The 72,089-nt window shown below is 38.4% G+C and overlaps 2 protein-coding genes and 1 non-coding gene across 4 annotated transcripts; 1 reads left to right on the top strand and 2 right to left on the bottom strand.

Annotated features, from left to right (window-relative positions):
- Positions 1–9,389: 9,389 nt before the first annotated feature.
- Positions 9,390–11,348, bottom strand: LOC133825334 (uncharacterized). The gene is made up of 3 exons (XM_062258292.1): positions 11,317–11,348; positions 9,669–11,220; positions 9,390–9,572 (listed from the first exon to the last, which is right to left on the bottom strand). Exons 1-3 carry the CDS (start codon positions 11,346–11,348, stop codon positions 9,390–9,392), a joined length of 1,767 nt encoding a protein of 588 aa, XP_062114276.1.
- A 10,736-nt stretch (positions 11,349–22,084) lies between these two features.
- LOC133823372 (FT-interacting protein 3) lies at positions 22,085–26,140 on the bottom strand. Of its 2 annotated transcripts, XM_062256066.1 has the most exons (4): positions 25,705–26,140; positions 25,227–25,289; positions 25,036–25,094; positions 22,085–24,920 (listed from the first exon to the last, which is right to left on the bottom strand). In XM_062256066.1, the coding sequence occupies exon 4, from the start codon at positions 24,805–24,807 to the stop codon at positions 22,483–22,485; it is 2,325 nt and encodes a 774-aa protein (XP_062112050.1). In that variant the 5' UTR covers positions 24,808–24,920; positions 25,036–25,094; positions 25,227–25,289; positions 25,705–26,140; the 3' UTR covers positions 22,085–22,482. The 2 variants fall into 2 exon arrangements, with proteins under 2 accessions (XP_062112050.1, XP_062112051.1); XM_062256067.1 differs by lacking the exon at positions 25,036–25,094.
- A 17,835-nt stretch (positions 26,141–43,975) lies between these two features.
- Positions 43,976–44,082, top strand: LOC133827966 (small nucleolar RNA R71). Its single transcript, XR_009890614.1, has one exon. It is a non-coding gene; the product is annotated as a small nucleolar RNA R71 (small nucleolar RNA).
- Positions 44,083–72,089: the final 28,007 nt, after the last annotated feature.

Below are 72,089 nucleotides of genomic sequence, written 5' to 3'. Positions count from 1 at the left end.
GTGGACTCAGCCGGCCGGTTGTTCTTCGCCTTCGAGCACCTGGGCGAGAAGATCGTCGTCGATGGGTCGTTCACCTCCCCACAAATCTGGCATCAATGTCTAGAAACAGAAAAATGGGGAGGTGAGGATGAAGAATTTTTAAAGGCTTTTTAGAATAACGCTGGTCGAGTATAAAAGCCAAGCCTTTATACATCAGCATTCTAACAAAAAGCTAAATTTTCCGCACGAACAGTTTGAAAGACGGATCAAAGGGTGAAAGTAAAAAGTTTTTCAAGAAAGCTTTTTCAACTCCCCTTAGGGGGGGAAAAAACTTATTTTCCAACTAGCCTAAAGATCAAAATTTTACTTCGATTTTACGTCCTAAAAGTACGATCCTAACTATCAAACTAACTCGTAAAACATTCTACTCACAAGCATCTAAAACCAGAAACAGATGAACTCAAACAATCAACATACAGAAGCATGCATCATGAAACTTTGAAGCATAAGAATTCGAAAACTTACCAAGAAAATGATCGTGGAGATCGAAAAAGGGTCTTCGGAGGTCAGGGAACTCTCGGACTGAGTCTTGAAAATGCAGAAGAACGGTCTCCGGAGAAGGTTAAAACTCTGGTTTTTAGGGTTTCTTGTGAAGGCAATGGCGTGCGTAAAAGGAAAAGGAAGATTTCGAAGGTATTATATAAGTTTGTCTGTGGCATTAAAAAGGTGTAATCATCAGTTTCCCTTTTTCGAAGTATGGGGAAGCGGAATGGCCGTCGAATTATTATTGGGGAACCAAAAAGTCGTGATTAGACAGAAGTAGGTTACTTTTTCCAAGAACACACGAAGGGTTCTGACACGTAAGGCGGGGTTACCGAAGAGTCATTCGCTCAAAAGTTTATTTATTGCTCGTGATAAATAAACTTGGGGTGCAAATGTTATCCAAAAAATTAGCATTGATGACGTGGCAAGTGATCCCTGGACACGTGGCTGACACCTGGAAGAGCTCTGCTAGGGTATCGACCAGAGGACGCACTAGAAGCAGTAAGCCGCCTAGTCTTACCTGCGACCAGCCTGGTCGATGATTCCGCATACAAAGTAACATTACTGTGAAGATCTTTGTAAATCCCGAATTTAACTCACACAATCTCCGGAATATCCGATTATTCAAGGGAGAGTATCTGTAACAATCTTTTGTAATCCCTCTTGAGCCTATAAATAGCAAGAGATAGCTCAAGGAAGGGACTTTTGGCTTCTGAATTATTTGAGATTAGAGTAATTCTCCTTGGAATATTGTATTGTTCTTCAGAGGTTAGTGAAACTCATTGAACCCTTGTTCTTTGATCACTCCTTTGATTCATATATCAATAACAGTCTAAGTGGACGTAGGTTATTACCAGATCCTGGGGTCGAACCACTATAAAAATATCGTGTTCTTATTATTTTTTTGTCATTACGTTCTTCTCAACACATTCATTCATATCAAGCATATTCTGACTCCGTGTCAATTGACCAAATTCTGGGTCAACACCTAGATATTTTTCTATCCCTGAAAAATTACGTTATGTGAAAAACTGATATCCAATATTTAATAATATCCAATATATTAAAATATTTGTTATTTTAAACAAATTCAAAATAACTGATCAGTTATCAGATTTTTGTTTAAATAATAATATTTTAATCATATTAAAATATCTCATTATTTATTTAATATTTAAATAACTAAAATTGTGGAATCAAGAGACTGAGTAAACTCTCTTATGCGTGTAGCACAGTGCCTGTGCACTGTGCCACACGTGTACCACATGCCTGTGATGGCATGTGATTTTTCCCAATTTTTATTATTATTTAAATACCAAAAATCCCAAAAATAAATTAATTCAAAATTAATTATATTTTTGTTAAATCAAATAATTAATTAGTTACACATAATTAAACAATAATTATGTTTGATACATAGAAAAATATTTTACTTATCACATAAGTCAGTTTTGCCCATTTTTTGTATTTGCCTTTGACAGTGATTGTTTGAGCCATTTCGGGGACCATGGACCTATAACATTAAGCTCCAATAAATTGAAACTAAATAATTAAACTCTTTAATTATAATAGTTAATTTATTAATTTTGATATTACTCCACTATAAATTCATAATTGCACTCTTTATGTTATAGATATACTTTTACAGAAATCTTTTTCTTAAGTCGTCCATTGATATAACCATCTTACAATAGTTCAACCCTCTAATTAATTAGTTCATAAATTCGAATGGAAGAATTACCATTTAACTTTTCTAATTTACTTCTTTATTCCTTAAGTGCCATTAATTCACTACTGAATAATTAATCTATAATCTAATTATAGATTTGAGCTCAAAATCATTCAGTTCCAGAATTAACCCTTAAGGGAACTAATATATGATCCATTAGGAAAGATTAGATTCCGTATTGTTGATACATGTTCCCATCCATCCATGATATTAAATCTCCAAAACAAAAGTCATTAGCCTCATTCTTTGAAGAGACCTTAACGAATGAATCAAAAGATTTAATAAACATGAACAGGAGTTCATGAACACTCAAGATTTAGGTTGATCTATAAATGATCATCAGTTATGATATGAATTACAAGTCTTTATTGTTAAATGGTTTTTGGATAAAGACTCTAATTCATATCGGTCCATGTCATATATAATCATATTATATAAAGCACCTTTACCGAGATGTCTTTCCACATCAATAATCTGAATCTAGATTATTTGTATCATTATGATACTCAGTAAACCGTACTTACAACTCCAATTAAAGAATTCCATAACTTTAATTTGTTGTTGTGGACTATTTTTATTCATTCATGTGATCTTAATTCTCTCGTACTAATACAAGATCACATCCTCAATAATGAATATGGAATTTTTTTGATATTTTCAAAATTATTCAAACAATAATTTAACAATCTAAATATAACAATAATAATAAACTATTGTATTTATTTATTCATTAAAAAAACAAATGTCTTTACATGCTTTTAGGACACACTCCTAACACAAGGCTATTTATAGCCTCATAAATTGTGTGAGAGCAGCTGATGTCATCAATGAAAATTCATCATGAAATTTTTAGATGATGTGACATCAACTACCTTGGTAAAAGAAACGTTGCCTCATTTTTCCAAAAAAGTACCATCATTGCTGCCTTGAAACATGATATCAGATTGCTTTGAGAACCCAAAAGTCGTCAGTTGCCTTACTGAGAAGGTGTCATCATTTCCTATAAAAGTTTAGCTACAATTTTCAATGTGTCAGAATGTGAAAAGGCGTCGGCCTGGTTGAAGTATGCAAGTTTATTTAGTACTGGTCACACTAAGATAAACTTGGGAGGCAAATGTTAACCCAAAATTGGACATGATGATGTGGCGTTTAAAGAGGGCACGTGGCAGTAAATGACATCAAAACTCCTGCACTACAAGAAAAACTGCATTCCATAGCGTTTTTAAAACGCTATCTTTAACAAACGATAGCGTTATTACAAACGCTATATTATCCCATGTTATTAAAAGTCTGGACCTTTTCATAGCGTTTTTAAATTGTGATGTAAAATTGATATTGAAAGATATATAATAGCGTTTTAAAAATATAATTAGATGTCAGTCATAGCGTTTTATGTATGTAGTCATTGATTATGTTAAATTGAAAATACTTACTTTTAATAGCGTTTTTCAAACGTTATGCAGAAATGATGTTGAAAGATATACAATAGCGTTTTTAAAATGTAATTAGTTATCAACCATAGTGTTTTATGTTTGTAGTAATATTTACTTTTAATAGCGTTTTTAAAACGTTATGTAAAGATATACAATAACGTTTTGAAAATGCAATTAATTATAAGTCGTAGCGTTTTATGTTTGTAGTCGTACTTACTGTGAATAGCGTTTTTAAATCGTTATGTAAAGATATACAATAGCATTTAAAGAATGTAATTAGTTATCAGTCGTAGCGTTTTATGTTTGTAATTATCCTTACTTTTAATAGCATTTTTCAAACATTATGTAAAGATATGTAATAGAGTTTTTAAAATGTAATTAGTAATCAGACATAGCATTTTTTGTTTGTAATCATCCTTACTTTTAATAGCGTTTCTTTATTGTTATCATTAATCATTTTCCTAACATTTATTAATTGTCATATGAACAATTCCATGGCATAACAAAAACTTTTATATTTTTTTATCTTTTAACATATGAATAATTGCAACAAATGATAAACATATAACACATTAAAAATTATACCTTAACATAAATTCAAATATTCTTAATATGTTCGCTACATAAAGCTAAAATATCAATATCCCAAAAGTACGAGTATATTGCAAGACAAAATACATAAGCAAAATTTTTAAAACAAACTGATTCATAATTTGTTGATCATGGGCGTCCCTCCAAAATATTACACTTCATTCATTAGTTGTGCACCTGTAAGAGTGAAAAATATATAAAATTAAGAAAACAAATGTAGCCAAAATAGTTGAAAACACATGTTCATTCATTAGTTAATTTTATGCAAAGATACGTACCAAAGATATCTACCAAGAAACAATTGAATTTCATCCATTATGTTCATTTCCTATATATTTTGATGATATAATTAGTTACTACAGCTGATTTGTTGTACTATTTATAAATAATTTTTAAGTTGCATGAAATTTTACCTCATTGTAACTTTATTAGAAGGCCAAGCAATAGTGCAACCAACCGCTTCTTCAATTGTACTCATATGTGATGTTGGTCTCCATAAATATGCAGTAGGTTTCTTAGCAACATCAACCCAAACTCTCATTGCATTAAGCCCAAGACGAAGATGATGCACCTCACATAAAGGATCACTAGAAGACCATCGACCTTCTGCAACAATTTCTCCACTTCCATTCCAATCAAGTAAATTGCAAGCATTGTTTTCAGGAGTGAACTTCAGATTATTAACACTCTGTTACATGATAAAATATATATTTATTTATAGATAATATTGATACTTAAAAAATTAAAAGTGAAATGATAGGTAGTAATTAAAATTGTAGTTACCATAGGAGAAGGCATGTGTGACTCCGCTTCACTTGGTTGAGTAAACCCCTACAAGTTTGAGAATAATTTAGTCATTTATAATTTTCAATGAATAGAGTAAAATAAACAGAAGTCAATTAATTTAATTTACCTTAATGTTTACACTTTTTGCAATAGTATTAATAAGATTCATCATCTCAGACATTTTATTCTTCATCTCACATTGATTTGATTCCAATTGTGAAATATGGTCATCTCTTGCTCTTAGAATAGCTAACTTTGTATTAGTTACTCCCCTCCCATTAGCTAATGATCTACCATTCTTGTCAGGACCAAATATAATAGTGAGAGCATCTTGTACAGTATTCTGTGTTGTGCATGAATCTGGTTTTTCATTTGCAAGAACTTGTAGCTTCTCCTATAAATCATTTCAAGTTGACTGTTAAATAAGTCTATGTGCATACAAATACATATGTTTCTACAAACAAAGGGTAAATTACTTACAATAACTTCAGCAGCTTGTGCATTCACAGGTTCACCATTCTTCTTTGTGTGTGTCTTTAAGAAAGCTTGAACTCTTGTTACAGGTTTTGAGCTTTCCCTACTCTGTATCCAAGTACATTTTTCAGAAAGAGAACATATATTTTCTTATGTTTAGCTACCAATAATATTTATTAAATTTTTACCATGTCATCCATTGTTCGAGCATATCCTCTCCTGCTGCATGTATGTGGGAGTTGTTTCTTCCTCATCTCTTTAAACTTATTGCTAATCGCCTAAAATAAATAAGAAATGAACCAGCGATTGAACATACAGAATACCAAACACTCCAGCGGTAAAACAAAAAAACTAAACCAGTATTCTAGCAATAAAACAGTAAACACAGTACACATAATAGTTTTTCAACAATAAAACAGTAACTATGGCAGCAAAGAAAAGAGTATGTAATAAACACTCCAACAGTAAACACTCCAGCAGTAAAAGAAACATACAGAACCAGTATTCTAGCAATGAAATAGTAAACACAGTACACAGAAAAATATTTCAGCAATAAAATAGTAACTATGGCAGCAAAGAAAATAGTTCAGTTCAAGTTTTTAAATAGAATATATATATTCAGTTCAAGTTTTAAATGACAGTGTAACTATTGCTCAAATATATACATTTATATATATACTCAATTCAATTTTTAAATACAAGGGAAAGCATAACTTAATGTGTACTATAAACAACCTTAGCAGCAAGTGCAAAAGAATAATGAACTTCTTTTGCTAAATACAACTTTAATGAAAATTAAACCTGCTACTGTTTATAGTGAACACCATGATTATAGATACCAAAAGCATTAAAACTATAATTCATCAATATCAGAGATGTAACAGCTAAGTAAGCAATGAGTGTTTTTTTTTTCTCAATCTTTCTCTTGATAATAAACCAAACTGAAATAAGTATGGTACCCAATTTATTTGTAATAAGCAGAATCTATATAATACATATATCGAAATTTTGGTTAACTGAAATTGTTTACTGGTTTTTTTCACGCACAAATACTCTCCATTCAGTTTCTGATTTGATATTATCAGGCTTTAATTTTAGTCGTTCTTGTTCATTTGGTAGCTCGTTCAGCTTAGTAACTAGCCTGGACTTGGAAGATCTCCACAGGTCTCCCATTACTTTCATACACCAGTCTCGTTCCCAATCTTTGTCCACCTTATACCTTGTCTGCATTCACATTAAATATTAATTTATGAGTATTCACCTAAAAATAAAAGATTTTAACACATGAATAAATATAAGTTTAGAACCTGGATTGTTGACCACAAAATATCTTTCATTGATTTTGGAACCTTTCGCCCATCAGCTATTGTGTATGGTACAAGTTCCCTTACAAGAGGACCTGTAAATGATGAAAGACTAACCGAGCCTTCCCCTACAGCTTGCCCTCTTGCATTAAACCTTACAGTAATACAACCATCAGGTTGGAGAGCAATACCTTTCAGCTTTGTTGGGCCTCTTTTTCTTTTGTTTTGAGTGACATGCTCTGTAGAGTTAACTAGAAATTCTTCCTGATTATTATTGAGAGGCACATCTTCTTCATGAGCAATAGATTGGCGATGGGAGGACCTTGTATTAGCAGCAGGAGAACCTTTGGTTGATGGCCTAATCAACCTAGACTTGGGTGACTCGTTCATCATAGTTTCTGAATTCTTTTGTGGAGTGTTAAAATCATCTTCAAAATCATTGTCAACAAAATGGTGCAGAGATCTTCTTGTTTTGTTCAGGTTGTGGAGTGGAGATGTTGCTTGGGTTCTACCTAACGCAGTTGCTCGTTGTGGGGACATGTTTTCATCTTCGTTGTCATCCTCATTTGTTGGATTTATACCAAACGCTGCTTCATAAGATCTTTTAGATGCAGGTGGTGAATCCATTACAACTTTAGTAGAGGATGCAAAACGAAGCTTCGATTTCTTCTTCTCTGCCAAATTTCCAAACTTAGCTGCTAATTGCCTCCTCTTTTTTGCCACAATTGCTTTCAAAGCACCAAGTTGCAAGTGAACTTGAGTTGAAGGTGATCCAACCTCCTTTTCATTGACTAAACCTCCATCCTTTTCATTGACTAAACTTCCATCCTGCTTCTTTTTTCTAGTCTCCATATTGTACCTGTATAAGATTAAGAGATTAAGAGATTTAGTTAAAAGTAATTTGAAATATGCACTAAATTTGCATCATACAAAAACATGTATTTTAAATATGACAATCACAATGCTCAAGTTAAGGAAACAATTTTTAAAGCAGTTCAAGAAACTTAATAAGTACAATAATAAAAAAAAATCATACTAAACGCACACACAAAAATCATAAAAAAGTAATGACTATACATTTTATGATTAATAAGAAAATGTTGTACTTTTTAACTTTGAGCAATCGGATTCTCATCATGTTGGTCATCATATATTTCTGATTCGTAGTGTCCTCTTGGTGGAGCCTTTAACACAATATACCAATTTGAATTTTCATTCTCCCTTGTGTAAAATATATGTTTAGCTTGTGAAGCAAGTATAAATGGTTCTCTAACAAACTCTTTTTGTCCTTGGTGTAGGTTTACAAGAGTATACCAATCAACCTTCTTTACACCCTTGCCAACATGTGCCCAATTGCACCTAAATAAAGGGATATGAAAACTGTAATAGTCCAAGAGTATAATCTGATTAATTAACCCATAATATCCTACAACATCAGCCAATTGTGCATCATCTTTAGCACTAGATCTACACATTGTTGTTGCTTCCATATAAACACCACTATTTTGTGTCGTTCTCTCTGCATCCTTAGTATGAAATCGCTGCCCACTAATAACATATCCCTTATAGGATATGACTGCTTTACGAGGACCATGTGCTAATCTTGATAACATAGCATCAAATTCTGCTGTAGAAATCTACAGAAGGAAACATTTTTATCACATAATTTCATCATAATTTCAAATTAATACAAATTAAATAGTGTATTGGCCCATACCTTTTCTTCTAACCACAAGGGAAAAAGCTCAGTATGTTGTTTCCAAAGTAGAGTGTGATTGGTTCTTAAAGTATTGTTATTCTTTTTCAGTTGTTGTAGATGCATCCTATATTTAAAAAAAAAATTAATCACCATCAATAATTAAGCGATAGTGAAATTAGAAGATAATAAGTTTATCCACTCACTCTAAATATTGCTCTGTGACAGCTAAATTGAATAATACATAGCGATGTGCACTAGCTAGATCCTTATCATTTAGTGTAACAGTTACACCACGATGAAGTAGACGACCTTCAAGTATCACATCACTATCATTATATTCATTACGTCCAATGAAGGAACCTTCGTCATTAGATTGTTTCAAAAATGATGCACAAAAGCGCATTGACTCATCTGCAATGTAACGTTCAGCAATAGATGCTTCGGGATGTGTAGGTTGCATCACATACCCTTTAAGTAACTTCATATATCTACAAATAAAGAAGGAACCTTCCTCATTAGTTAAGGGAAATTCATGTTATACTATTGAAAGGTTACTAATAATATTTACCTTTCAAAGTGATACATCCATCGAAATTGAACAAGACCACATAATAACACTTCTCGTGGACCATCCTTGGACCATCCTCCATCAATCCTCGAATGGCCACTACCAGCAATTGTTGCATTAATACATGGAAATCATGAGACTTAAGCCCCATCAACTTACGTTCCTCAACTACTACACAGTTACTAATGTTTGAGCTATAACCATCAGGTAACTTTAAATCAAATAACCTTTGGCAAAACATTTTCTTTTCTGATCTAGAAAGTGTGTAAGATGTTGCTGGAAGTCATATAATCCCATCTTTCTCCACCGGATGCAAGGCCTTCTTGATACCCAAATCCTTTAAATCCAATCGAGCATTAAGATGATCTTTGGATTTTCCATTCAAGTCCAACAATGTGCTAATAATACTATCACACACATTTTTTTCTATATGCATAACATCCAAATTATGACGAACTAACAAAACCTACAAAGATTAAAGACACATCATCAACAAATTGAAGTTACATTTTATAAGCTTAAACTTTCAATTTTAAATAACTTCAAAATATATTAAACTAACCTCCCAATATGGTAGATTGAAAAATATAGATTTCTTCTTCCACATTCCTTCCACCTTATTATCCCGACTCCTTTTTTTGGGATTCATATTTTTTCCAAAATCGTTGGTAATTTGATTTAGTTCTTCAACAATTTCACTGCAACTCAAAACTTTAGGGGGGCCTCTTTCTTCTGTAGCTCCATTGAACCATGCTTTCTTAGACCGATATGGATGATCAAACGGGAGAAATCTCCTAGTATTTTGGTATGAAAATTTTTTACTATGTTTCAGCCTAGTTGCACATGTATCATTACCACAAATCGGGCAAGCTGTCTTGCCTTTGGTTGTACACCCAGCAAGATTTCCATATGCAGGAAAATCGTTTATTGTCCACAACAACATTGCCTTCAAATTGAAGGAGCTTTTGTCGAATGCATCATAAGTATGCACTCCATTATTCCACAATTTGTTTAAGTCTTCAATAAGAGGCTCCAAATAAATATCAATATCATTTCCACGTTGTTTACGACCTGGAATCAATAATGACAAAAATGTATTTCCGTCCCTCATGCACAACCAAGGTGGTAAATTATAGATAACAAGCATCACTGGCCAACAACTATAAGTGGAGCTTAGACTTTTATAGGGGTTAATTCCATCAGCAGCTAGTCCGAGCCTAAGGTTGCGTGGTTCAAGATTAAACTCTGGCCATCTTTCATTAATGGAATCCCAAGCAGGTGTATCCGCTGGATGTCGCATCTTCCCATCAATACTTTTATGAGTGAAATGCCACCTTAAGTTTTCAGCCATTTCTTTTGATCTAAACAATCTTTTCAATCGGGGTATTATCGGAAAATACCTCAAAACTTTGGCAGCCTCACCAACTTTAACATTCTTTGTGTGTTTATCAACTTTCCATCTAGAAACACTACACTTAGGACAAACATCCATTTTATCCTTCTCCTTTCTAAATAAGCAACAATCATTAATACAAGCATCAATCTTTTCATATTTCAAATCAAAATTTCTCAAAAATTTCCTAACTGAGTACATGGAATCAGGAAGTACATTGTTTTTGGGAAACATATCACAAAGGAGTTCTAATAGTCCAGTAAAACTTTTGTCTGTCCAACCATTCAGATTCTTCAACCTATATAAAGCTACAATTGATGAAAGTTTTGTGCATTTCTCACACCCTTCATATAAAGGAGATTCCGCATCCTCCAACTTCTTTTGAAGATCTTCGTTAACAAATTCATCGTCTTCACCACCTCCACAACCTATATTATTGTCCACATCATCCATGGCAGCAGTCGTGTATAAATCAAATGCATCCATATCATTCGAAACTTCGTCAACTTGAGTATCAATGGGTTGCTCTCCATGGTGAACCCAAATACGATAAGTTGGATCCATTCCGGTTATAACTAAGTGCTCAAAAACATCATCAACACAATGATGATTTAAGTTTCGACACTTCTTACAAGGACAGATAATTTTATTTGGAAAACCATAATTTCTTTCTACCATTTTCACAAAGTCCCATGCCGCATCCGTGTACTCTTTTGTAGCTCTACATATTTTTTTAAAAAAAAAAGAGATTAACCTTAATATATTTTCTTAGGCCTTCAATATTACTTGAAATTTAAAGTTATTTTTGAAATAATACCTGTTTAGTTTCACCCAATTTTTGTTCAACATTTTCTTCACTTAGCTGCTATCTAAGCTATCTATATAAGTCCTAGTCTTCTTCATAATCAAAAAAACAAAAAAATCAGATCAAGAGAAAATAGGACAGAGATATTTAGTTGTTTATAAATTTATTTATATGTGAGGAGTGTGACATATATAGGCAAAGATACTTTGCCTTATAGGATTCATACTTTATCAATTGTTCAATAAAGAATATGAGATCAAGTTCGAAACTGGAGTAGAGACAAAGATCACAGTGATCTTTGTTCTTCAACCAATATAATTCTTGTGTTGGTTTCATTATTTCTTTTCTTCTTCTCTATTTAGTTTTCTGGGCTATATTCATTTTGGTTCACTTCTGTTTTTACTAACATTACATTCTGCACTCTACACATTTATTTAAATGTGCCATTGAATATGTTGTTCTAGTTTTGAGAAAGAGTTTCCTTTTAACTACTGACTTTGTTATTTGATCATGAGTATAACATTTACAACAAGAGATAATACCAATACAAACAATAAATTTAGTTCAAGTTTGATTTAAACAGAATAACAAACAAATAAGATCATTCAATCTCTATAAGCATATAAGCCCATTAAGGATTAAACCTGATGCTCTACAGAAATATCTTCTCTCTCTCTCTTTAACCTAAGGTAGAAATGTCTTCTCTCTTTAACCGAAGGAAAAGTACCTGCAACAATGCACAATATGAAGTTTTTAGGGTGTAATCAATAAAATGATAACAAATAATAATAATAAAAAAATAACAGAGAAGATATATAAGTTACTGCCTGTATGTTATGCCACCTTAAGAAAAATATGAGGAACAAGTTTGAGAGAATACAATAATGAGCAAAGGAGAGAGTTATTGTGCAAACATTAAAACAATTAATAGACAAACGAAACCAAATATCTTGAATGGAAATGAAAATTAGTTTCACTTTCTTATATTTAATATAACTTGTAAATACTATAGATAAGAAAATGAAATTCAACACAAATCAACCAAAGACAACAAGTAGCTAACATTCTTTCAATACATATAAATACACAGATATAATAAACCCATACGTACACGTAAGATCGATTAAAGCTATATATGGCTCCATGTAATTATTTTCTTCATACACATTCTTGAAAATACTGTGTACAAACTACAAACGTGAACAAAAGCCCATGAAGTACTGTCGATTACAACCACAACCACAAGTAACACTAATTACAGCACTCAATTTCCACTAAAACTTGGTGCATTTTCTACGTTTTAGGATTTTCCTAGTTCATACTAAACAACAGTATGACTAATCTAGGTGTAGATACCAAACTTTCCCTAAAAAGAGAACAATTTAAGTTAAGTTATATTGGTAATAACAAGTGTTGATGTGATTATTATTATTATTATGGTCGCCCACGTAGACGTAGTACTCGACGTCCTCGTCAAATTCTTCCGATATCTCTTCCACAATAGTCTCCAATTCAAATTGCCAATTGCAAATCGATTTGATTTGGTGTACCATTATTTATTTGAAAATAGATAAATAAATATACTAATTAATTAATTAATTAGAATATAATTGGGTTTGGGGAGAGTATAAACTGGTGGAGTGAAACCCCTTTGTCAGCTTACCAGGAACCTACGCCATGCCTCGACACTCCAAATTCAGCACACCAAAGCGAAAAAAACACATCGGATCAGATGCATTATTATTCAAATATTATGATCAATTTCTGCCCCTTCTTTCTTTCACTCTATTATGAGTTTTACTCATAAAATCATACTTGGTCTTTAACATCATGCAATGCACTTATATAAACGTTATATAACTTTCTATTATATTATTGTTTTGATAAATAATGTTTCAATTATTTTCGTAGTTATTAAAAAAAACGAAATATTTACATTATCATATATATATAATAATGTAAAATATATATATCTATGATTATAAATCGAGTTATAAACTTTATTTAGCTAAGATAGTTTGGTACATAAAAACCTTTAAAAGTGAGGGTCATGAGTTCAAGATGGGACTTTACTAAAACTATTTTTTTTAGGAAGACTAGTAGATGTTAGAATTGTAGAACACTCAACAAAAATGCATAAACATTAATATCCTAATATTTAAGCTACAATTAGAACAAGTTTTACCTTTCTTTCTTTCTCTACAAAAAGAAGAAATTAATTAAAATATCTAAAGAATATTCTATTGATTGTTTTTGCATATACAACAGTGACAAAAAAAAATTGTAATAGTATTGGGAGGGAGGGAATGAGCTTGTGAATATTCTTGTTCTTGATGTTGATGTAGTTTGAGTGACATGAAAACATGCATGCACAGACACATTTTGTACATTGATATCAAGTGAAACTATCCAGAAACATAACACTTACTTTTTGGTAAGTCCACCCGTTGTTTATGTTTGTGGAGTGAATCCTGAATAACTGAAATCGACAAAACAAATAAGCATCGAGCCTGTGCATCAATATTCAGGATTAGTCCAGCAGAATAAATGATCATTTAAGATTGTTAAGGCATAAAGGACAGTTACGAACTAGTATGAACAAAAAACGCCAAGTACAGAAACACTATACCAACTTCAACACCAGCAAAAACACTCTCCAGAAATTCAGAACCCGTGTAAATTGCTTTTATTGTACTCTTGTGGTCCTGAAATGATTGAAACAGAACTCATATAAACTGCTTTTATCATTAGGCAAAACTGATAAGATCTTCCTGCTTCAAACAATTGCTAACCCAGTAATTCAGAGAAAAAAACATCAATAAAATCCAGACCAATCAACCCAAAATTCAATTCCAGCCAGAAAACAGTAAAGAGAGAGAGAAACAATTTAGTGCCCATCAAGTGTTCTTGTATCAAAGTTGGTAGATAACTTTAAGATGGAAGTACAACTTTAAGTTTTCTGAATCCAATCATAGTTTTGATTTGTTTTCTTTAATTAGTACCATATAATTCACTCCAAGTAGAATGAAATAGCTCACTTTACCTTTATATTTGGATATTAAATAGAACTCATCATAGAGTATAAGACAAAAATAGAGCAAACTCATATAAGAAAGTAGATAATATGCCAATATTGTTTTAGTTAGTTTAAGCATAGGTTTAACTAGAGCAAGTGATCAATAATTTGTGGTGTCATAGAAACTGTTGACGCCGTTTTTCGTCAACAGTGAAAGAAGAGCACATAAACAATAGTTGATAATGGCCAATTGAAATAAAACAATGTAAACACACGATTTTTACGTGGTTCAGCAGTTAAATCTGCCTAGTCCACGAGTCTTTGTTATTAAACTCAAGATTATCTCTAGGAATTCTTCAAGAATGAATTCTCCAGAGTTTTCTCTCAAGGATCAGAATTTTGGTCCTTTACAATGGTGCATGGCCTCTCTATTTATAGAGAAGGCTGCAGAATACTATCCCACATATTTTGGGTAGTTACTCTTTTTGTATAAATAAAATAAATGGCTTTAAATGCCTATAATCAGATATAAAAGGAAACATCCCCTGAAGACCAGGAGACGTATAACTGACCAAATAACATCCCACGATTCTAGGGGATTTATAATAATAAATGAGGATTACATCTCATATTTATAACACTTGTAGATATTCAAGGTGGTTATCGCGTATCTATAAGGCTTTAGCTTCCCAGGTTTCTCGTCATCTATCGAGCTAGAAACATCTCCCGAGGCCACATGGCTTTCGAGATCGTACGTGCGTCGAGCTCGGGACCCCTGATCCGAAGTCGTCCTTGAAGATGAGTGTGTTCCCGGAGCTATCTTTCGAGATCATAAATACTTCGAGGTCGTCTATATCCTGCAAGCTCGACATACAATCCTGGAGCATGTTTCCAACCTTATGAGTCCACTTATTTGCGAATCCAACTTTCGAGGTCATAATTAATATAGCTCGAAATCTGGGTGTAACAGAAACCTTCCAAAATATATCAGTGGTGACGTGGCTAATCCACTTTACCAACAAAAAAACACTAAAGGAGTGCATGTGTATTGGTCAGTCTCCCTTTAATCTTCATAATTAGTGGTCCCTTTATTCCGTTGTGCTACTGACTAAGCCCCAGATCATATTGATATAAAATTTGACACGCAGAAAATGAGATATAATAGGCAGAACATACTTGAACAACCAAGGTCCACTGTATACTTCCCACTTTATTATGACAAAACAAAGATTAAAGTGAACTCCGCATAATTATAAAGGAAGAACTAGAACCAAAAAGTTGATTGATTAACTTTACAGCACATACTTTCTATAATGTGGGGAAGTGGAATAGTTTATGCTGAAAAAGTATTCATAATTTTGTGTTCCCATATTCCTTATGCTTTGACATAAGGGATATAACTGGTCCAAAACACCTCTGTATTCATTAACTCCAACCCTCTGCTCTGCTGTGTGAGATATTGGCCATAACTGGCCAGAGTTTTTTCATCAACTAGTCATAGTTCAGCGGCTACTAAACTCAATATGGATGCATTGAGTATAATCTTATTGGCCACAAGCTACTTCGTTTACTTAGCTTTCGCAAAGTCTCAAACCTACATTGTACACATGGACCGATCAGCTATGCCCAAAGCCTTCTCAACTCACCACAGCTGGTATATGTCTACTCTTTCTACCATATCAGAGAATTCACCAGCAGGCATTATAAGATATAATATATGCAAAATTATGGAACTGTACTAGCAGGATGGATTCAAATCAATCGCTGCATTTCTGAGCTAAAGAACAACAAGTGTCCTTATTCAGAGATAAGGCCTAGACCTAATAACACCCAGAAGAAAAAAAGCAAAGAAACAATATAGAATAATCGAACGCATTCAAGGCATATTGGTTGGTTCTCAGTACAATATTCCATAATTTTCATATCTATTTATGGTCCCCGGTTGTTATACTAACTGAGAAAAAAAAAAGAGAAAGGCTCTTCTCAACGGCTATGGCACTTTGATTTGTGATGTTGACTGGCCATTTGAAAAAATTGTAGAGGGAGATCATGAAATTTAATGACATATCGCAATAAATCTAATCAAAATGAGCAAGATACCAGTAATTTATGATAATAATTATATTAAATTTCACTCCATTATAACATAAAAGATTCATCATGACCCAGCATAAAATTTTAAAAAAAAAAATTATGTAAATCTACCCCAACATCATACCTGGATCAGATTCAATTGTGCACCAAGACATTATGGGAAATCTTTTACCTGTCATCAAAAAAAAAAATGCATAATCAAAACTAGTAAGCACAATTTGAAGAGAGAACAAAAACAAACTAGTTACTCCTTTCAAAATCATCTCAAATCAAATTATACGAATACCCATCTAACAACATGCATTTATACATATAAGGGTAGAGCTATGAAGGTCCAGCGAGCACCCATTTGATTTTTTCAAAATTGCATTAATAGACTTGATGATATTACATACAAAGTATTGGCTTAAAAATGTATAAATCAAAATCAAAAGAACAAAAAACAAGTAAAATATTTTTCAACAGCCCAAAAATTGTCTATTTGATAAAAAAATAATTGAGAACAAATAAATAATCCCATCATTTCATCACGAGAGAAACCTCTAAGAAACCAACTCCACCAAAAATTGACTTAATTTCATTTCACCTACGAGAATCTCAGCTCAGTACATTATTAAAATTTCTTGAAAACCCAAATGCTGATATACATAAATTAGATTAATCAAAACATAGATATGGAAATTAAAGAGTAACATTAGATACCTGATAGAGATGAAATGCGGAGAACCAACGAAGAGAATTTAGGGGGTGAAGTTTTCTTTCTTTCTTTCCTTTCCGTTTTTCCTTTCCTTTTTTCCTGAGAATTCGAGGGAAAAAAAAAAGAGTATGAAGAGCAAGCACTGTATTTGGGTTGAAGATCGACAAGTAAAAGAGGCCAATTTTTCTTCTTTTTTTGAGCAAAGCCAACTCAAAAGATGCTTGGGAGACAAATCATTAGGGCACAATTGGAAAAATGAGCTTAATCTAATCAATACACTGAAATACAGGGCACAATGAGTTTAATGTATACAATTAGAAGAAACAAAAATGCATGCACTTACTTGCTTGGTAGAGGTGTACTTCGGAGCTGCTTGACTAACTGAGAGAGAGTGATCGGACGGGAGAGGCACTGACTGAGAGAACCGAGACAGACCCTTGGTCGGTGCTGACTGAGAGAACCGAGATGCGGGTGGGAGAGGTGCTGGGTTCGTTTGGGTTCCTCTGAGAGAGAGATTCACAGTGAGCGGATGGGAGAGGCACTGGGTTCGTCTGGGTTCCTCTGAGAGAGAGATTCACAGTGAGTGGGTGGGAGAGGCGGGTTCGTCTGGGTTCCTCTGAGAGAGAGATGGATTCTGCTATGGAGTGAAAATGGGAGAGACGGGTAACATGGGAAGAGAGAGAGAGACGGGAATGAGGGAGGGGAAATGGGTTTTTCTTTGTCTTTTCCTTTTTCAATTAAGCGGGTTTGACAAAAAAAAAAGAAAAAAATTAAGCGCCAATGAAATAATATACTCCCGCCAATGAACAGTGCATGCTGTATAGATTACGTAACTTTTTAATAGCATTTTTTTAATAATGTCCAAATGCAATGCTATTAATGAAGCTTTTTCTTGTAGTGCTGAGAGCCAGTCAAGATAAGTTTTCTGCTCGAGTAAGCTTTATCAGCATAAAGGCATTACTCCGCCATGTAGAAGATTGATAACCTATCAAGTATGCTGCTCAAGGAGAAAGTGGTTGGTTGAAGACACAACCACCTTATGAAGCTTCTCGAAGGAATTTCTGCTCGAAGAATAAGTCATTCAAACAGAATGATCTGGATTTTACGAGATATCATGAAATATCACAAGATATTTATGTAACTGTTACTTGAATGTATTTTTCTAGTATTATTTCAATATGTAATCAGTTGTAATAATCACACACTACACGTGTAGGGCCTAGATCATTTTGTAGGGCCCAAAGCCCACTAAGGACTATAAATAGGGATCTCTCTCCGTCATTATTTTCATAAGTTGAATATGCACTTTACATACAAAATCCTACTGAATTTTATTCTCTCTCAGGCTTAGCAAACTCAGTTAAACTTTGTTCTTCTTGATCTTTAGTCTGGGACTTTCTTAATTTATAAAATTGCAAGTGGACGTAGGGCCTTAACCAACTTTTAGAGTCAAACCACTATAAATCTCCTGTGTCGTTTTACTTGATTTTAGCTCTTTAAAAGTATTTATTGTCGTTCATATTGACTTGGTGTCGTTGACAAAAACGTTAGTCAACAATGATCTACAGTCTTAATCCTCTCGTACTCATACAAGATCATACTCTCATAAATGAATATAAAATTTTCTGATATTTATATTAACTATTCAAACAATAATCTTGATATTCAATTATAAGATAAATATACTTCTATTAAATTTCCATAATATCTTTACAGGTGCTTTTAGGGCATTAACATCATAACTATTTAAGCTAAATTCTTTATTGATAATAATTAGATTTCAATAATATCTAAAACTTACATAAACACAAGTTCTTAAATCCGAAAAAAGAGAAATAGAAAGTCTTGTATTGTTTAGAGAGTGAAATTTCCTCTCATTTCATTCTATAATTAAACAATTAACTAATTGTATTAAGTTTAAAATTTTATTGGTTTATTTGGTTATACGGTTTATCAATGTTTTTGTTTTATTTGATTTGTTGTTTTGGTTTTATTTGATTTGTTATATTGTCTATGGTTTGGTTTGGTTTGATTTTCAATTTTGAGAAAATTGCATGAGGGGCTTCAAAAATTGTCCTAAACCGTGAACACTACTAAATTGCACCAGCAACAGTATACCATGTAAGGTGGTGTTGGGCACCATTGGTGCCCTTAGCAATAGCCATGATGTGCATAGCTTTTAAATTGTTGATATTAATTTTATAAGTTTGAATATAACTTTTATGATGTTTTAGGAAAACTAGGAGGTTATTATACCTTATTATTCTCTTAGTTAAATTATTTTGTAATTATTTTTTTTACTAACTGAATGGACTTTTCTTCAATTAAAAGAGCTTTTACTCAAGAATATAGTTTATGGTAGGAAGCACGTTTTGTTAGCCAGGTTGCCCTGTAAATAATATATTCAGCATACTTATCACAAAAATCTCATAATCACGAAGAAAAAAAAAAAAAAACAAACAAAGAGCAAATGAAACTAAAAAAAACTTTGAAAAAATTAAATTAGTTACATATACCAAAACCTAATACTTGAATAATGAGCAAAGTTAACAAAATTAATGAAAGAAGATGACTAATTATAGTGAAACTTGTTACAGCAGATTCTGGAGAAACATATGTGCCTAGTTACATAGAAACCAGTTATAATGGATTGCAATAAACATGTGAAATTGGTTACACTAAAACCAGTACCACAAATATAAAATCAAAATAAAAAGAATAATAAGAAAAAATCCAGAAACTTACGGGTCCGTTTGGTAAAATTTTTGTTTTTGAATTTTTTAAACACAAAAATAGAAATATTATTTTATTTTTGTTTTTTTATTTTTAAAAAATAAAAATATGTAATTTTGTTTTTTGTTTTTAAAAACAAAAAATAATAAACGTGTTTTATAACTTTTATTTTTATTTTTTGTTTAACAATATGAGAGGTGTTGGTTTGAAGAAGAGAAGAAAAAATGAAAACTATTTTATTTTCAAAATTTAATTAAAATTTAAAAAGATAATAAATAAAAATAGAGTTATTTATTATTTTTTTAAATAAAATTAAAGTTATCAAACTCATTTTATGTTTAATTTTCAAATTTTTAATTAATTAAATAAAAAATTATTTTTTGAAGGGTTACCAAAAGCCCCTCCACTGCTGCTAGAACTCCTCAACAGGAGCCTATAATCAGTATGAAAATCAAAACAAGCAACTAAAAATTGCACAGAGAGCAACATCGAACTAAATACCACACAAAAAAAAAACAAAAAATAAATAAAAAAACCCCAAGAAGAACCGTACATAATTGGGGAAAGGAAGAAGATGATCAAGAATGGAAGCTTCGGGGAAGACAACCTGTTGGAGAGAATCGTCAACAATAACTGGCCATGGACAACTAACTGCAAAAACGAACAGAAACGAGAGCTCCAGCGACAATTAGAGAGAGGAAGAAAATGGGTATGGAAGCTTTCGGTATTTGCAAAAATGGGTAAACAACTTTGAGAGGAAAACACAATCAGAAATGGATAAAAAAGATAAAAAAAAATTAAAAATGTTTATTACATTTCAAAGCATATAAACGGTTTTTTGTTTTGAAAAGAAAAATAGAGAGAGAAACATGGAAAAGGGACAACGTGGCAACATGGACAACTGAAAAGAAAATGGGGAATAGATTAGAATTACCTGAAATATAATAACTCAATTGATACATCAGATTTTATAAAAAAAAAATTAACAAAAATTAAAACACACTGAACAAAATGCCATCAAAAAATAATACAAAGATAAATCACAAGTAAAAACTATAGTTTAATTCAAAAGCTAACTATTTCTATTGTAACTTAAAAATGCCATATATTTAGGGAAAAAAAACCAAACAATAACAAATTAAAATTCCCATATAAAAAGATAAATGCCAAAAAAAAAAAATACATTAATTTTCTATTTTTTAAATTATAGATGTGGCAATCCACATCAGCAGTCGAGTATCGCCATATCACCATTATGTTAGTGAAATTGGACGGAAATCCTCTATTTTAGTAACGTGCATAATTCAAGAAAAATTTTTAACAAGTTAAAAAATTCAGAAGACACAATTTGAATTGATAATAGTTCAGGAGAAAAAATCCTAATAAGCCATATTAAAAATACAGGCACAAACAATCGTTCGCATAAAAAAAAAATAATCAAATCAAATATAATTATGAAGTATTTATTTTTAATTTCCCAGATTTAACTAATGAGGCCATTCTGGGTATCACAAGGTTTAAATTGATAACCTATTCAAAGAAGAGTCATCAACATTTATTATGCACTCCATTCAAAGGAGATAAGACGACATTGATTTACGAAACCCCAATAATTCTTGGGGTCTGTCCCTATTCCAAAATAGTAGAATTTTATATTGATAAAACATATTTCATATTTTTAAGGGTACCAAAAACCATATGAATTATATTATTCTATTTACCGCACTATTTCTGTTGCATCTCATATAATCAAAATACATCTATATTTGACAAATAAGTAATTTAAGTCTTAAAACTTTAATGCTCTTTGACAATTAAATTATAAAAACAATTTCCAAAAATAAACTAAAAGGCCAAAACTTGATTTTGCGTCACTGTCAAAATACCCACGAATCTCCCACATTTAATGATGTACAAGTAGTTAAGAAACATACTATCAAATCACTGTCACTCTCACCCTTTCCTCCAAAAAAAAATAATAAATAATCAGTCACCAAATTCCACATGAACACTGTATTAAATAATGCACGTCCCATTTGATCATACTGAGGTAAGCAACATAGAAATTGAATGAAGAGCTTTTAGAGTAGTTGAAATGTAGCTCAAAATATAGGTTGGTGGTTCATCTGTTTCAAGAGAACACAATAAAATAAGAAAATCTAAATAACGACGATCACACTTAGATGTACTGTAGACCAGGTTTTTATGCCGATGGGAAAGGGCTCAAAAAGGGTCAAATATTCATTTGAAAAACTTTGTGAAGATATAATTAAACACATAGAAAAAGGTTCAGGATATGCTAATTCCAATCACAGCCTACAAGATTACAAATAACATAAATAATTAATATAACAAGGTCAAGTCCAAAAGCTAAAAAAAAAATCATGCAGCTGACATGATGAACAGTAAATTCACGGGAAAAACTACTACCTTCGGGTGAAGGTCCATACATCATCAGCTGCTAAAACACTGGGAATGTAAATAAGCTCTCTTGTTTCCGCCCCTCCTTCATGACTGTTAAACATTGAAAATAAATAAAGGTCTATATTACTAGATCTTCTTCACTTTTGTCACCAGATGGAGAAGGTTCGTCTTGTGCCAGAAAACTCGATGGCAATTGCAAATGAACTGGCCCTGATCACAACATGCAGTCAGTTCTTGCAGGCAACCTCCTGAAGAAATTCAGAGGCACAGCAGGAAGCTTATGACGGAATCTCGGATGTCTCAAAACGTAGAATCCAGTGAGAAGTGCCACAACTTGGAATGGTGTAACATACAGGACAATGGCAGCAATCAGACAGAAGATCACGAACAGAGCAGTTGCTCTTGGGTCTCTCCAGCTCAAGAGAGATTGCAGCCTCTCCCCTTGAGTGGCCAAGTCGCCAACCACTGTCTGGATTCTGCCAGCAATACTCCTCAGTCGATCATATCTCATTCTTACAATGTCAGTAGGTCGAGAAGTTGGGAACGTGTCAAATTCCTCATCGAGTTCATCGGGGTGCGCAGAGTCAGCATGTGAGAGCCGAGTGTCCATGTGAGGAGGATGCCTTGGCCTCCATCTGTAGTACCAAACTCCAATCAAGAAGAGGTAGAGGAAAATTGTAGGCAATATAAGCTCAGGGTACATGACCAATATTATAAACAGGATATGAATCAGAACAGTTGTAATGGGGTTTTTCCAATTGCAGATCTGATCGAACCATTTTCCCACAGCAATAAGCCCACTCAAAACTCCCATAATTCGGAAAAAGTTGGCTTTGCTTCTCCTCATACTCCACATGTGAGAGCCCACATCAAGCATAAATTCTACCACTTCTTTCCTCAAGGGTGGCTCAGCCCTGCTCAACCTCATTGACACAATTTGAGTAGCCTGGTGCCTCAAGCTATCAAGCTGACTAACGGTTAATGGATGAATATAATGCATTTTTGGCAACAGCGGTTGTGAGTACATGTGCATCATATTAAGCAAAGAAGAACAAGTGAACCTCACAGCCAAATGAATTTCACCCATCTTCTTCACCCCATTTGGGTGTAGAACAAGAAGAGGATAGGAGTGTGTGTAAACCCTATCTGTTTCAAGGGTGGAAAGACGAATCCTTACCTTACCAATCCTAGAATCCTTTGCTCCACCACCTTTATCTCCACCATGCAAATGACAATTATCGAAAACCCCAATTGTTATAACCGTACAGGGATCAGACACTTCCCAAGTATACTGCTCATTCCACTTTGGAGTAAAGCTATCAATAATAGTTCTGGTGCGAACCCACTTCTGCCCATATTTGGCCACACAATAAGCATCAGTTGTTCCCCTCCCATCTTTTGTCTTCATTGGCATCAATCCCTGAGCATTCAGAATTCCCACCTCAAGAACTCCTATGCTAGTCTTCCACAGCTGTTTTGCGGTTGGTCGGAGGTCACTACTATAATGTGTTGATTCATCAAGAACATGGTAACCACCCTCAAGACAAATCCTCATATGAATCCTGCTCGCAAATTTGATATCCTTCTTTTTTTCACCTTCTATGATCACATGTTTTTCAAGATTAAACCACCTTGTATTTACAGGTTTATGATCTAACCTCCTGTCCACATATTGCAAAGGAATTGCACACCTTCCCAAAACTTCTTCCTTGTTTGGTGCAATTCTGTCTTCCACACTTAAAATCAAGGGCTCATCAAAAGGCTCTGCTGCTACAAACATCAAATCTTCATTCCACATAGGATTGATACCCCTATTTTGAGAAATTCTGGTCCTCAAAGCCTGATTTCCCAGGATAGCCTTCACAAAAACTTCAGGATATCTGCCCTTGTCGGTCGGTATCAAGTCCTGAGCTTCAATTACATTAACCCTCAAATACCAAAGCTTGGGAGAAAGATATACCTTTGACCGCATATTTGCAAGACCATCAGCCCCACTGACTGCTGCAGCATCAGAATGCCATGCTTCAGGGAAGGCTTCGTCGGCTTGGGTTCCCATCCAAACGGCCAACATAAGCTCACCCTTAACCTTAACCGCATGTCTATCCTCCAACCTATACCATTGCGGAGCCAGAGGACTATCAGGTGGAACTCGTTTCGGAATCTCATTCATGTCGAAAAGAACACGACCCATGAAATCATCCTTCACAAAATCCTTGTCCTTGACAGTAACCTCAAGAACAGAAGACTGAATCCGATCTTTCGAGAAAGCAAACACCCTATTCCATTCTGGATTAGGTTTCTTCTCGAAATGTGGAGTTGTACCCTTATAGTTTCCAAGCTTAACTTCAACATAAGGATCACAACTCCCAGTGACATCTTTTCCAGGTAAATCCTTTGCCTTAACGACTCGGACATAGAGATACTGCATTTGCTCAACGAGGTCATAGGTGCTCGTAAGCTTGTCTCCAGTGATCTTCCCCCCACCAAGATGTGGGTTTGTCTCCTTCAAGGAGAAATCTTCAGGCGGAGGCCTATGCATCTTCTTAGTTCAAACCAGAGATACCCAGATGGTAAAATATGATGTCAAAGACTAACGGTTGAAAATATCAACTCGGGAACTGAATTTGAATAAATTCAAAGGTCCCCAGAAACCTAGAAAATCGAAAGAACAAAAAAAACATAGTCAAGTAGCCGTTACCACATATCAAAACCAAGCTACCTAATTATTCGGAAATTTAAAACTATAAAAAGAATAAAGCGGATATACCTAAGACAAACAAGAATACATCCAACCGTCCAGAGAAAAAAAAAATTATATATCCAGGGCTGTGAAGCAAAACGACAGGCCAATGTAAGCAAAACGCATACTATAAGAAACTAGGGATGAGAAAAATCGTAGCAGGAAAAACTTAGATCGTTACTACATAAAGAATTTTAAAATGTAGGTACGAGAATGACCTTAACAAAATATCATCTGACAAACCCAAGCTCCAGATCTGAATGCTGAGAGTACTGAAAAGACTGAAATGGTAAAATCACAAAGTTAGTAAGGCAGAAAAGCTATAATCTGAGAAACCCAAGTAGCTTTAACACCAACTTATGCATAAAAAATTAAGCAAAACACCTGTTTGGTAACTGAGAAAATGTGGAGAAAAGAAAAAAGGCTTGGTCATAAGAGGAAAATACTTCATTTTCAAGATTCTATTATTTATGAGCACTTTAGTGACGATATCCATACCAAAGAAAAAGAACATCAAATCAGAAAAATTATTTTCATAATCCACAACTTATAATTTTCTTTCCAACCGATTAATAATTTTCCTTTTTTAATTTCTTTAGTTTTACCAGAAACCAAACAGTCCCTGACAAAATATATAAATAAACTAAAAGAGAAGGCAAATATGGAGAAAAACAAGTCAAAGAAAATGAATCTAACCTCTAAACAAAGCCACTTAAAAGCTTTTAAACCCTCAGAAAACCCTAATGAAGTCGGTGCAAAAGCCAGACCAGTGCAATGCAAAGCGGTGCATTAAAAAAACCGTTTAGAAACCGACCAACTTCTCAAATGACTTCACCAAAACCCACTTTTTTCGTCCACAAAACAAAACGAAAAAGCCCAAGATTGAACTCATACAAACATGGGTTTCAATGGGCTTGTAGAGAGACTGAAAGGTAAGGGCAATATGAACGAATGAAGCAAAGCAAAAAAAAGATGAAGAAAAAGAAAAAGAAACCCCTTCTCGAAATAGAACCAGGAAAAAGTAAGAATGAGAAAAATAGAGAGAGAAGATGAAAGAGAGGGATGTTTTTGCTTTTAGGGTGGGATCTGATGAATCTGAGAGAAATATACAGAGAAGAAGCTCTTTTTCTTTTTGCTTTTTCCCACCTTCTCTTTCTTTCTTTCGTCTCTGTTGGCGTACAGTCCTACTGTGGGGTTCCGGGTAGAGAAATGGGGCCCAGGTCAAGCGTGTCAACGACTATGGTCGGAACTCGCACATGTGACCTCACAGAATTATTTGTTGTTATTCAGACGTAGTTTGTAAGTTGTGTTGTAACGCTCTCTTACCCATAATTTGTTTAATTACTTAATTTCTATTTTATATATTTGAGTATATTCATTCATCAAGAAGAATAATATCCACTAGTATAGTAGTATACTATTTATACGATCTGGTTTTGTAATATTTATTTAATGTTCAATTTTCGTTTTCAAATTCACTCTAATTAATTATATTTTAGTTTCAATCATTCTTTCAAGACGTGAAACAATAGTATAAAACAATAGTTCTCTGTATTATTAAATGGAAGTATATATGTATTGTAGTAGCACAATATTAAATTTGAACTCTTAAGCACTGTAACCCATTATAATTATATGTTTTTAGCTGTCACAGTATCACTTGTTATATATTTTTTTTACTCACTTTACATTGTGTTACATTTTCATGCTTGCTAACTGCATTTGAGTGAATAAAAATTACGAAATTAGCCTCAAGTACCAAAATTTTAATGAAATGCATTACCCATTGTTTTGTAGTAAAAATATCACTGCTATCGAAAACAATTTTATTGTAGTGTGGTGGGTGGAGGCGTGGAGCTGAGATGTCTTTTCAGGGTCTTTGGATTCTTCTTTAGTTGGCATTGGCAATAGGGCCCAGTTCAGAAGGAGGTGTTTGTTTTGGACCATATTCATATTGTTTTTCCTTAAACTTTATTTAATCTTTATTTTAAAAAAAAGAAGAAAGAAAAGCTAGTTTAGATTGAAGACAAGTCTCCAATAGGGCTTAACAGTTTAGAAGTACAAGCAAATGAATTTTTCTTATAGTTTTGTTATTTGCTTACCCACAACAAGTTTTGTTATTTGCTTACCCACAACAAGTTTTGTGTTTGAAAACAAACTTGTTTTGTTGTATGCTTTTACATTTATATTTGTATGGTAAATTTGAGCCAACCCAATTTTTTTAGTTGGTTTGGATGGTTATGCATTCAATGGAAAGTTTTTTTAAAAATTAAGTTTGTTTTTTTTTTGTCAGATTAAATTAAGTTTGTTAATTCTACAAAATTTTAATGTACATGTTTATGGTATGCGATAGTTAAAATGAAGTTGGGTTCACATATCATTATTCGTCATTTGTATATTAGCATAAAATAAATTATTTATGCTACTTAATTTTGTCGAGATCTGTAACTAACACTTTAATTTAGCAAATAGACAATGTAAATTTGATTGATGGTACTATTACAATAATGGTATTGCCCGTATTTTACATCATTTATAATACATTAATAAGAATAAAAAAACATAAATTTTTATTTAAATTTACATGTGACATGTATTATCTAACATTTTTTTCATAATGAAACTATATTATAATTGTATTTTTTTATAGTTGAAAATAGAAAAATAAATTGTGTCGGTCTTATTTTTCTTGGAAAGTAAAATTTTTTTGGTAATTTTTCACAAATTGAGTATTGTTATAGGGTATTTTATAATGTTCAACACCACCATACCACTATACTAATAATGTAATTTAATGTAGAAAATTAAAATTCAATATTAAATTAAACTAATCACAATATACCTTACATTATAAAATAGCATATAACAATATTTTTATAAATTAAATTTCTCAAATGCCAATTACTCCTTTTAATATTGTAACTTAAAATGGTATTATTACACAAATTAAGGATGGGTGCACGGTAAGCATTTGAGACCGCAAGACACATGGAAGGAAGAAGCCGTACAAGGACAAAATGGGTTTGTTTGCTTGCATGGTTTTGTTGTCTTTTGCAAGGTGCCTTTTTCGGTCAGAAATTCCTTGCTTTGGAAGGACTCCACCATGGTATCCTATAATATAAGAGCATTGTATATTCCTAATCCTACGGTAATGTATGTATTAAAGTATACATCTTTGGTTTGGTTTGGTTTGGTATTGGCAGGGAGCTATACTTAAGTTATTCAACCATACTCTTTCTCTATGCCCCCATTAGCTAAGGGCATCTTTGACCTTTACATGGGACACCATTTTCTTTTGCTTTTTTGATAAATGAAAAAGTTTACCCAAATAGAGGATTGTAGACTTCTTTATGGGACATACACTAAAATCTCTATCAACTACTAGAAGGGGACCAAAGAAAATTATTAATGTTAATTAATTAACTTTATTATATTGGTTACTTGACTATTTTACTAATTTACTATATTCTAAGCATTTTGTTCACCAAATAAAATTTACCCGACACACGACAATGATTTTGAATAATAAAAAGGGATTTTAACATAAATCCCCCTAAGTTTCATCTTATATGTAAATTCATTCTCTAAGAATTTTTTTTAGCAATTATGTCTTTGTGTTCTATAAACAATAACAATTAAGTCTTTATTTTTTACAAAATTTTTAGTTTTTGAATGATTTTTTTTTATTTTTCTATACAATATGATGTGTAAAAACTTTGAAGATGTATAATATATTTTTAAAATGTCAAATTATCCATTAAAAACAACTTAAAATTTTGTTAAAAATAAACTAAAAATAATTGTTGATTGTCTTTTACGCTATCAACCTAAAGATGAGAGATTAAAGAAATAAATAACAAGAACATACAGTTTTTATGTGATTCAAGCTATAAAAGAGTTATAGTCCACGAGTCTCTAGTATTAAAGATATTGGAAGCTTGCTAAAGGCAATCTTCAATGGGGTTTTCTCAGGCAGCGTTTATATTGCTCTGAGTACAAGGTTCTCTTCCTCTAAAAATTTTGAACCCTTTACAATGAGATCCACAACCCTATTTATAGAGTCTGGCATCATTAGTTGCTAATCATCTACAATTAATACATGTTGGGCAAATTAATACACATTCTACACGTTATTGGGGTATTAATACCACTTTAATGCACTGGGTTGCATTAACTAGTGACCACGGCCTAGGCAAACAACGCGGGGCCCACTGTAGAAAGTTATCTACTTTATGGGGAACATGCCCCTGACACTGTCAGGGCATGTCGCACGTATTTCCTTGTTAGGCGGCGTAGTGGGAGTGCGAATTGTCGAGTCGTACAATTGACAACACTGTGGACGGATCACCAAAAAGGTTGTCGAGCGATCCTCTGACGCTACAAACCTGCATTGGTTGACACCTGGCTAGCCTTCTAGGTCCTAAGGACAAGGTCCTTGGCCTAGAAGATAATTTTTTGTAAGGAAATCGAGGACTACTAACCAGTTCTCGGGGCATGGCCTCAAAGAGATGTATGTGCCCTACCTTTATCCGAGGGACGCGGCCTCTAGCCAAGATATCCACCCTCCGAGGACTGACCCTCAGGGTGTGGCCTCACTCGAATAGGCACGCGTCCTCACTGCATGCCCTACTCGGTTTTCCACGTGTCATTTGGTGAAAACATGGACAACATTTGCCCCCCAAGTCTCTACTCGTCCTCGAACAGTGGAGACATAAAATTGAGGAAAAATCGAATAGTCCTCGGATGGAAACATTTGGACTTCTGCTAACGCCACTATGAGATTTCCTGCCACGTGTTGAGCCCCCATTGCTAGGCCCATCAATCCGTGCAATTAATGAAGGGTCAAGTCTGCGGCCCGAAACGTCTTTTTCGTACCCTAGGTGTCCTTTCAGCCAATACTCGAGATTTCCCTTCTCCAATGCCAATGATCACGATCCACACATTTATGATCTTCAACCCTTGGATCGCTCTCGAGTACCTATGTCTTAGGTAATCCGACGGTCAAGGTGAACTTACTTCGCCCCCAAGCACTGGACATATAAAAGGCCGAGAACCAACTCTCCAACGTTACTTTAGCCGATTTAAATTTCCTATGTTTTCAACTCTTCAACCATCCTCAGCCTCCCAAACCATTCTCCGTCCTTGCATCCCTTCTAATTCTTCTGTCACTCTAGACAGTTGGCATGAAGCTTCTTACTTCTGGGCAAACAGCAAGCAGTTCTTCAGGGTTCGCATACAATTTGGCACCATCTGATGCTTCATTTCGAGTAGGTGCCTCTGAACTGTGACTCTATTTTTGTGTATGCTTGATGACATATGATGCATGTTTAGGAGTATTTTTTGAGCTTTTTAGAGGTTTTTTGACCTTATATTGTCATTGAAAATGGTCTAAACGACCTATTTGATCAATACGTACAACACCTTCGCGAGGAGCACGCGGGGAGCGTCCTTGCCATCAAGGCAACCGCAGAGGCGAAGGAAGACGAGGAGCTTGAGGCAGGGATCGAGTCGTTTTCCATGCCTCAAGGTAAATCTCTGATCATACTTTACTATGCTAGGTGTGTAGGGGAGGGAACTAGTTCCGATCATTCATCATTTTCTCCCTCCTTTCTCGAATGTGGTAAAGTCTTGGGGCGTCGCTGGTCCGAGGAGGAGTACCAAGACTACCAAGACTTCTATAGATTTGATGGATTTGATGAACATGGTGTTCAAGGACTTCTTAGATCAGTTCATCATTGTCTTCATCGACGACATTCTAGTATACTCCAGTTCAGAGGCAGAGCATGAGCAGCATCTTCGACAGGTTTTATAGAGGTTAAGGGAGCATCGGTTATACGCCAAGTTTAAAAAGTGTGAGTTTTGGTTGCCAGAGGTGACTTTCCTTGGGCATATAGTTGGTGCAGAAGGGATTAAGGTGGATCCGTCCAAGGTGGAGGCACTAAGGGATTGGTCGAGGCCAAGGAACGCCTCGGAGGTGCGGAGTTTCCTTGGGTTGGCAGGTTATTACAGGCGATTTGTGGAGGGATTCTCAAAGATTGCTTCACCGATGACAGAGTTGACAAGAAAGAATCAGAGGTTTGTTTGGTCAAAGAGGTGTGAGAATAGTTTCCAAGAATTGAAGCGACGGCTTATTTCTACACCTGTGCTGAGTCTTCCTTCGAAGGAAGGAAAGTTTGTGGTTTACTGTGATGCATCGAGGATGGGTTTAGGTTGCGTGCTAATGCAGAATGAGAAAGTTATAGCTTATGCATCGTGGCAGCTGAAGGAATATGAACAGCGGTATCCTACTCATAATTTGGAACTGGCGGCAGTGGTATTCACATTGAAGGTGTGGCGTCATTACCTGTATGGGGAGAAGTGCGAGATATACACTGACCATAGGTGCACCATGGAGTCGCACGATCTCTCTTACATAGAGATATGCATATTGGTCAACTGTATAAGTAGTCCTCACTGGCAACAAGTGAGCTGACTTGGTGTAGCGATCCACTATCACCCAAATAGAATCATGCTGACCAACAGTCCTGGGTAAGCCCACCACAAAATCCATTGTGATGTCTTCCCACTTCCACTCTGGGATATCCAGAGGCTGCAATAACCCTGCCGGCCTCTAATGCTCAGCCTTGACCTGCTGACATGTCAAGCACTTAGCCACATACTCAACTACATCTTTCTTCATCCTTGACCACCAATACAATGATCTCACATCCTGATACATCTTCGTGGTGCCTGGATGCAAAGAGTAAGGTGTAGTATGAGATTCATCCAGAATCTCTCGCCTCAAAGAAGTGTCTAACGGAACACATATTCGCCCTTTGTATCTCAACAAACCTGTCTCAGACACTGTATAATCTCTGGATACTCCAGCCAGAACATCCTCTCTAATCTTGATCAACTGTGGATCACTTAGCTGACCCTCTTTGATTCTCTCCAACAGTGTAGACTGTAGTGTAATGTTAGCCAACTGGCCCACCAGCAACTCTATACTAGCTCTGGTCATATCATCTGCTAACTCCCTGGCTATCAGCCTCATACCATGAATCTGTCCCGGACCCTTCCGGCTTAAAGCATCAGCTACCACGTTGGCTTTTCCTGGATGATACAGGATCTCACAATCATAATCTTTTACTAACTCCAGCCAACGTCTTTGCCTCATATTCAGGTCTTTCTGGGTGAAGAAGTACTTCAGGCTCTTATGGTCTGTATAGATCTCACACTTCTCTCCATAGAGATAGTGCCTCCATATCTTCAAAGCAAAAACCACAGCTGCTAACTCTAAATCATGAGTAAGATATCTCTTTTCATACTCCTTCAACCGACGAGAAGCATAGGCAATAACCCTCTCTGATTGCATCAGAACACAGCCCAAACCCTGATGAGAAGCATCACAGTAAATCAAAAACTTCTCCTGATCTGTTGGAAGACTCAGAATTGGAGTTGTAATCAACCTCTGCTTCAGTTCCTGGAAGTTGTTCTCACATTTATCTGACCACACAAATTTCTGGCTCTTGCGTGTCAGTTCAGTCAATGCAGTAGCAATCTTTGAGAACCCTTCCACGAAACGCCTATAATAACCTGCCAAACCAAGGAAGCTTCTAACCTTAGAAGAATTCTTTGGTCTTGGCCAATCTCTGACTGCTTCGATCTTTGTTGGATCTACTTTAATCCCCTCCTAACTGACAATGTGTCCAAGAAAAGATACATGAGACAACCAGAACTCACATTTCTTGAACTTAGCAAACAGTTTGTGCTCCCTTAGTCTCTGTAGAACCAACCTCAAGTGATACTCATGTTCTGACTCCGACTGAGAATATACCAGAATGTCATCAATAAAGACAATCACAAACTGGTCTAAATAATCTTTGAACACCCTGTTCAATAAATCCATAAAAGCAGCAGGGGCATTAGTCAATCCAAATGACATAACTAGAAACTCATAATGCCCATACCTGGTACAGAAAGCAGTCTTAGGTATATCTCCCTCCTTGACCCTCAACTGATGATAACCAGAACGAAGGTCGATCTTTGAGAATACCTTCTTACCTTGCAACTGGTCGAACAGATCATCTATCCTTGGCAAAGGATACTTATTCTTAATTGTCAGCTTATTCAGTTCCCTGTAATCAATACACATTCTCAGATAACTATCCTTCTTCTTTACAAACAGAACTGGCACACCCCAAGGTGAGAAACTAGGTCTGATAAAACCCAAATCTAACAGTTCTTGCAACTGCACTTTTAATTCTTTCAACTCAGCTGGGGCCATTTTGTAAGGTTCTCTAGACACTGGCTTCGTTCCTGGTGCCAGTTCTATAACGAACTCAATTTCTCTATGCGGTGGCAACCCAGGAAAATCTTCTGGAAACTCACAAACTAACCTGGTATCTTCTGGTCTCACTGACACGACCTGAGTGGTATCAACCACACTGGCTAAGAATCCAATGCAACCTCCTTGCAATAAATCCCTAGCCCTCAATGCAGAAATCATAGGAATGCGAGGTCCATGCACAACACCAACAAACACAAAAGGACCCTCACCTTCAGGCTCAAATGTGACCATCTTCCTTCTGCAATCAATGGTTGCCCTTTACTTTGCCAACCAATCCATACCCAGTATCATATCAAAGTCAGTCATAACCAACTCTATTAAATCCATTGATGACTCTCTGCCCTCTACTGTCACTAACAAAGATCTAATCCACCTCCTGGATACCACTAACTCTCCAGTGGGTAACAAGGTACCAAACCCCACAGCATAAAAATCACAAGGTCCACACAATCTATCAATAACACTACTAGCAACAAAAGAATGTGTAGCACCGGAATCAATCAACACATTATAAGGGGTTCCAGCACTAAGAAGCTGACCTATAACAACTGAGGGAGAAGCCTCAGCTTCTGCTTGAGTCAACGCGAACACTCGAGCTGGGGCCGAGCTGTCCGCCTTTCTGGGTTCTTCCTTTCTTGCCTTAGGGAAATCTTTTTTAAGATGACCTACTGCTCCACATGAGAAGCAGGCCTTTGCCCTAAATTCTCCGAAGTGATGCCTCTTGCATCTAGGGCACTCAGGATAAGACTTCCAGGCTTCACTACCTCCTGGACGACCCATAGAAATACCACGAGGCCGCCTATCAGGACCTGGAACTGGGAAGGTGTCAGGAACCTTCCTCTTCTGATCACTGGGGCCAACACTCCTTCCTGAACCCACAAATGGAGGACCTGGCCTCCTGAAATCCTTTCTGACTGCACTGTCACACCAGATCTTGATCTCTGCACTCTCAACTGTGAGTGCCTTCTCAACCACAAATGCATAGGTAGTTGTTGCGATAATTTTGCTATGCAAGTGCACACAGTCGCGAACTTGTAATAAAATGGTAAAACCAAGTATCGTCCTCAAGGACTGAATTATCAATTACCAGTCAATTAATCTCTTGTTCTATTTGATGAATTAAAATTTCTTGATTTTTGTAAAATACAGCAAAAGAATCGATAGAGTGCAGAAATAATAATCGACAATTAAATAGAATAATAACTAATAGTAAAAACTCGTAATTCAATCACTGAGAAACAATTAGGATATTCAATCTCATCAACTATCCTTTCTATTATTCCCTAACGCAAAGTATGAATTCTTCTTATTTTTACCTAATTCAATTAACAAGTTGAAACAACAGTCTATAATCATACTATGAATTATAAACTCAACCTAGGTGACAATTTCCTATATTTCTATGGTAAATTGAACCACAAAGGTAGCATTAAATTCCACAACTTAATAACAGCTACACAATTAATTCAGATACTTTCGTTCTAAATTAGAATTATGTCCAATATAACCACAGCATAATTAAATCTCACTTCTCAGATTTTGACTTAAAAACATATATATATATGACTAAAGATGGCCAATCAATAATCAATCTATAAGAACAGGTTATAAGGAATTGAAGAAGATTGAAGAAGAGGAAATTAAAATTGCATTAGGTCATAATAGAAATTCAAGTGATTCAATTGAACATCCTAAACAGAAAATTAGTTCATAGTCATAGTGCTAATCACAACAGAATTTAAAGATAACATCAAAAAGAAAAACATGTAAAAATACTCTAAGCTTGAGCCTTCAACACCATAACTCCTCCCTTCGTCCGTACCTCCTTCTCACTTCTTTTTCGTCCTTTAAAACCTAGGATTTTTAGATTTTAGAGAGGCGGGCCGCGGCTCTACATACACTATGCCGCGGCCCGTGTCAAAATTTCTGGGCAGACTATCCTTTCAATGCCGCGGCTCTCTGAAACCATGCCGCGGCCCGCATCATTGTCTTCTGGGCAAAATGCCCATCCATGCCGCGGCTCTATCTAGCCATGCCGCGGCCCGAAGATGTCCTCAAAAACCATGCTTCTGTTTCTCCCCCTAGCCGCGGCCCTACTTTGATCAAGCCGTGGCTCTTAAGGAATTCTTCAATTCTTCAAGTTTTCATCCCAAAATTTCACCAACACTTCCAAATTGTGTTGAGAACCATTCTTGATCAAAATATGATGAAAAACTCGATTATTTCTTCCCTTTCTTTGGCATTTCCTTCCACATGCTCAATTCTTCCTGATATTCACAAAAACAACCAAACAAAGCGTAAACCTGCGCTAAAACAAGGAAAAACAAAATAAAAGACTACTAAAAACATCACCAAAACATCATGAAAACTAGACTCATCAAACTCCCCCAAACTTAACCTTTACTCGCCCTCGAGTAAAGACCAAGTTACACTAACAAAAAGAAACAAACACAAAAACGAACAAGCTAAACCATCATTACCATCTACACTGCTTTGCCAACACTCATGAAATCTCAATTGCAATATTTATAACCAGAATTTCAGCTCAATTGCCTCAAAGTCCAATTTATACAGTTCAATTAGGAAAATCAATAATATATCATGAAAATGACTACAACACTTGCATTCTATCATATATGCTCAACTCATTCCAGATAATTTCACAAACCAAATCTACAATATGCTTGCATTACTCGACCTTCTCCACTAATGTCAACAACACATGTTTTGAAATCAACAGGACTTTCACAGGTTATAGTGTTAGGCTTAGGTAAGGGTAGATGAAATTCTCATTTAAGCTCAATCGTTACCATAAGCATAAAACCTTAAAACCAACCAAATTTTTCTTTACCACACCAAAAATCACCCTTTTATACAATTAGAGAGAGAGATGACAACACTTTTCATTATTTTCTTCTTTTCTTTTTCTAGACTTATCACTTTTTTTTTTTTTTTTTTTCAAATCATACTCCTCCAAACTTATTATTTCCTATATATAAATATGATCAAGGAGTGTGACAAAGTGATATTATTCTTTTTTTTTTTTTTTCTTTTTTCTCAAAGACTTCTCTCTCTCTTCTTTTTGTACAATCATACTGTATTCCAATCATAACAACCTCTTACTATTTTTCCTTCTTCTTTCCCACAGATTATATGCTTATGATAACAAAAGGAAAGGAAAACAAAAATAAAGAAGTTAAGAAATTTAGGCTCAAATAGTATGATCAAGAACAAAAACCAAATTCAAGGCTCAAAAGGGTAACTAAGGATAATTAACTCAAGGTCGGCTTGAAAGGCACAATCGATCCAAAAAAAATTGCCTAAATCACTTTTCTAAACACATGTCATCAAGAATTTCGCCTCAAAAGCCAAATAATGCAAGTTCTATTAGATTCAAATTGTCATTCCACCAACCCTAGTCAAACACATATAATACAATCCAAAATGTTATCTTTTCAAAACATATTAAAAATTTCCCACAGAACTTTTTAAATTCAACTCTAAAACAATTGAACCAAGCACACAGTTGAATTCAATTTCCTTTTCACGAGCAAAGACAAAGCAAGTACAGACAAGAATGATGGTTTAACTTTTACACTACAGAAAACTAAACTAAACTAAACAACGCAGAAAACAAAAATAAAACAAAATAAGCTCCCCCCCAAACTTAAGACGCACATTGTCCCCAATGTGATAAAGAAAAAGAACAAGGGAAGAGAACTTACCTGACGCCACATCAGTATGGCGGTGGAGGTGGTGGAGGTGGCCACTGATATGGAGTGTACTATGGCGGTGGAGTGAAATAATTCTCATCGGCTGAACTCATAGTCCACCTCGTGACCAAAGTATTCAACTCCTCAATGTGAGACCGCCCATATTCATTTTGTTGCACCATAAAGTCATTATAGTGCTGATTTTACGCCTGCTGCGATTGGATTAAATATTGATTTTGTTGAATAATGTAATCCAATCGAGCATGCGTACTCTGCATGTGCTCGTCAATCGGTCCTCCAATTGCCAAATTTTCATGTGGGTTGCTGGGACCCGCTTCTTCTACTTCCTCCTCCTCAGCACGATCAGGGCCCCCTGTTTCATCAGCCCGGCTGCGCTTATTTGGCTGAGTAGAGTCAGGCTGCGTAAGACAGGCTGGAGGGAAAGCCGTAAACAAGGTCTGATTGATGGCCCCCATTGGCCTCCGGACTAGATCCCTGGAAAAGGTTGGTACCTCATAAGTGCTACATAAAGTCGAAAGGAAGGTACCATGGGCGACACCAGCGGTAGTGTTGAATCGACTGATGTTGCGTATGCTATATCGAATAATGCGGCCCACATCGACCTTCTTTTGAGTCATGATAGCGTACACTAACAAACAACGCTCTCGATCAACAGAAGACAGGTGAGACGTCGGCAGTAAACGTGCACACACAAAATAAAACCACGCCTTCGCCACTGGGTTTAGCTGCCACCTGAACAACTCTTTGGGCCTCCCATTATGATAACTGAAACGTGCCCCTTCCATACTTAAGACCTCAGCCACCGCATCATAGTCTGGCTCCTCGAAATGGGCCAACTGCCAGTATTCATCCTCTTGTGCAGAAAAAGAGGGAAGACCCAGTAATTGGTTGAATGCATAGGCTGATGTAGGCACCAATTTGCCTCTGACAAAATTATTCTGCTCTGCATCTTGATAGGAGAAATTGGCGAAAAATTCATATATAATAGAGCAGTTGGCTGAATCCACATGGTTCGAGTCACAAAACAAATTCCATCTTCGACGCACTATTTCAGCTTTTATAAGTTCATAACCAGGGTGCTGTACAGCAGGGGCCTCATCAAAGTCAAACCCCCTTTCCCTTACCACCGATCGTTTATAAATCTTTTTAAACAACTCGGCAGCATCCTTACTCACAAAAATATTCGTGTCATACTCAGCTGGGGCAGGTGGTGTTGGTGGTGGTTGAGTGCGTGATGAGGATGCTTTCTTGGAGGAGGTACCTCTAGGGGGATTTCGCTTAGGACCCATAATATCTTTCAAAAAGAACCAACTAAACCCCCAAATATGCTCTCAAGAACTTGAGTATACTTTCCTTTTTGGTGTCACTCCCCCCCAAACTTACTAATTACCACAATCAACACCCCAAACACTAATTCCCACAATCAATAGCCTCAAACAATAATGCCCACAATCAATAGCCTTTAACAATAATTCCCACAATCAAAAATTGACAAAACCCTTAATCTTCTCACAAGAACAACAAAGAACAATCCACAACACCACAATGCAATCTAATCTCTAATCAAAAGTATTAGATTAGAGAAGATACACTTACTTGAATGGCACAAAAATCCTTCTTGTGGTCTCCTTGACTGATGGAAGTCTCAAACAAAATTAGAGAGAAAAGAAGTTTTGAGTGTGAGTAAGATTGTGAGAGTGAATGAATGGGATAATGGCTGATTTAGGGCTTTTTATCCCAATTTTCGGACTAGGGCCGCGGCATTACCTTGACTATGCCGCGGCCCGCATCAAATTTCCACATTGGAATGCCGCGGCCCTCTCAGACATATGCCGCGGCCCGCCTTGTGATTCTGGGAAAACTTGGGATCAATGCTGCGGCCCTCCTCATCTATGCCGCGGCCCGCCCCTTTTCTGCCAAATCCGTGAGCCTCTGGAACCCCCCAATGCCGCGGCATCATAGGGCTATGCCGCGGCCCTTAAGGAATTTTTAATTTTTTGATTTTTTTAAATTTTTTTTCATTTTTCACGTTTTTCACGATTCTAAAAGTCCAAAAATAAACCAAATATCCATCGTTTACAAATACAAAAGTAAAAAAAATAACAAGTAAAATATAGGGTGCCTCCTACAAGCGCTGTCGTTAACGTCATTTAGCCGGACGCGGAACCCTCTTCAGAGAGGCTTCAGAAGGAGGATAGACTTCGCTTGATCAAAACTACCACCCAAGTAGGGTTTCAATCTCTGACCATTGACTTTAAATGAATCACCTGAGTTGCCCCGAACTTCTACAGAACCATAAGGAAAAACTTGAACTACAGTGAATGGTCCGGACCATCTTGACTTCAATTTGCCAGGAAACAGTCGAAGTCTTGAATTGAACAGAAGTACCTGCTGCCCTGGTTGGAACTCCCTTCTGATTAAGTTCTTGTCATGCCAAGCCTTTGTTCTTTCTTTATAAATCTTAGCATTCTCATAAGCCTCATTTCTGAACTCGTCAAGTTCATTCAGTTGCAACAGTATTCTTTCACTAGCGGCACTCCAATCATAATTTAACTTTTTCATAGCCCAAAATGCCCTATGCTCCAATTCGACTGGTAGATGACACGCTTTACCAAACACCAACCTATAAGGAGACATGCCTATTGGTGTTTTGAATGCAGTTCTGTACGCCCAAATCGCATCATCTAACTTTTTCGACCAATTCTTCCTCGAACTGTCAACGGTCTTCTCAAGGATGCTCTTGATTTCTCTGTTCGAAACTTCAGCTTGCCCATTTGATTGAGGATGATAAGGCAAAGCTTTTCGGTGATAAACTCCATAACGAGCCAGCAGTGCATCCAATTGCTTATTCACAAAGTGTTTCCCTTCATCGCTAATCAGAGCTCGGGGAGTGCCAAATCTAGTAAAAATATGTTTATGCAGAAAATTAAGCACAGTTTTACCATCATTGGCTCTAGTTGCTGCAGCCTCCACCCATTTGGATACATAATCCACTGCCAATAGAATATATTCATTGTTGTAAGACGGTGGAAAAGGCCCCATGAAATCGATGCCCCATACGTCAAACATTTCCACCTCAAGAATCCCTTGTAGAGGCATTTCGTTTCTCCTCGAGATATTGCCAGTTCTCTGACATCTATCACAGGCCTTGACAAACACATTGGCATCCTTGAATAATGAAGGCCAATAGAAACCGCTTTGTAATACCTTAGCCGCCGTTCTTGATGCTCCAAAATGCCCTCCGCATTGTTGAGTATGACAGTGATTAAGAATGGACTGCATCTCTTCTTCAGGAACGCACCTTCTGATAATCTGATCAACACAGTGCCTATAGAGAATAGGTTCCTCCCAATAGTAGTGTTTCACCTCAGAAAAGAATTTCTTTAATTGCTACTTTGACATTTCAGAAGGCACAATTTTTGCAACCAAAAAGTTCACTATGTCTGCAAACCAAGGGACAGCTAAAGTCTCACTTACCCCAAACAACTGCTCATCAGGAAAATAATCATTGATTTGCACTGCTTTCTTATTTTCAGTCTCCTCCACCTCAAGTCTAGAGAGATGATCAGCTACCACATTCTCGCTGCCCTTCTTGTCACGAATCTCCATGTCAAATTCTTGAAGCAACAGAATCCATCTAATCAAGCGGGGCTTGGCATCTTTCTTTGACATCAGGTATTTAATGGCAGAGTGATCAGTGTAGACAATCACCTTGTTACCAATCAGATATGGTCTGAATTTATCGCAAGCAAACACAATAGCTAGCAACTCTTTTTCTGTAGTGGCATAATTAAGCTGAGCATCATTTAGAGTCCGACTAGCATAGTAAATAGACGTGAATACCTTATCAATCCGCTGTCCCAGAACTGCCCCCACTGCGTAATCACTGGCATCACACATCAACTCAAAAGGCAATTCCCATCTCGGAGCTATCACAATTGGAGCAGAAATAAGCATTTCTTTCAAGAAATTGAACGCCCTCAAACATTCGTCATTAAAATCAAAGACAACTCCATTCATAAGCAGATTCGAGAGAGGCTTAGACACCTTTGAGAAATCTTTGATGAATCTTCGATAGAACCCAGCGTGACCAAGAAAACTTCTAACTCCTTTGACTGAAACTGGTGGAGGCAGCCTTTCAATGGTAGAAATTTTCGCTCTATCTACCTCAATTCCCTCACTTGAAATTTTATGGCCAAGGACAATCCCCTCTTTCACCATAAAATGGCATTTCTCCCAATTCAACACCAAATTAGCCATCTCACAACGACGCAGCACGTTCTTTAAATTACCCAAACAGAGGTCGAATGATGAGCCAAAAACAGAGAAGTCATCCATGAAAATCTCAATACACCGGTCTACCATGTCTGAAAATATGGCCATCATGCACCGTTGAAATGTTGCAGGGGCATTGCATAGTCCAAATGGCATTCTCCTGAAAGAAAATGTGCCATAAGGACATGTGAAGGTTGTTTTCTCTTGATCCTCTGGTGCAATAGCGATCTGATGATACCCAGAATACCCATCCAAGAAACAGTAGTAGCTGTGGCCTGCCAATCTGTCAAGCATCTGATCAAGAAAAGGCAAAGGAAAATGATCCTTCCTTGTTGCCTTATTGAGCTTGCGGTAGTCTATACAAATCCGCCACCCCGTTACAGTCCTTGTTGGAATGAGTTCATTGTTCTCATTTTTCACCACAGTCATTCCACCCTTCTTAGGTACCACTTGCACAGGGCTCACCCATGCACTATCAGAAATTGGGTAGATCACCCCAACATCCAACCATTTAAGAATCTGATCCAATACTACATCCTTCATGGCTGGATTGAGTCTTCTCTGGGCCTCTATGGATGGCTTGCTATTCTCCTCCAATAAAATTTTATGCATCACTGTCGCTGGGCTTATTCCTCTAATATCTGCCAATGTCCACCCAATGGCCAATTTATGCTCCCTTAGAACCCTCAACAGTTTCTCCAATTCTACCTTTGACAAATCAGCTGACACAATGACCGGTAAAGTTTCATTCTCTCCCAAATAAGCATATTGCAAGTGATCTGGGAGGACCTTTAATTCCAACGGTGGTGGCTGCTGAATGGAGGTTAGCGGTTTATCAGTCGCATCCGCTAATTCTTGGAACTTTTTCCAATATGGTAAGAAAGAGTTGATCCAGTTTACACATTCTCTGATCTCAGCATCCTCATCATCATCGCCCTCATCACCCAATAATACTGCCTCTAAGGCATCACTGCTCATCCTTCTCTTGGAGACTGCCTTTTCTATCATATCCACACTAAAGCAACTGTCACTAGCCACCGGATACTTCATAGACTTGAAGACATTAAAGACCACCTCATCTCCTTGAACTCTCAGCTTAAGCTCTCCTTTTTGAACATCAATAAGAGCTTGGCCTGTGGCTAAAAATGGTCTACCAAGAATAATAGGAACATCTGTGTCCTCCTCCATGTCCAGAACAATAAAGTCAGCGGGAAATATGAACTTATCCACTTTCACAAGAACATCCTCAATAATACCTCGTGGATGTGTTAACGATCGGTCTGCGAGCTGTAAAGTGACAGTTGTTGGTTTTGCCTCCCCCAAACCAAGTCTTTTAAACACAGATAAGGGCATCAAATTGATACTTGCCCCCAGATCACATAAGGCGTGCTTGCATTCAAACTTGCCAATGGTGCAAGGTATGGTGAAACTCCCCGGATCTCTCAGCTTTTGGGGTAACTTCCTTTGTAAAATAGCGCTGCACTCTTCAGTGAGTGCTACAGTCTCATAGTCCTCCATTCTCCTTTTCTTTGACAGAATCTCCTTCATGAACTTAACATAACTGGGCATCTGCTCCAAGGCCTCCGCAAAAGGAATGTTTATGTGCAGCTTTTTAAACACCTCAAGAAACTTAGAAAACTGTTTATCAAGGGTAGTCTTTCTAAGCCTCTGAGGGTATGGAACTCTAACTGGCTGCTCAATGACAACTGGGGGACTCTGTTCTGACTTCTGATGGTCTTTAGTAACCCTTTCTGAATCAGACTGTGCACCCATCTCTTTTTTCTGAACCACTGCCTGTGGAGGTCTAGGCTGCTCTGTTTGCTTCCCACTCCGCAAAGTGATTGCTTGAACTTGCTCCTTGGGGTTGACTTCAGTATTACTTGGCAAGTTTCCCTGGGGTCTGTTATTGAGCATATTTTCCAACTGCCCAACCTGTGTCTCAAGGTTTCGAATGGAGGATCTTGTCTCAGTCATAAATTGAGTCTGAGTGTTAGTAAGAGTCAACAGGGCAGCTTGCAGTTCATTAGGTCTCTCAGGTTGAGGCATTGATTGTTGAGGCCTAGGCTGCATTGATGACGAAGCTTGATTCATAGGTGGCTGAGGCATGTTATTCTGAAATTGACCCTGAAACTGAGGTTGTTGGCCTTGATTATTCTTCCACGAAAAATTGGGATGATTTCGCCACCCAGGATTGTAGTTGTTGGAGAATGGATTATTGAGTGGCCTCTGAAAATTTCCCACCGCCTGAACTTGAGCATGATCCATGGGGGTGTTATTCATACAGATAGGGCACTGATCGACAGAATGAGCACCACCACACATTTCACATCTCACTGCCATCTGAACCGCATTAGCAGACACACTACTCTGTTGCAACTGCTTGGTCAAAGAGGCTACTTGCGCTGTTAAGGCAGTGATTGCATCTAGCTCATGCACCCCAGCTACCTTTCTGACTCCTGATGATCTTTCCTCAGACCACTGATGGTTGTTTGTAGCCATGTCCTCCAGCAGTTCATAAGCACCAGCTGCGCTCTTGCTCATAAAAGTGCCACCCGCTGCAGCATCAATAATGGTTCTGGTTGTCGGACATAAACCATTGTAGAAATTTTGTACTAGCATCCACTGTTCTATGCCATGATGAGGACATCTTCTCAGGAGTTCCTTAAACCGTTCCCAAGCTTCATACAGTGACTCTCCGTCATTCTGGCAAAAGTTATTTATCTCTCCCCTCAATTTAGCAGCCTTTGACGGAGGGAAAAATTTGGATAAAAATTTCTGAGCCAGATCTTGCCAAGTGACAATGGAGTTGGGCTGCAGAGAATTCAGCCAACTTTTAGCTCTGTCCCTTAGAGAAAATGGGAAGAGCCTAAGCTTGATTGCGTCATCACTCACCCCATTATATTTGAAGGTTCCACACAATTCTAGGAAGTTGGACAAATGGGTGTGAGGATCTTCAGAGGGCAACCCATTGAATTGCATAGAGGACTGCACCATTTGTAAAATAGCAGGCTTGATTTCGAAGTTGTTGGCCTCTACAGCTGGTGGGCGTATACTATTTTGTACTCCCGTCAGAGTGGGTAGCACATAATCTCTCAGACTCCTCTCAGCGTTGGTCTGAGCCTGAACCCCTTGGACAACTCCTGGATTTAAACCATTCCTGCCATCCCCATCATTCTGTGCCATCTTCACAGAATTCTGGGTCTCTCTCTTAGTCTTTCTGATTTGATTGCAAGACTTTTCGATCTCGGGATTCAGAGGAACAAGTGTGGCTTTTCCTTTTCTGCCACGCATATACCAAAATTCACCTGAGATAGAAAAATTTAGCAACTAAACAGATTAGAAGCAAATAAATTAAAATCAAATTAGAATAAAAATTAATTAAACTGATATTGATAATTTTCAGTCCTCGGCAACGGCGCCAAAAACTTGTTGCGATAATTTTGCTATGCAAGTGCACACAGTCGCGAACTTGTAATAAAATGGTAAAACCAAGTATCGTCCTCAAGGACTTAATTATCAATTACCAGTCAATTAATCTCTTGTTCTATTTGATGAATTAAAATTTCTTGATTTTTGTAAAATACAGCAAAAGAATCGATAAAGTGCAGAAATAATAATCGACAATTAAATAGAATAATAACTAATAGTAAAAACTCGTAATTCAATCACTGAGAAACAATTAGGATATTCAATCTCATCAACTATCCTTTCTATTATTCCCTAACGCAAAGTATGAATTCTTCTTATTTTTACCTAATTCAATTAACAAGTTGAAACAACAGTCTATAATCATACTATGAATTATAAACTCAACCTAGGTGACAATTTCCTATATTTCTATGGTAAATTGAACCACAAAGGTAGCATTAAATTCCACAACTTAATAACAGCTACACAATTAATTCAGATACTTTCGTTCTAAATTAGAATTATGTCCAATATAACCACAGCATAATTAAATCTCACTTCTCAGATTTTGACTTAAAAACATATATATATATGACTAAAGATGGCCAATCAATAATCAATCTATAAGAACAGGTTATAAGGAATTGAAGAAGATTGAAGAAGAGGAAATTAAAATTGCATTAGGTCATAATAGAAATTCAAGTGATTCAATTGAACATCCTAAACAGAAAATTAGTTCATAGTCATAGTGCTAATCACAACAGAATTTAAAGATAACATCAAAAAGAAAAACATGTAAAAATACTCTAAGCTTGAGCCTTCAACACCAGAACTCCTCCCTTCGTCCGTACCTCCTTCTCTCTTCTTTTTCGTCCTTTAAAACCTAGGATTTTTAGATTTTAGAGAGGCGGGCCGCGGCTCTACATACACTATGCCGCGGCCCGTGTCAAAATTTCTGGGCAGACTATCCTTTCAATGCCGCGGCTCTCTGAAACCATGCCGCGGCCCGCATCATTGTCTTCTGGGCAAAATGCCCATCCATGCCGCGGCTCTATCTAGCCATGCCGCGGCCCGAAGATGTCCTCAAAAACCATGCTTCTGTTTCTCCCCCTAGCCGCGGCCCTACTTTGATCAAGCCATGGCTCTTAAGGAATTCTTCAATTCTTCAAGTTTTCATCCCAAAATTTCACCAACACTTCCAAATTGTGTTGAGAACCATTCTTGATCAAAATATGATGAAAAACTCGATTATTTCTTCCCTTTCTTTGGCATTTCCTTCCACATGCTCAATTCTTCCTGATATTCACAAAAACAACCAAACAAAGCGTAAACCCGCGCTAAAACAAGGAAAAACAAAATAAAAGACTACTAAAAACATCACCAAAACATCATGAAAACTAGACTCATCAGTAGTAACCCCTGCCACAGTGGTGATACGTACATCTCGGGCTAATCTGGGATGTAGCCCCTGCAAGAATCTCTCTCTTCTGGTCCCATCAGTGGGCACCAGCTCCTTGGCAAACTTCGCCAAACGATCGAACTTCAAGGCATACTCAGTAACTGATAAGTTCCCCTGCAGTAGCCTAATAAACTCCTCGGCCTTCGCCGCTCTAATAGCATCATTATAATATTTTTCATTGAATAGAGTCTGAAACTCTTCCCAAGTCAGAGCATTCACATTCTTGGTCTGGGTAATCACTTCCCACCAAATCCGGGCATCCTCCCAAAACATATAAGTGGCACAGGCCACCCTCTTATTACCAGATACCCTCATAAAGTCAAGGATAGTGGTAATCATGCTCATCCATTATTCAGCCTTGGCAGGATCTGCACTGCCCTCAAATACAAGAGGTTGTTGCTTCTTGAACCTTTCATAGAGAGGCTCCCATTTATTCCCAACCTCAGGCAGCTGCTCTACTGCTGGCACCGACACAGGATGTGCCTCTGATACACTAGCCACTGTAGGCCCTTGCTGCTGTTTCAGGAGACGTAACTCTTCTCCCTGTTTCAATATAGTAGCCTGCCGATCACTGACTATTTACTGCCAGTTAACAGGAGCTGGCTGTGGAATCTGTGACTGGTCATTTTCTTGACCCTGGCTATTATTATTATTCTGGCCTTGATCACTCTGGCCAGCTGAAGTGTCTGTCTGTCCTGGATTCATAATTCTGTCACTGATACCTTGCTGAAATAATGATCAATACGACCAGTCAGGTAGTAATAACTAAACCTCTTGCCGCCTCATGGTCCAAGAACAAGCAGACAATTATCATATCCCACAGTCATTCAATTATTCAAGCAGATACATGTTTATAGAATTCAGCACTAATAATTCATAATCAACAATACTAATGAATATGTTCCAACAATTTCAGTACTAATTAGCACACAGTTGCAGAGGATATAACATTTCAGGGGCACAGGTTCAACATGGTGTCTCATGCATACAGGTAAAGAATATATACCACATTTAAGCAGTTATACATATAACTACATAAATAGTTACCAAACCATGAGTCGAGCTTGACTTCAGTGATGTGTGTACATGCCCAGCCAGTCTACAGGAACCCTAACCTTGGCATTGCTCTAATACCAAGTTGTAACGCCCTGGTTACCCCAGAACAGTTACGGTGATCGGTGAACCAGAAATTTGACCCGCTACCCGAGTCCTTTGGTTAAAAACGTGCTCTAAATGTGATTAACAGGTTAAGGTGGAAAATCAATAAAAGGGAAGGATAGTCTATATTATAAATTGCTCTGCAGAGCTAATCAAAACATTTACAAGTTGTTCTTAGTACAAAATGGTCATTACTGTTGCAAATATACAATCCCGCCGACCTAAGAGGCAAAATAGGGTAAGCCCCCTAGTTCCTCTGAGAACTCCTTGGCTGTGGTGGTCAAACGGCCGCATATGTACACATCACAACCTAAGCTCTCCACTCAAGGCTGGGTGAGCTTTTCTTTTCCTTTACCTGCACCACATAGCACCCATGAGCCAAGGCCCAGCAAGAAAAAACAATACAGCATGATATAATATCAACAATGATCTTAATAATCATCCAGGACTATCAATCTAAAACAGATAGGTGACTGATAGTCCAAAAAGTCACAAAAGTGGGTACAGCCCCCTCTAGCCATGTGACGATAGGATCACCAGGGCTTATCTGATAAGTGAGCCTTTCATAAGTTTGACCAGGATTGGTGTATGGTGAATAGTCACCAACATAACCCTCCTCATGACCATAGAGTCATAACCCTGGAACATCATTCCCTAGCCATGTGACAACAGTCACCGGGGCCTTATGCCCTGGCTCTGTGTAACTAGTCTTAGACTAGCCAAGCGCTTATAAGTTCGTCGACCTTAGGGTTAGTCCAGTGTTAATGCCTTAGAGCCATTCAACACTGATATCAATTAGATCTAATCTTCATTTGGCTCGGCATTCATGACACTATGCCATTTCTGACTCTTTAGGTCAGTGTCCCTGACTAGCCCATACATATACAAGTATTCAACATTTGCTAGCATTCAATAGGCAATCCATGTCCACATTTATCAATCAACATGCCTCAATAATAATCACGCATGTCATATATACACGGGGTGCAGTTTTCTTACCTCAGGTTGGAGCGAGAAATATAATAAGGACGACCCCTCAGAACGATCGATCTTTCGTTCCTTAGCGGTTACCTAATCACAACCAATTATAACCTCCATTAATGAGAATCAACATGAATAGGGTCTTAACATAAGCACCACTCTCGGGACCTCGAAACATGCCTACACGGTGAGTAGATTCGATCTCGGGCCTTAAGGATTGAAACCCCAAGTCAAAAACCCTTAAAAACACCCAAAACAGGACTTTGAAGGAACAGGGTAGCGCTACAGCGCTGAACCCCTAGCACCACAATGCTATACTCAGGACCCCCAACATGCCCATCTGCCTCCTGAGGAGCGTTGTAGTGCCCTAGGGTGGGCGTTATATCGATACCTCTAGACCAAAACTCCCCTAAACCGACCTTCTTTATCTCCATTGATTCCAACCTGATTCCCAAGCTTCCTAATCCCATTCTTAATTCCAAATGAACCCAAAAACCATCCTAACACATCCCAAACATCACAAGCATAGGAACCCTAGACAAAACTCCCAACAAAACCAAGTATTCACCCTAGAAATCTCAGCTGCAAAACAGAACCAAAACAGGGCAAACCAGAGAATTCTATGGTTAGAAACTTACCCAAAGCTTAGCTTATGATGCTCTTCAATGGAAGAACACACTCCCAAACTCCCAAGGCTTGCTTCCCAAGCTTGAATCCTCAAGAATGGTTCAAAAATCACAGAGAAAGGTGAAGAAAAGAGGTACGGGAGAAACTCTTAAACGTGCTCTGTTTTTGCTCTCTTCTTCAGCCAACAATGGTTTATATCTATCCTAGGGGTGAAATGACCATTTTACCCCTAGGTCAATTAATAGTTTCTAAAGGCTCCCAAGGGCATAATTGGCACTTTCCTCCTATCTCGTTAATCATAATTAATGCTCTCCAATTCCCGCTATTCTCGATAATCTCAAACGCCAATAATTCACATCCCGTTACCCTTTAATTCCCGGTAACGCTCTAATCATTAAAATCACCCCGGAACTCAACCCGAGCCCCGAACTTAAACCTGTTGTGACTAAACCGCTAATCAATGATCCAAGATTTTCTCATGCCGAGTAGCTCGAACAAACCCACATTATAATGTGGTCTCAACACATATCATCGACATGCATACAAATATACAATTTTACCCTCAACGGGCCAAATTACCATCACACCCCTATAATTAAAATGTGGACCCACATGCATGTATTTAACATCATATTATAATATAATTCACATATACATGCATGATATCATTTAATGGCTTAATTAAACAAGTATGGCCCTCCCGGCCTACTAATCCCGCCATTAAACCACATCGGAGAATTCAGGGCATTACAGCCGGAGCTAGGTTTCAAGGGTCGCAACCCTTAGGTGCATTCTTGATATTTTGGGGATTTTAGGGGCGGGAATCTAACTTAGGGTGCTCGGGATCGATTCCACCACCGTGCTTGGCAGAATTCGATGTCCCGGATGCTAGAACTATACCCGGAAACCTTTATTAGAGTATTAATGGAATTTATTACCTTGGTTATGACTAGGTGTTAAGCTAGGGCTCGGGAAACGGATCGTGCTCGAGGGACGTCGCTCGTAGTCAGTGAACGTGGAAATTAAAGGTAAGAAAACTGCACCCGGTTGTGTAATTGTAAAGGGACTAAGGATTCCCTAATATGTATGCTTTGAAAGGATGGTATTATGCCATGTAAATAGTAAACCAACGGCCTAAGAGCGCCAAGGTTACACTAGCGCACAGAGCGCGGCTTGGCCACTGGTAGCCAAGGACAGCTTATTATGCACTGAGCTCGGTTTAAGCGAGCCAGAGTCAGTGGGGTAAACAGAGGGTGCGGCCTAAGTTGTCGGCTTTGATAATCTTGTAGCTTGATTGTTATTAACGTTTAATTGCATCTTTGACTCTGAGTACATGTTATATGGTTAATATGAGTGTTAAGTGTTTGATCATGCCTAAAGGATTAATTATTTGTTATTATTGTTTGTGATGTATATTATGTTTTCTTGCTGGGCCTTGGCTCACGGGTGCTACGTGGTGCAGGTAAAGGCAATGGCAAACTTGATCAGCCCTGACTTGGAGAACTCTGTGAGCTGATTGTACATGACCAGCTGCTCAGCCGCCACGGTTGAGGGGAAAGCAGGAACAGGGGAACCAGAAACTGAGGATCAAAGATGAGGATATACCGAAGATGACCTTCCGGACGCGATATGGGCATTATGAGTTCTTAGTCATGTCTTTTGGTTTGACCAATGCCCCGACAGCTTTTATGGATTTGATGAACAGGGTGTTCAAGGACTTCTTAGATCAGTTCGTCATTGTCTTCATCGACGAAATTCTAGTATACTCCATTTCAGAGGCAGAGCATGAGCAACATCTTCAACAGGTTTTACAGAAGTTAAGGGAGCATCAATTATACGCCAAGTTTAAAAAGTGTGAGTTTTGGTTGCCAGAGGTGACTTTCCTTGGGCATATAGTTGGTGCAGAAGGGATTAAGGTGGATCCGTCCAAGGTGGAGGCACTAAGGGATTGTCCGAGGCCAAGGAACTCCTCAGAGGTGCAGAGTTTCCTTGGGTTGGCAGGTTATTATAGGCGGTTTGTGGAGGGATTCTCAAAGATTGCTTCACCAATGACAGAGTTGACAAGAAAGAATCAGAGATTTGTTTAGTCAGAGAGGTGTGAGAACAGTTTCTAACAATTGAAGCGATGGCTTATTTCTGCACCTGTGCTGAGTCTTCCTTCGGAGGAAGGAAAGTTTGTGGCTTACTGTGATGCATCGAGGATGGGTTTAGGTTGCGTGCTAATGCAGAATGAGAAAGTTATAGCTTATGCATCGTGGCAGCTGAAGGAGTATGAACAGCGATATCCTACTCATGATTTGGAACTGGCAGCAGTGGTATTCGCATTGAAGGTGTGGCGTCATTACCTGTATGGGGAGAAGTGCGAGATATACACTAACCATAAGAGTTTGAAGTATTTCTTCACTCAGAAGGATCTGAACATGAGACAGAGGCGATGGTTGGAGCTGGTTAAGGATTATGACTGCAATATCCTTTACCACTCAGGGAAGGCCAATGTGGTGGCAGATGCATTGAGTAGGTGGGGCCCAGGACAATTGTATAGTTCCACCCGGATCTCGAGAGAGTTAGCTGATGAGATGGCCAGGGCAAAGATAGAATTGGTGGTGGGTTAGTTAGCTAATATTACCTTGCAGTCGACCCTACTAGAAAGGATCAAGGAGAGACAATTGGTGGATGCGTAGTTGCAAGATGTTAGGCAGCATGTCTTAGTCGGGACAGCTAAGGATTATTCTATTTCTGAGACTGGTATACTTCGACATCAGGGACTGATTTGTGTTCCGGCAGATAAGGAGATCAGACGAGAGAGCAACAGAGACATGTACCTCTCGATCACAAAGGATCCCGATATGAAGACCAAGTTCGAGGCACGTATCGAGGCAAACACTGCCCGTGCGGCTCAGGAGAAAGAGGCTTTGGTGGTAGGTCATGTCCCCGAAATTAACCTGGTGATCGAGCTGGTGGTAGAGGTTAAACCCTGTTTTGCCGCTTAGATCGGCTGATTGTAAATATTTTCTTGTATTAGACCTCTAAATTATATTTTTGGGATCCCAATGTATACAGTAAACGTTATATCTTAACCATAATTTTTAATCCCTAAACTGCTAATCATACCTAGTTACACGTTTATGGCCAAATGACTTGATTAGCGAGTTTAGCATTGTTTATAATGTGCACCGTATTGGTCCCTGGAGTTTAGGGCGTTACAGCTGGGACCTGCGGGCCCACTAACGGCACGGGCACTCTAGCCATGGGGAGTTGGGCCTGGCGCGCTCCACCCTTAGCATATTGGTGGAGATGTCCTAACTTGATGAGGTTTTTGATCTCATCCTTGAGTTGGAGATACTCATTGGTGTGGTGCCCTATGTCATTGTGAAAATGAAAAAACTTGTCTGGATCTCGCCTTTCCTTGTCCCTCCGGATGGGTTGTGGCTTCTGATAGTGAACATGCTATTTTGTGTCCACGAAGATGTTCTCTCAGCCAGTGCGTTTCCATTTAACTTGGTCTTCTGGCCTATGCCTTTTCCTGCGCATCTACTGCCGCCGGGGGTTCGACTAGGTGCAGCAGACTGGGATGGAGTGAAACTCTGGCACTGAATGCAGGCTGAAAAGCACTATACCCAGTGGGCACTGCTCCATATCCTATCGGGGCCACGCTGAAACCAGAAGTTGGCATGACATTGAAACTTGTGGGTGGGACGCTTAGGCTGGGTTGGACTCCTCCCAAGCCTGGTTGGACGGGAGCATAAGGGGAATACTGGATTCCCGAAGCCATGGGGCCAGATGCGGTCCGATTGGGGAAGGTAATGGTCCTCTGAACGCACCAATCTGGGCATCCTCTCAGTTGATATACTCTTGTGCTTGATGAATGACTTCGAGCGATCGGCATCCCCTCAGCTGGAGGTCATCCCAAAGCGGGGACCCCGCGCGGATGCCAGCCTTCATCAACCCTCTTGGTTCTTGCCACCTCCTCCTTGAAGCATTAGATGTATGCCTTGAGTGTCGTGAAGGGCCCTTGTTTAATGTTGGCCAAAGCATTGACCTCGAAGCTCACATTCCGAGCTCCTATGAATTGCCTTCGGAAGGCAGATGGCAGCTGATGCCACGAATGAATGGATCCTAGTCAATGCTTCTTGAACCACTCATCTGTTGGTCCCATTAGAGTGATCGGGAACACATGACACTTAGCGTCGTCGGAGATGCGGTGCACTGACATCAACCTGTTGAACTTAGAAAGGTGGTCAGTGGGATCCCAGCTGCCATCATAGGGTGGGATGGCCAACATCTTGAAGCCCTGAGACAAGGGGGCTTCCACAATGTGGGGAGAGCATGGCTCCACTTCTTCATCTTCCGAGTTTGAGTCGTGGCCTTGCCGCCTGGCCATTCTTAGCATGATCTTCTTTAGACTCTGCACAGATCAGATCGCGGTCTCAGTTGACGCTCTGTGCGGGGTTATCTCTTCTTTGGGCATTTAGGTTATCCTAGAGGTCTGATAGACCTTTCCTAGTGAGTTCACGCCCATTGGCCTTATTACATCTTCGAGCATTAAGGTTGTCCCGCTAGTCAGCTTGAGCCCAGGATGCACCATTATCCTCGGGACGAGCCACCTCGGTCTCTCCGTCGGACTCAATATTCTCATCATTTACCGAGATACTGATGCCACGTTCTCGATTCTATGAGATATTCCTTGGATGGACCCCCCGACCATTGTTCCTACGGGGTTGGTGAGGTCCCGATGGGACACAACCTATAGGCTTCGCGTGATCCATATAGGCACGTCAGGGAAGAATGCCCTGAGCTCCACGGGCGTTGACAGCCTAGCGGTGTTCTTAGGCCCCTGGGCCACTACCTTTACCAACTTGCTTAGGAACCTGGTGGCCCTTGGGGTCTTGATGAGCCCTCTTCTGCTTTGGAGCCAGATTATCGTCAACTTTTTCTTTGCCACGATCCAGTGGTGGCACTGGGGTTTCAACTCCAGCTGAATGCTTGGTGGGCATTCAAGCTGGCAGATCTCGTTCCTCTTCAGCCAGGTGTTCAGGGGGCACACTGGTTGTATTGATAGGTGGCACTCCAACAGGGTGCGTAGGTGGCACGCCAGTTGGGTGCCCAGCTGGTACATTACCATTGGGGTCCACTCGTAACACTTGGGCTACAAGAGTGGCCTTCATGGCCAGCACCATCTCCTGTAGGACGGCGATGTTACCCTTTTGGGCATCAATCTCTTGCTACTGGGTGGCCACCTTTTCATGGAGTACCACCACCTCCAGTGTTTCCTTAGAATCCATGGGCTGAGGGTATTCTTCCTCATAATACTCCTGGACACCACCGTCATCTTCGCCGTCGTACTCGACATCTTCGTCATAATCCTCTACCATTTCAAGCATGTGCTGAGGTGGTTGTCTACTGGTTTCCCCTCCTTCAACTCAGGCATGTTTCAAATGCTTTCTTCAAGCTCTCAATGAAAGCACCAAAATGTTGACTGCCTTTTTCGCTATCAACCTAAAGATGAGAGATTAAAGAAATAAGCAACAAGAACACAACAATTTTTACATGGTTTAGGCTATAAAAGAGCCCTAGTCCACGAGTCTCTGATATTAAGGAGATTGGAAGCTTTCTAAAGGCAATCTCCAATGGGGTTTTCTCAGGCAGCGTTCATATTGCTCTGAGTACAAGGTTCTCTTCCTTCAAAAATTCTTAACCCTTTACAATGAGATCCCTAGCCCAATATATAGAGGCTGGGGTCATTAATTTTGTAACGCCCTAAACTCCAAGGACCGTTACGGTGTGCCTTGTAACAGTGCTAAACTCACTAATCGAGTCATTTGGCCAAAATCGTGTACTAAGTATGATTAGCGGTTTAGGGATTAAATTTTTTGGATAAGATGTAACGTTTCCTTAGAACGTATAATATATATATGTTGGGATCCCAAAATTATAATTTCAGAGTCTACTACAAGAAAATATTTACAACAGGCCGTTCTATGCGGCAAAACAGGGTTTAACCCTAGTTCCTTCTCAACCTCGGCCGTGGTGGACGAGCAGCTGCATATGTACACCTCATCACCTAAGCTCTCCAACTCAAGGATGGTCCAGCTTTCTTTTGCCTTTACTTGCACCACATAGCACCCATGAGCCGAAGCCCAGCAAGAAAACTTAATATGCTCATGAACAGTTATAACATGTCATCGAATTATAAGGCACACGCTTAGCAGATATGGCCCTATTCCAGCAGGCAACAAATCCACATAATGTTGAGTATGACACATCAACCAATGATCATAATAATCATCTAGGACTCTTAGCCCCGATATAGAAACGCAATGTTGAGTATAATACATCAACCAATGATCATAATAATCATCCAGGACTTTCAGTCCAAACAAATAGGTGACAGTCATAAAAGTCACAAAAGTGGGTACAGCCCCCTTTCACCATGTGACGATAGGGTCACTCGGGCTTAACTGATAAATGAACCTTTCATAAAGTTTGACCAGGATAGGTGTATGATGAATAGTCACCAACATAACCTTCCTCATGACCTTAGAGTCATAACCCTAGAACATCGTTCCCTAGCCATGTGACAACAGCCACCAGGCCATATGCCCTGGCTCTAAGTAACTAGTCTTAGACTAGCCAAGCGCTTATAAGTTCATCGACCTTAGGGTCGGTCCAGCATTAATGCCATAGAGCCATTCAATGCTGATATCAATTAGATCTAATCTTCATTTGGCTCGGCGTTCATGACGCTATGCCATTTCTGACTCTTAGGTCAGTATCCCTGACTAGTCAGTGCCATAAACAAGTAAGAAATGCCACCAAACATATATCACATATCCAATATCCATATACAAGGCATTCAGCATGCTTACTTACCAAGTACTAGTACAATTAGGACCATGCATGAACACAGAGGCTTAAGCTCTGAGCAATATCATACTCAGTATATAAAGCATGTCCTAATCACATGTTTCTCGTGCATCATATGCATCATATATAAACATTCAACATGCATCAAGTACCATCATGCATGTCATATATACATAGGGTGCAATTTTCTTACACTGTTTTCTTACCTCGGATTCAAGCTAGAACCAAAATAAGAACGACCCTTGAGAACGATCAACCTTTAAGCCCTTAGCGGTCACCTAATCATAACCAAATATGGGATACCATCAATAAAAATGATCAACATAGGTTACCAAATCAAATTCTAGCCTCTGGGACAACAATCCAAACTAATCCTAGTAGTAGGAACACTCCCGAGGCCTATAGCTAAATTCCCGGGGTCAAAACGAGCAAATGGGGTGAAAACAGGGCAAGGGCTGCGGCCCTAGCACCTTGGGCCGCGGCCCCCAGAATTTCCTGAAGCAAGCGCCGCGGCGCCCAACACCAAGGGCCGCGGTGCCCAGCAAGAACAGAATTGGGGCACCTGCTTCATCGAGCTAGGGCCGCGGTGCCCAAGAACAAGGCCGCGGCCCCCAACCCTGGGCCACTCCCAAACTTGTTTTCAACTTCTCAAAGCTTCCAAAATCATACCCAAAAATTCCCCAATCATCAAAACAAAGTTCCCAAGCTTCCCAAAGCTCCATAACCCTCAAAACCCAAGGTTCAAACCAACCAAAAACTCAACAATTTACAAAGTCCAATTCTAAGCTTAAAAACTTTAGAAACTCAAAACTTCAAAATTAGATTACCTTTGATTGGGTTATTTTCCGTCAAATCCTTCTGTTAAGAAGCTTCTAATCTTTCCTAGGATCTCTAAGCCTCGACCCTCGCTTGATTCCAACTCCTAGAACTCGAAATTCCTTTAAGAAAGCTTCGAACGGTAAAATAGGCTATCGGGAAGAGAGAGAGAGAGAGATTTTCTAATGTACGTTCTTATCTGACAAGCTACTTCAAGCTTAAGTAACCTCAAATAAAATCTAGGGCTTGGGGTCTCGAAAACACCCCCGGGGACATTATAGTCAAAACTTCCAGAATTCCATCCTGATCTCAAATACTCTCAATTTATCATCAAATAAACATTCTTATTACCCAATACTTGACCCTGTTATAACAAAACCGCTAACTCATAATCTATGATCGTCTCATGCTGAATAGCTTGAATATATCTCCATAATAATAAAAACTCATTCACAAATTACAATATGCACCCAATTTACAAGTATGCCCTCAACAGGCCAAATTACCAAAATGCCCTTATGATTATAAATACACCCATATGCATGCATTTATCATCATATAATAATATAATTCACCTTAACATGCATATGATCATTTAATACCATGATAAATCAATTATGGCCCTCCCGGCCTCCTAATCAAGGTCCTAACCCTTACTAGGAAATTTAGGGCATTACAAATTCCTAATCATCTACAATTAATACGTGTTGGGCTAATTAATACACATTATCCCTGTTATTTGGGTATTAATACCACTTTAATGCATTGGGCTGCATCAACGAGAGACCACGGCCCAGGCAAACAATGTGGGGCCCACTGCAGAAAGTTACCTATTTTATGGGGAACATGCCCCTGACACTGTCAGGGCATGCCGCACGTATTTCCTTGTCAGGCAGCGTAGTGAAAGTGTGAATTGTCGAGTCATACAATTGAAAACACTCTGGACGGATCGCCAAAAAGGTTATCAGGCGATCCTCTGATGCTACAAACCTGCATTGGTTGACACTTGGCTAGCCTTCTAAGTCCCGAGGAAAAGGTCCTTGGCCTAGAAGACAACTGTTTGTAAGGAAATCAATGACTACTAACCAATTCTCAAGGCATGGCCTCGGAGAGACGTCCCTGCCATACCTTTATCTAAGGGACGTGGTCTCTAGCCGAGATATCCACCCTCCCAGGACTGACCCTCAAAGTGTGGTCTCACTTGAAGAGGCATGCGTCCTCGCCGCATGCCCTACTCGGATTATCACGTGTCATTTGGTGAAAACACAAACAACAAGAATATTTTTCTATTGAAAGGGAACTAAAACTATTTAATTGCTATTGTTTTTCAAACTCAAGAACTTGTTTGCAAAAAAAAACTCATGGATGGAATTACAAAAATGCATTACTTTTATTTTATGATTATATTATTTGGGCTTATTTTCCTTAAGCCAAATTCTATTTTATTGTTTTTTTAAATTAAAATGAAGGGAAATTTTGGAATGGTTATGGATTTGTAAGAGAGGTTTGTAACGTCCTGCGTTTCGGGTACCTTGAAACGACTCCGGTTGGGATTTTTTTCTCCGAGTTAAGAATATTATTTTAAATAATATTATATTTGTTTGGAATTTATTTCCATGAATTATTGCTAGCCAAATTATGAATTTTGTGTTTAAAAGTCAAGATAAGACTTTTGGTCCGGACCGACACAAAAACCCTAATCGGGTAAAAATCTCAGAAAATAAAATGAAAAACTATGGAAAATATATTGCGGGCATAAAATAAATTCATAAAAATTAAATTTTGGTAAAAAATAATAAACCTAAGGGAAAATGGAAATTTTAGGGCATTTTGTGTTAAATGCATAATTTTACCGAATTGGAGAATTTTATTCCATGAATGGACTTTAGGTTAAAATTTATTGTGTAATTAATTAAATTAAATGTGAGAGACATTTAATTTAATTATTATGTGTTAAGTTTTATTTTTTTTCTTAACAAAATATAATAATAACTTTATTATGAGTGAAAAAGGGTATAGAAAGTCAATTTGGATTTTTCTTCTTGGGAAATGTTTATTAACCTTTATAAAAAAAATATAAACACATATATAAACTAAATGGTGGCCGGCCATGTGAAAGAATTAATTGGGTTGACAAAATTAATTAAGTTTTAAATCCCATTTTAAATATTAGGGTTAATGGCAAGTGGATAGTAAAACACTCAAGTATTTTAGGATATTTTAGAGTAGTCTAAACCCTTCTAACCCCCCCAAATTCGACCCCCCTCTCTCTCACAATCACTCTCATCTTTTTTGAAAACTCTCTCTCAAGTTTTCTCTCCATCTTCAACCTCAAGACCATTAAGAAGGCTTGGAAGCCTAAGCTTTGGTCTAGGAAGGGTTTCCCTAAGGTAAAGTTTCAAAAAACTTGACTTTGTAAAGTTTTTAACCATAGGTCTTTCAATAGCTAACTATCTATATTGTTGGGGAGATTTGATTAAGGTATTGAAAGAGTTTTGAATGACTCAAAGCTAGCAGAAAGGTCTAAACCTTAAGCAAGAACAACAAGAGGCAAAAAGTTTACTTTTATGGTTGTTATTGTATGGTTTTTATTTTTAAGCATTATTTTATATATTTAATGCTTAAAGTTTCTTATTGGTGATGTAATAAGGCTATGGTAGTTTCTCTATACTTTTGATGATGCTTGTGTGTTGATTTTAGAAAATAGGGACCAAAATCCCTAAGGGTTTTGGTGAGAACCTTAAACAAAATACAAGTTTTGAGCTGTGACTTCCAAGGGGTCAATCATCTACTGTATATTGATTTTGTAAAATTAAATTATACTGTGATATTTTTGAGATTGAGTACATAAAATTGAGCTTTTGAAACACTAAAAAATGTTTAAAAATGAGTGAGTTATGCTATTTCAAAGTTGAGATAAAAAACTATTTTTTCGTATTCTTAATTTCGGGACCAAGTTTGAAAAGCCACTGTACAAAGAAAATGAACCCAGTTTTTTCTAAAATTTTGTGGAAATATTCTTGGCATAAAATAGTATTCCACTGTAAAATTTGGTAATAAAATACTGAACGGTTTGAAAGTTATTAAGTACCAAAGTTTGGAAAAATTAAGGACTTAAAAATAAGGTCATTTTTACCTCATTGTTGAAAAATAATTTCACCAATAAAAAATGCTCCTTTTGACCTAAGATTTTACAAAGACCTAAATGACATACCAAAAATAGAATTGGAAAATTTTGGTAATAATTGGGTAAGTAAATTTCAAGTTAGGACCTAACAAAGTATGTTGTTAAAAATGTGAAAAATGAGGTTTTCACACTTAGTGTAAAAATGAGATTTTGGAACTTAAGGTAAAAAGTAAAATTTTGCTTATTGCAAGATAAAAATTGTTTACCCAAAAACGGACTACCTGATGACGTGGCAGGACTGGCCTACACGTGGGATGCACGTGGCAGTTTTAGTAAGTATGGTCTGCTCGACCATTAACCAGAAGAGAATTGGCTCATCAGACAACATAATAATGGGCGCTAGTCTGGTCGCATATTTTTATTTATTTCCTTCAAATATGTAATCTTACAATTACGCATTAGTTGTAATTGCCATTATTATTGAGATATGCCTGTATTAAATATAATTAAGGCGCATTGGCCCATGTAGAACTCCTTGAGCCTATGCATAAGAATCAAAGGGCTCAAGAGAAGGGACTTTTGGGATTTTTACTTTTTGGAACTTCAAAATTCTAAGAGAGAAATAAAGTATTTTTATCCACCGTAATTGTATTCATCTAAAATCTTGTGAAACTTGTGACCCTAGTCACTGATCACAATTCTTGGAATTCTACATCAATAAGAACACTAAGTGGACGTAGGTCATTACCATTTTATTGGGGTCGAACCACTATAAATCTTTTGTGTCATTTATCTTTTCATCTTGATTTCATCTCATTTTCTATCGTTTTACTTGACTCCATGTCATTGACCAATTTGAGGGTCAATATTTTGGTGCTTTCATTGAGAGCTGAACTCAAGACTTTCAAAAAGATCAAATGGCGAAAACGACTAGAAAGACTGGAGAAACCTCTGGTGCTGCACCATCTCAGCCTCCTCCACAAAATTTGGCTGAGGATGAGCCACAAGTGGAGTTCAAAGAATAGGAAATGGATTCTGAGACCTTGAGGACGACACTGACTGTGTTGTAGGAAGAGTTAACCAATCTGAGGGCTAATCAGGAAAATGTGGCTGAAATAATGGCGTTGCAGCAGAGAGAAATTGATAGGCAACGCCACGAACTGAATGAGAGGCAGGCCGACATGGATCGTCGATAGAGGGACACCACTGCCACCTTGGAGGCAGCCATTCAGTTGGCTCGAGGATGGCCCGCGCTAGCTTCTCAACCAGATCAGCCACCCAGTGTACTGCCATAACAAGATCCACATTCAAATTGTCCACAACATCACCACACTCCACCTCCACCAGCAAGCCCTCAGAGGCCGAAGCAGCCTCCTGCTGCTAAACAGGATATTCCAATTCAACATCCTGAGCAGCAACCTCCTTCTCACGCTGGTCGAGATAATCCCCAGCAGCAAAGACAAAATAGGGCCGGGCAACCTTCCTGAAGCCCTAGACGCCAAACTACTGAGGAGCCAAATCCACCAAGCTGGGGACAACGTCCTTCTACTGGTAGGAGATAGGTCAAGTCAGGCTCTGCGGTCAGGGGTCCCCCATGATATAATAATGCTCGGGGACCCACCGACCAACGCAGGCCTCCACCTGATGGATGAGACGTGCCAGCGAAGGGAGGGGGAAATAGCGCGATCTGCAGGTCGCACCATAGTCGGTCACATTTTAGGGATGGCCATGACTACAATGAAGCTGATTCCGGCAGAGGAAATGCTGGTCGAGGGCAAGGAGATAGGGGTGGGGAACGTAATCCCCCACCAAGAGAGAATCGCCCAACGAGTCAGAATGCTGGGGGGTAGCCTAGGCAACCTAACGTCTTTGATCGACTGAGCGCTAGCGAGCAAAGGCGTAGGGATGATGATTTGAGGGACGTACTCAATGACAGGTGGGAAAGGCATGACGAGTATGCCCCTCAAGCATCGGTCACCCCATTAGTACCAGACGTTGTATAGGCCCAGCTTGATGCACTAAATCAGGCCGTCCAATAGTTAGTGGGGAGCCGAACATCCCACATTGAATATGATCGGAGAAGGGGCACTCCATTCATACAAAGAATAACAATGGCCAAAACCCCAAGAAAATTTAAGATGCCAGTCTTACCCAACTTCAATGGATTTGGAGACCCAGTATCTCATGTAAATAAATTCGAAAAACAAATGGACATCCAGAAGGTGTCAAATGGCGCTTGATGCAGAATCTTTCTGGCCACCTTATCCGACATTGCTCACGAGTGGTTTTTCAAATTCCCTCCTGCTAGCATAGTGTCATGGGAAATGTTCGTGAAAGAGTTTTATGGGTAATTTTACTCTAGTTAAGTACATCCGACCGAAGCCAACCAACTGGTCGAGATACGCTAGAAGGAGGGTGAATCCTTGAAGGAGTATGTCCAGCGTTTTATGCAAGCCACTGCTGGGGCTAAGACAGTTAGTGATGAGGGGAAAATGATGGCACTTACTGCTAGAGTACGGTGCCATTTGTCCCTCTGGAACAGTCTGAGGAAGAACGGGGTGAAGAGCACCCAAGAATCCTTAGACCGAGCAGACTGATACATCAAGCTCAAAGAGGCAATTGCCAACAAAGGTAAGCTGCCCGCAGACGACCGGGGTCCGAAGGAAGATCCCATCAAAGCCACCAATGGGTCTGGGAAACCCAATGGCAATGGCAAAAATAACAGGAAAAACGGAGGGAAAATGGCGAACCATGAGCCGTCAACATCTGAGAATAAGCGCCCTAAAAGTAATAGATACGAGCCGAGGTTTACTAATTACACGACCCTAGTCAAAAGCAGAGCAGAAATGTACCAGGCTACCAACACCACTATCCTTTACAAGCGACTAGCCCCGATCAGGAAAGATATCTCCAAGAGAGACACAACCAAGTTTTGTCGTTTTCACAACGGCTATGGTCATGACACCAACGAGTGCAACCAGCTTAAAGATGAAATCCAGTTCCTTATCAAACAAGGACACCTGAGAAGATACGTATGAACCACTGGAGGTTCTCAGTGAGAGGCTCAAGGAGGCAATGAGCAAGCACCTGTATGCCAACGCTCGCCCCCTTTACAGCCAGCTCCAATTGCGGGTACATTGCTGACCATCTGTGGTGGCCCACACCTGGCAGGGGATAGTGGGAAGGCAAGGGAGCGATACGCCCAAACCTTACGCCACAACTAGGACATTGAAATGCTAAACGTAGAGGAGAGAACTCCCAAAAAAGCTTGAACATAGGAAGAACTGATAACTTTCTCTCAGCTTGATGCCCAGCATGTCCGGTTTCCCCATTCAGATCCTCTGGTCGTGGATGTCCAGATCGCCAATATGATGGTTAAGCGGGTGTTAGTGGATACAGGAAGCTTAGTAAACATTCTGTATAAGTCTTCGCTGGAGAGGATGAAGTTGTCAGTGAAGGATTTGGAGCCATGCAACCAAACCATTTATGGGTTTTTTGGCGAGGGGCTTACGCCAATGGGGTCGATCAGGCTTCCAGTCACAGCAGGAATTGCACCTGCGAATAGGACATTACTCACTACTTTTATAGTAGTTGATTCTCCTTCGGCATATAATGTTGTGATTGGAAGGACTATTCTAGTCGACCTATGAGTCGTGACCTCAGTCTGGCACCTGGCCATGAAGTTTCCAACCGACGCAGGGGTAGGATGCGTCTTAGGAAACCAACGGGAAGCACGGGAATGCTATAATTCCTCGATTACGAAGGAGAAAAGGGGTGGATCAAGAGGTGCCAAGAAAGGGTTGCTATTGGCTAATGAAGTACAAGCCCAATCAGGTGAGCAGGTCACCAAATAATGTGTTGCCCAAAGTGAGGATAGAGATTTAGATCCTCGCTTTGGGGATTTTGAAGAAGATGTAGGACCAGTCGAGGAGCTTGATGAGGTCCAACTTGATGAGGCAGATCCGACCAGGGTTGTGAAAGTCGGTAAAAATTTAGAGACAACAACAAAGGAAAAATTGGTGGAATTTTTAAAGGAGAACTATGAGGTGTTTGCCTAGTCGCATAAGGATATGGTTGGGATTGACCCAGTAGTTATCAACCATGTCTTAAACATAGATAAAAATTTTCCACCAGTACAACAAAAAAAGAGGCTGCTCGACAAAGATAAATCAAAAGCGTTAAAAGAAGAGGTCGAGAAGCTAAAGGAGAACATATTCATCAGGGTAATGTTTTATCCATCGTGGGTCTCTAATCTCGTGCTGGTTCCCAAGCCGAATGGCAAATGAAGGATGAGTGTGGATTTCGCAGACCTCAATAAAGCCTGCCCAAAGGATTGTTTTCTGCTCCCAAGGATTGACCAGTTGGTCGATGCCACTTTAGGACATGAGATCCTATCCTTCATGGATGCATACTCTGGATACAATCAGATCAGTATGCACCACCTGGTGAGGATCACACTAGCTTTCGAACTGATACAGGGCTTTATTGTTACAAAGCAATGCCCTTCGATTTGAAAAATGCTGGTGTGACTTACCAGCGACTAGTCAATCACATGTTCAAAGAGTTGATCGATGTTAATATGGAGGTATATGTTGATGACATGCTGGTTAAGTCAAAGAAGGCAGAAGAACACATTGGGGACCTGCAAGAGTGCTTCAACATCTTAAAAAAATATCAAATGAAGCTGAATCCCCTTAAGTGTTCCTTCGGAGTTGGATCGGAGAAATTTTTGGGATTCATAGTGAACTTGCGAGGCATCGAAGCTAATCCTGAAAAGATTAAGGCCCTGATCGAAATGAAATCTCCAGCTAAAAATAAAGATGTTCAAAGTCTAACTGGTAGGATTGCCACTTTGAGTAGATTCATTTCCAAATCAACGGACAAGTGCATTCCATTTTTTAATCTGCTTAGGGGCAATAAGAAATTTGAGTGGATGAAAGAGTTCGAGCAGGCTTTCCAGGCTCTAAAGTCTCATATGTCACAACCACCGATTTTGTCCAAACCAGTCAAGAAAGAAACTTTGTTCATCTATTTGGCAGTCACCAAGTATGCTGGTAGCGCTGTCCTGATCAGAGAGGAGGAACATGTTCAAAAAGATGTGTATTACATAAGCAAGAGGCTAATAGGAGCAGAACTGTGATATCCACCCATTGAGAGATTAGCCTATTGCTTGATCTTAGCCTCCAGAAAGCTGGGACCATACTTCCAAGCTCACCCTATCATAAAACTCACAGACCAGCCACTACGGCAAGTCCTGCAAAAACCAGAAGCTGGCAGTCGATTGTTAAAATGGGCAGTTGAACTTGCACAGTTTGATATTTCTTACTCGCCACGAGTAGCTATGAAGGGACAGGCTCTAGCAGATTTTGTCACAGAGTTTACTGGGCTCCAGGATATCGAGTCGATAGAAGAGCCTGAACTCTAAAGCCAAACTCCTTCTTGGAAATTGTTTGTAGATGGCTCTCCCAACAAGCACAATGCTGGAGTGGGTTTAATCTTAGTCATGCCCGAAGGACATCGATTCCACTATGCAATTAGATTCGACTTCACAGCATCCAATAACGAAGTCGAATACGAAGCTCTGCTCCCAGGATTAAGATTAGCCAAGGACATGGATATAAAGTCACTCGAAAGCTACAGTGACTCCCAGTTAGTGGTTAATCAAATTATTGGAGAATATCAAGCCCGGGGTCTGAAAATGGTTGCTTATTTGAACAAGGCAAAGGAATTATTGGCACAGTTCGAAAAGTATACTCTCCAACAAGTACCGCGTGACCAAGACTCAAACCCTGATGCTTTGGTCAAGTTAGCAAGCGCGAAGGATGCTGACACCTTGAATATAATACCTGTTGAACATTTGTCTGCACCAAGCATTTAAGCAGAAGAGTCTTCCCTGGTAATTCAAGCAACAAACACATGGATGACGCCCTTCATTGAATACTTAGAACATGGAGTGCTGCCGACAGACAGAAACAAAGCAAGAATCCGCCAAAGACAGTCAGCTCGATTCATTCTGGTCGATGGAGTTTTGTACAGGAGAAGGTACTCAATGCCACTTCTAAGGTGTGTTTCAATGGAAAAGGCCAAGGAATTAATGCGAGAAGTCCATGAAGGTTTCTACGGAGATCATGCTGGGGGGCAGATTTTATCAAAAAAGATCATAAGGCAAGGATACTTCTGGCGTACGATGAATAAGGACTCTGTAGATTTTGTTCGAAAGTGTGACAAGTGCCAAAGGTTCTCTAAGATACCACGAGGTATGGGCTAATGAGCTAAAACAGATGTAAAGCCCATAGCCATTCGTAGTATGGGGAATAGATTTGATCAGGTCTTTACCCACGGGAAAGGGCAACGTCAAGTATGCTGTAGTTGTTGTTGACTACTTCACAAAGTGGGCCAAAGCTGAGCCACTTGCAACAATAATGACTAAGAAGGTGTTGGATTTTGTGGTCAAGAACATTGTGTGTCGCTATGGGTTGCCAAGAAAGATTGTCTCAGATAATGGCATGCAATTTGACAGTGATCTGTTCATAGATTTTGGCAAAAGGCACAGGATTATCAAGAGTTTTTCTTCAGTAGTTCATCCAGGTTGAAACTGTCAACAAAACACTAAAGGATACCCTGAAGAAAAGACTTGAAGAAGCGAAGGGGGCATGGCCAGAACAATTACCTGAAGTCCTTTTGTCGTATAGAACTTCCCATCGAACAGCAACGGGCCATACTCCATTTTCCTTGGCCTATGGATATGAAGCAATGTTGCCTGTTGAGGTAGATCCACCATCACATAGAAGGTTGGCATATGATCAGAGTGTGAATAGTAAGCTATTGATGGAATCTTTGGATTTGGTCGATGAAAAGAGTGAGCAAGATCAACTCCGAGTAGCAGCTTACCAGCAAAAGGTCACTCGATATTTCAACTCTAAAGTATGCGAAAGAAAATTTAACGTGGGAGATTTGGTGCTTAGAAGAGTTTTTCTAAACACCCGCGATCAAGCTGCTGGAGTGCTTGGACCTAACTGGGAAGGTCCGTATCAAGTTGATGAAGTCCTCCAACCAGGCACCTATAAACTTGCTCGCTTAAATAGAGATCTCATTCCTCGCTATTGGAATGGAGAACACCTGTGCAAGTATTATCAATAAACAGTCCTTTTTAAAGAACTGACTTGTATTAATTTAACTTTTTACAAGTTTAAGAATAAAGGTTAGTCAGTCATATGACTAATCGCTTATAAGTGTAAGATCAATTTTTGATCACTCATACAGACACAATTGTCCATTTATTACGAGAAATAGAAGGAACTGTGTGCAGCCAAGTATTCTTGCCAATTATTGTATTTATTACAAGTATTTGCTCATTACGTGTGTTGTTTTGCTATATGATCACTTTTTATAAGTATTTTTACGAGCAGTAATGTTCGAACAGGTCTTGGTATTGGCAAGTGACCAAGGACCTTAAGCTCCTCAATCACTTGGGGGGACATATAAGGTACTAAGCAAGCAAAGCATATCAACAGGCATATGTAAACACACGAGCAAAATAAGGGAGAGCATACTACGGTACTTAGAGTATTTTTCAAAATTTTGTTTATATTTTGTTAAATCAAAACAAAGTACTATGCTAAGTTTGGTCATGCGAACAGATGTTATAATAAAGTGCAAATATTATAATATCAAAAGTAAAATGTTTTACACCGCGAGCAGTTTCTGCTCGGATGTAATTGTTAATTAAAAAGAAAGCTGCTTACGCAGCAAAAATTGTCTTGACATCACGAATCGTGGTTCGTGTGTCCTAGTTACATATTAAATAAATAAAGTTATGAAGCAGAAGGAGAAGCTAGAGGATCTTGTTGAGGCTGTTGGTCGACTGTGGTATTAGCACCCTCGTCAATGCCTTCAATACCCGTGCCCAAAGAAATCTCAGAGGATCCCTGAGTTGTCTCCTCTTCAAGGCGAGCAACGCATTTTGTGAGCTCAGCCTGCTTCATATGCTCTGGTAAATAGTCAAAGTTCACCTCGCAGTTGTTTTTCCAGAACATATAAAAGCAGTTGAAGTTTGCTCCCCTGAACCTCTCTAAGTCACTGGCGTTGGTTTCTTCGAGAAATTCAACTCACTCCTCCAACTCAGCAGTTTCTTTCCTGCTGATAAACAGTTCGTCTTGGAGTTTGGAGGCCTCTTTGTAGTTCAACAATGAAGACTCCTTGTACCTTTCTTTAAATTTCGTGACTTTGACCAGGGTCTCCTTATGTTACTTCAGCCACTCACCTAGCTTGGCAATCTTCTCCTCAGCAGCTCTTAGTTGTTCGACATTTTTCTCCTCGACTGCCTTGAGCTGCTCGGCGTGTTTGGCCTCGGCCACTTTGAGCTGCTCGCCAAGTCTCTCCTCAACAACTTTAGTCTCTTTGGTGCATTCGGCAGCCATCACCTCCAACCGACGCCAGCTAGTACTCAAGGTTAGAACTCCCTGCGATCAGAGAAAAGATAAAGCTATTAGTAGAAATAAAAGGACAAAGTAAACAATTAAAGCACAACAAAAAATGGTAACTTACACTAAGTACTTCATTCAGCCTGCGGCTAAAAATCTTATCGACCTTCATGGAGCTAGTGTTGCTGATGGCCTCTCGGCTGTGCCGATGCCTTGATAGCTTTTTCAGCTTGTCGTTGGCTGAATTGAAGGCTATGTTCATGGTAGCCTCTCCTTGAGTATTTCCTGACTGATTAGGAGGATTCTGGTCGGCGGGAGTTGGTAGAGGAGTCTGGTCAATGGGAGCTGGAGGAGGAGTAGTTTCCTTGGAAGGTACAGGTACAGGAGGGTCCTCAGTCCTCGCCCTTTTCTTTGAGGGATCGCTACTGCTTTCCCCAAGATGCCGCCTGCTTTCCTTCTTCCCGCTCGCATGAGTAGTGGTTTTGGGTTGGCTGTACAGGTCAAATGTGTCATCGGAAGGCATGGCTGCATGATATAAACAAATGATCAGGCAATATAAATTGAGATATTTATTAAAGCAAGGAAATAAGAGTAAGAAAAATGCTAAGTAGTATACCCGAGCTGTTATTACTGGTCGATACATTATTTATGGTACTACTACTACACTCACTCTCTGCCTTGAAGAAGTCTGAATTTAAACTAGTCGCATATTTAAAGTTTCCATCCCCGTCAAATAAATGACAGGGAATGGGCAAAGTATTTAAGAGTGAGAAGTCAGTACCGTTCTCATTAGACGACTCAAGTATGGGCTCGGGGTGTGCTGGAAGTTTCTGCTTGCCCTTCCCCTATTGGGTCGGAACAGCAGTAGTTCGTGGAATATTGGAGGGTTCCCTGATGGTCACTCCTATAACCCGCCTTCTCGGGGGCTGTGACACATCCTGATGCTACTTGGGGAGGTCTCCTCCAGTTGCACTCCCTGCTGTGGACTCCCTCACATCCTGGTGAGGCGCCAGAAGGCCGACCAGCCTTAAGTTACTCTCTGTGACTAGCTCTTTGATGCTTTTTTTGATGTCTGTCATGCTGGCCAAGGCAGCTGCCCTTATCTCAATCTTTGGAGTAGGGATTGGTCGATACTATGGACCTAAACAACACCAAAAATTCTAAAGATGGTATAGATATGCTAGAAGAAAACAAGCGACCAGTGAGCAAAAGATTTACCTACTCGGGTGAAGGCCAGGTTGTCAGCGACCAGGTCTGTTGTAAGAAAGTACTCCTGGAAGTACTTTCCTACATTGGACTTGTGGGTAATGTCACTCAGGAAGGTGAGAGCAGACTCCTGGTGGTAAAAGTGGAAGAACCCCATGTCGTTGTGGTTGGGGTTAGACTTGAGATCAAGTAGGTAGTTGATCTCGCATGGCATTGGTACTGGGCACTTCTTATGGTTATAAAGGATATAGAGCGCAGATAATACTCTATATCCATTGGGGGTGATTTGGAAGGGGACGACCTCAAAATAATTGGCCACCCCTTGAAAGAATTTGTGTAGAGGCAAGATTTCCCCTGCCTCGATATGATACCTCGACCAGGCGCTGAAGACGCCCCCAGGCACGTTTTCCCACTGGTCGGGGGAAGGTTTGATGAGGGTTATCCCAGGAAGACCGTACTTCTTGAGATAGTTATTTACCATCCTAGCCGAAATAATGCTAGTAGGATCTGCATACCATTCGAACTCTAGCCTAAGGCCATCGCGAGGTCGGGCTTTAGTTTGGATTTCAGGCAGTACAGTATTTACAGGCTGTGGATTTGTAGAGGGCTACTCAGTGTGAGGACAGGCTGGTTAGAAGGAGAAGTGGCTGTTATCTTCTTTCTTCGAGCAATAGATTTTACGCGACCCATATTCGTTGAACTGGTCAGAGGTTTGTTTGTTGAGTTATGCTGAGAAAAAGGAATTTCTGAAAATGGCAGTGATGGCTGTTCTTGATCCTTGAATAGTAGCGGAAGCAAGTCGTCATCCATCGGCCTCTCACCTCCCCAAGGATTGTGCATGAAAACCTGGGAACAGAAAAGGGGAGATGAGAATCTATGGCCAACAGACAGAAGAAGTGGAAACGTTGGAATAACGTTGCTCGTGTATAAAAGATAAGCTTTTATATGACCAGCAACATTCTAACGTAAACACTAAAAACATGCGAACAGTTTGAAAAAATGGATTAAAAGGCAGAAGTGAAAAGTTTTTTCAGGGAAACTTTTTGACTCCGAAAATAGGTGGGAAAAACCCAGATTTTTTCGAGTGCATAAAAATTGAATTTTTACTTCGATTTTGCGCCCTAAATTAGTAATCCTACTTCCCAAGCCAATTCCTAAGCTTCATTTAGTGTTTTTTCAAATTTCAACCCCTATCTAATCATGCTACTACCTACGAGCCTGATTACCCCAAAATTGTTTTTCCTCAAGAACATTCAAAAACTCAAAGCACCGAATATCGAAAAACTAGAGAAGTAGACATCGCATGGCATAGCAGAGATGAATCGATCAAGAAACATGCTTGAAGGGAAGATTGAAGTGAAGACATAAACGTTGATTCAAATGGCTAGACAGACACACCTAGGATCAACAAGTTTTTCTGAGTCTGTTTTTCTTTGTTCTTCAGAGTTCTTGAGAAAAAGAAGATTGGAAAAAAGTGAAAAGAATGGGTTATTTATATTGATCATGGCACTGTAAAAGAGGTAATGATGGGAGTGAATTTTGAGACATGGGGAAACGTGTTAGCCGTCAAAACGCTTTTGGGAAACTACAACGACATGATTAGTTACTTTTTTTCGAAAAGACATTGACAGATGTGATAGGTCATATGAAGGGTCGGTCGGTTAAGTTTACTTTATGCTGGTCGCAGTAAAATAAACTTGGGGGGAAAATGTTTACCCAAAAATGGACTACCTGATGACGTGACATAACTAGCCTACATGTGGGATGCACGTGGCAGTTTTAGTAAGTATGGTCTGTTCGACCATCGACCAAAAGAGAATTGGCTCATCAGACAACATAATTATGGGCGACCAGTCTGGTCGCATATTTTCATTTATTTCCTTTAGATATGTAATCTTACAATTATGCATTAGTTGTAATTGCCATTATTATTGAGATATGCCTGTATTAAAGATAATTAAGGCCCATTGGCCCATGTAGAACTCCTTGAGCCTATAAATAAGAATCAAATGGCTCAAGAGAAGGGACTTTTGGGTTTTTTACTTTTTGGAACTTCAGAATTCTCAGAGAGAAATAGAGTGTTTTTATCCACCATAATTGAATTCATCTAAAAGCTTGTGAAACTCATGAACCTAGTTCACTGATCACAGTTCTTGGAATTCTACATCAATAAGAACACTAAGTGGACGTAGGTCATTACCATTTTATTGGGGCCGAACCACTATATTTTGATTTTTACTTTGTGTCGTTTATCTTTTTGTCTTAATTTCATCTCATTTTCTATCGTTTTACTTGACTCCGTGTCGTTGACCAATTTGATGGTCAACAAAAAATTAGTAAGTCTTGAAACATATTTTGGCCTAAAATACCACTTTGAGTTTAGTGAGAATTATTTTTATTAATGAATTTTTATTCTTTCTAAAAATAAAAGAATTAATTTATTAATAAGTTAATAAATTAAAAGAGGATTTAAAACCCTATATTTTGTAAAAATAATTAAGTGAATAATTTTTCTAGTAAGTAAACTTGATTAATTGACTTCGGAAAAATTAACTAGGCAAGATGAGAAAATTTTAACAGTTTTCCTCATTAAGATAAAATTAGACTATTTTCTTAAAGCAGTATTTAAAGATTAAAACCTTAAGAAAAATAAAAGGAAAATTAAGAGTTTATT

The sequence above is a fragment of the Humulus lupulus genome, chromosome 3 (assembly GCF_963169125.1).
Source record: "Humulus lupulus chromosome 3, drHumLupu1.1, whole genome shotgun sequence".
Classification (NCBI taxonomy): domain Eukaryota; kingdom Viridiplantae; phylum Streptophyta; class Magnoliopsida; order Rosales; family Cannabaceae; genus Humulus; species Humulus lupulus.
Note: the sequence above shows the minus strand (reverse complement) of the source record. Positions and strands in the feature narration are given on the sequence as shown.

Bases quoted from the DNA above. Each gene is read 5' to 3' on its own strand.
- LOC133823372 (XM_062256066.1), bottom strand. From the start codon at position 24,807: ATGCATAGGCCTCCGCCTGAAGATTTCTCCTTGAAGGAGACAAACCCA.
- LOC133825334 (XM_062258292.1), bottom strand. From the start codon at position 11,348: ATGTTGAACAAAAATTGGGTGAAACTAAACAG. The intron at 11,221-11,316 runs GTATTATTTCAA...AAAAATATGTAG, and splicing joins AATTGGGTGAAACTAAACAG to AGCTACAAAAGAGTACACGG. The intron at 9,573-9,668 runs GTTAGTTTAATA...TAATCTTTGTAG, and splicing joins TCAATCTACCATATTGGGAG to GTTTTGTTAGTTCGTCATAA.